The sequence below is a fragment of the Oncorhynchus gorbuscha genome, linkage group LG24, assembly GCF_021184085.1.
Source record: "Oncorhynchus gorbuscha isolate QuinsamMale2020 ecotype Even-year linkage group LG24, OgorEven_v1.0, whole genome shotgun sequence".
In the NCBI taxonomy this organism is placed as follows: Eukaryota; Metazoa; Chordata; class Actinopteri; order Salmoniformes; family Salmonidae; genus Oncorhynchus; species Oncorhynchus gorbuscha.
In genome coordinates, this window is record NC_060196.1 from 16,684,101 (window position 1) to 16,755,989 (window position 71,889).

Genomic DNA, 71,889 nt, shown 5'->3' on the forward strand with positions numbered 1-71,889 from the left:
TCATTCATTCAGACTTTTATTGTCCTTTGTAATTTTACTAAGAAGTACAGTATATCCATCGCTCTCATATTATTGTTAGTTTCTTTTGTTTTTCCAACCAGCCCGCATAGGCCAGCTATTTGTCCTGTAGAGTAAGAGTGACATTTTGTATTTATTTCTGAACATTTATATTTCAAATAATATTATAATATTTTTTTGCAGGAAACTATTGAATATTTAATAGTTTTATTAGACGAAACAGGGAGACCAAAGTGACACTTCTGCAAGGTTCATAATAATCTGCCTGCTCCAAAGGAAGGGAAGGCATATACATTGGGTGGAAAAGACTGAACAGGTGAATCCAGGTGAAAGCTATGATCCCTTATTGAGGTCACCTGCTAAAGCCACTTCAATCAGTGTAGAGGAAGGGGAAGAGAAAGGTTAATATAGAAGGGTTTTTAAGCCTTGAGACAATTGATTGTTTATGTGTGCCATTCAGAGGGGGAAAAGGCAAGACAAAATATTGAAATGCCTTTGAACGGGGTATGGTAGTACCCTGTTTGAGTGTGTCAAGAATTGCAACTCTGCTGGGTTTTTCACGCTCAACAGTTGCTCCACCACCCAAAGAAGGAGTGGCCCTTAATGGTTTCTGTAGTGACCTTAACAAACTAACGGCAATAATTAAACCAAGCGTGGCTGCACATGCCTCGTTTAGCTACAGTGGTTAACGGCATGTTGCCGTTAACGAGAGAGAGAGAGAGAGAGATCTTCCTGGAATTATACTGTCCGTTGGCTAAGGCCCATTTCTTAGAAATATTATTTTCAGGTTTTCAGCCCAGTTTCAAACACAGTGTACACATATCCAATAACCTGCCGGTGCTGCCTAAAAGAATACTCATGATGGAAAGATTGATTGGTCTTCGAGAGGTTCAGCCCTTGCAAGTGCCATGCTCTACCAACTGAGATAAACCTGTTACGCCTGGGTGACAGAACTGAACCTTCCATATATAATGTCAACTCTCATCTCATAGAAGCAGTGCTGTGGCTCGGCAGTGTGAGTGAGTCTCCAGCCTGGTATGAGTTTCTATGCATCAGAAGGGAGCAGCTGTGCTCTGTGCTGTGGTTCACCTACCAGAGGAGTGAGCCATGTGTTCACAGTGCACAGGGAGCTACCAATCAGTCTATTCCCCCAAGGAAATAGAAGCCAGAGTGGCCAACGGAAAACATTCCCATGGGGATGTATGTTAGAGGAATTTCTCAGTTTGGTCACCATCCCTTTGGGTCATTGATAAAGCAGTCATTACGACCGACTTCCTCTCAAGGGCTTCACGTTGCTCTTACTGTGGTTGGATTACTCTTGACCTTGATCTGTTCGTTCCTGCATGCCAAAGTGCGCCCAAAATGGCACCCTGTTCCCTATGGGCCCTGGTCAAAAGTAGTACCCTATAAAGGTAATAGGGTGCCATTTGGAGCGCATTTATTAGCTGTTGACCGATAGCAATTATTTTACATTTACAAGTGGTTAAAAACTTGCTGTATGCATTGAGCCTAAACACATTTATTTTCCTGGGAATTATTTGCTATCCTGGAACTCTTGGTGGGTATTCAGATCCGTGCTAATAAGCTGGAGTAGTGTTAATGAGTGGGCATTGAGGTCAGTACTAACATGCTGGAGTAGTGTTAATGGGTGGGAATTGAAATCCGTTCTAAGAAGCTGGAGTAGTGTTAATGAGTTAGCATTGAGATAAGTACTAACATCCTGGAGTAGTGTTAATGAGTGGGAATTCAGATCCGTGCTAACATGCTGGAGTAGTTTTAATGAGTGGGCATTGAGATACGTGCTAACAAGCTGGAGTAGTGTTAATGAGTGGGAATTGAGAATTGTGCTAACATGCTGGAGTAGTGCTTAGCGAGTGGGCATTGAGATCCGTTTTACTAAGATGGAGTAGTGTTGATGAGTGGTTTTTGAGATCCGTGCTAACAAGCTTGAATCGTGCTAATGAGTGGGAATTGAGTGCTTTGCAAAAATTCTGGAAGGGTGTAAATGAGTGTGCATTGCTATCAGTGATAACAAGCTGGAATAGTGTTAATGAGTGTATGTTGAGATACATGCTAACAAGCTGGAGTAGTGTTAATGAGTGGGCACTGAGATCCTTGCTAACAAACTGGACTAGTGTTAATGGGTGGGCATTGAGATCCGTGCTAAGAAGCTGGAGTAGTGTTAATGGGTGGGCATTGAGATCTGTGCCAACAAGCTGGTGCAGTGTTAATGATTGGACATTGAGATATGTGCTATCAAGCTGGAGTAGTGTTAATGAGTGAGTATTGAGATACGTGCTAACAAGCTGGAGTAGTGTTAATGATTGGGCTTTGAGATACGTGCTAACAAGCTGGAGTAGTGTTAATGATTGGGCTTTGAGATACGTGCTAACAAGCTGGAGTAGTGTTAATGATTGGGCTTTGAGATACGTGCTAACAAGCTGGAGTAGTGTTAATGATTGGGCTTTGAGATACGTGCTAACAAGCTGGAGTAGTGTTAATGATTGGGCATTGAGATCCGTGCCAACAAGCTGGTGCAGTGTTAATTGGTGGGTATTGACATCCATGCTAGCAAGCTAGTATGGATGTAGTGTTAATGAGTGTCTGTTGAGATACATCCTAACAAGCTGGAGTAGTGTTAATGAGTGGGCATTGAGATCAGTGCTGATGAGCTGGAGTGGTGTTAATGAGTGGGCATTGTGCTAACAAACTGGAGTAGTGTTAATGGGTGGGCATTGTGCTAACAAACTGGAGTAGTGTTAATGGGTGGGCATTGTGCTAACAAACTGGAGTAGTGTTAATGGGTGGGCATTGAGATCAGTGCTGATGAGCTGGAGTAGTGTTAATGGGTGGGCATTGAGATCCATGCTATCAAGCTGGAGTAGTGTTAAAAAGTGGGGAATTGAGATTCATGCTAGCAAGCTGGAATAGTGTTAAACGGTGTGTTTTCAGATCCGTGCTAACAAGCTGGAGTAGTGTTAATGGGTGGGAATTGAAATCTGTGCTAACAAGCTGGAGTAGTGTTAATGGGTGGGAATTGAAATCCGTGCTAACAAGCTGGAGTAGTGTTAATGGGTGGGAATTGAAATCCGTGCTAACAAGCTGGAGTAATGTTAATGGGTGGGAATTCAGATCTGTGCTAACAAGCTGGAGTACTGTTAATGGGTAGGAATTGAAATCCGTGCTAACAAGCTGGAGTAGTGTTAATGGGTGGGAATTCAGATCTGTGCTAACAAACTGGAGTAGTGTTAATGGGTGGGCATTGAGATCCATGCTATCAAGCCGGAGTAGTGTTAATGAGTGGGCATTGAGATCAGTACTAACAAGCCGGAGTAGTGTTAATGGGTGGGAATTCAGATCAGTACTAACAAGCCGGAGTAGTGTTAATGAGTGGGCATTGAGATCAGTACTAACAAGCCGGAGTAGTGTTAATGAGTGGGAATTCAGGTCCGTGCTAACAAGCTGGAGTAGTGTTAATGGGTGGGAATTGAGATCAGTACTAACAAGCTGGAGTAGTGTTAATGAGTGGGAATTCAGGTCCGTGCTAACAAGCTGGAGTAGTGTTAATGGGTGGGAATTCAGATCAGTACTAACAAGCCGGAGTAGTGTTAATGAGTGGGCATTGAGATCAGTACTAACAAGCTGGAGTAGTGTTAATGAGTGGGCATTGAGATCAGTACTAACAAGCTGGAGTAGTGTTAATGAGTGGGCATTGAGATCAGTACTAACATCCTGGAGTAGTGTTAATGAGTGGGAATTCAGATCCGTGCTAACATGCTGGAGTAGTGTTGATGAGTGGTTTTTGAGATCCGTGCTAACAAGCTTGAATCGTGCTAATGAGTGGGAATTGAGTGCTTTGCAAAAATTCTGGAAGGGTGTAAATGAGTGTGCATTGCTATCAGTGATAACAAGCTGGAATAGTGTTAATGAGTGTATGTTGAGATACATGCTAACAAGCTGGAGTAGTGTTAATGAGTGGGCACTGAGATCCTTGCTAACAAACTGGACTAGTGTTAATGGGTGGGCATTGAGATCCGTGCTAAGAAGCTGGAGTAGTGTTAATGGGTGGGCATTGAGATCTGTGCCAACAAGCTGGTGCAGTGTTAATGATTGGACATTGAGATATGTGCTATCAAGCTGGAGTAGTGTTAATGAGTGAGTATTGAGATACGTGCTAACAAGCTGGTGCAGTGTTAATGATTGGACATTGAGATATGTGCTATCAAGCTGGAGTAGTGTTAATGAGTGAGTATTGAGATACGTGCTAACAAGCTGGAGTAGTGTTAATGATTGGGCTTTGAGATACGTGCTAACAAGCTGGAGTAGTGTTAATGATTGGGCTTTGAGATACGTGCTAACAAGCTGGAGTAGTGTTAATGATTGGGCTTTGAGATACGTGCTAACAAGCTGGAGTAGTGTTAATGATTGGGCTTTGAGATACGTGCTAACAAGCTGGAGTAGTGTTAATGATTGGGCTTTGAGATACGTGCTAACAAGCTGGAGTAGTGTTAATGATTGGGCATTGAGATCCGTGCCAACAAGCTGGTGCAGTGTTAATTGGTGGGTATTGACATCCATGCTAGCAAGCTAGTATGGATGTAGTGTTAATGAGTGTCTGTTGAGATACATCCTAACAAGCTGGAGTAGTGTTAATGAGTGGGCATTGAGATCAGTGCTGTACTAGCTGGATGAGCTGGAGTGGTGTTAATGAGTGGGCATTGTGCTAACAAACTGGAGTAGTGTTAATGGGTGGGCATTGTGCTAACAAACTGGAGTAGTGTTAATGGGTGGGCATTGTGCTAACAAACTGGAGTAGTGTTAATGGGTGGGCATTGAGATCAGTGCTGATGAGCTGGAGTAGTGTTAATGGGTGGGCATTGAGATCCATGCTATCAAGCTGGAGTAGTGTTAAAAAGTGGGAATTGAGATTCATGCTAGCAAGCTGGAATAGTGTTAAACGGTGTGTTTTCAGATCCGTGCTAACAAGCTGGAGTAGTGTTAATGGGTGGGAATTGAAATCTGTGCTAACAAGCTGGAGTAGTGTTAATGGGTGGGAATTGAAATCCGTGCTAACAAGCTGGAGTAGTGTTAATGGGTGGGAATTGAAATCCGTGCTAACAAGCTGGAGTAATGTTAATGGGTGGGAATTCAGATCTGTGCTAACAAGCTGGAGTACTGTTAATGGGTAGGAATTGAAATCCGTGCTAACAAGCTGGAGTAGTGTTAATGGGTGGGAATTCAGATCTGTGCTAACAAACTGGAGTAGTGTTAATGGGTGGGCATTGAGATCCATGCTATCAAGCCGGAGTAGTGTTAATGAGTGGGCATTGAGATCAGTACTAACAAGCCGGAGTAGTGTTAATGGGTGGGAATTCAGATCAGTACTAACAAGCCGGAGTAGTGTTAATGAGTGGGCATTGAGATCAGTACTAACAAGCCGGAGTAGTGTTAATGAGTGGGAATTCAGGTCCGTGCTAACAAGCTGGAGTAGTGTTAATGGGTGGGAATTGAGATCAGTACTAACAAGCTGGAGTAGTGTTAATGAGTGGGAATTCAGGTCCGTGCTAACAAGCTGGAGTAGTGTTAATGGGTGGGAATTCAGATCAGTACTAACAAGCCGGAGTAGTGTTAATGAGTGGGCATTGAGATCAGTACTAACAAGCTGGAGTAGTGTTAATGAGTGGGCATTGAGATCAGTACTAACAAGCTGGAGTAGTGTTAATGAGTGGGCATTGAGATCAGTCCTAACAAGCTGGAGTAGTGTTAATGAGTGGGCATTGAGATCAGTACTAACAAGCTGGAGTAGTGTTAATGAGTGGGCATTGAGATCAGTACTAACAAGCTGGAGTAGTGTTAATGGGTGGGAATTGAGATCAGTACTAACAAGCCGGAGTAGTGTTAATGGGTGGGAATTCAGATCAGTACTAACAAGCCGGAGTAGTGTTAATGAGTGGGCATTGAGATCAGTACTAACAAGCCGGAGTAGTGTTAATGGGTGGGCATTGAGATCAGTACTAACAATCCGTAGTAGTGTTAATGAGTGGGCATTGAGATCAGTACTAACAATCCGTAGTAGTGTTAATGAGTGGGCATTGAGATCAGTACTAACAAGCTGGAGTAGTGTTAATGAGTGGGCATTGAGATCAGTACTAACAAGCTGGAGTAGTGTTAATGAGTGGGCATTGAGATCAGTACTAACAAGCTGGAGTAGTGTTAATGGGTGGGAATTGAGATCAGTACTAACAAGCTGGAGTAGTGTTAATGAGTGGGCATTGAGATCAGTACTAACAAGCTGGAGTAGTGTTAATGAGTGGGCATTGAGATCAGTCCTAACAAGCTGGAGTAGTGTTAATGAGTGGGCATTGAGATCAGTACTAACAAGCTGGAGTAGTGTTAATGAGTGGGCATTGAGATCAGTACTAACAATCCGTAGTAGTGTTAATGAGTGGGCATTGAGATCAGTACTAACAAGCCGGAGTAGTGTTAATGGGTGGGAATTCAGATCCGTGCTAACAAGCTGGAGTAGTGTTAATGGGTGGGAATTGAGATCAGTACTAACAAGCTGGAGTAGTGTTAATGGGTGGGCATTGAGATCAGTACTAACAAGCTGGAGTAGTGTTAATGAGTGGGCATTGAGATCAGTACTAACAAGCTGGAGTAGTGTTAATGAGTGGGCATTGAGATCAGTACTAACAAGCTGGAGTAGTGTTAATGGGTGGGAATTGAGATCAGTACTAACAAGCCGGAGTAGTGTTAATGAGTGGGCATTGAGATCAGTACTAACAAGCCGGAGTAGTGTTAATGGGTGGGAATTCAGATCAGTACTAACAAGCCGGAGTAGTGTTAATGAGTGGGCATTGAGATCAGTACTAACAAGCCGGAGTAGTGTTAATGGGTGGGCATTGAGATCAGTACTAACAATCCGTAGTAGTGTTAATGAGTGGGCATTGAGATCAGTACTAACAATCCGTAGTAGTGTTAATGAGTGGGCATTGAGATCAGTACTAACAAGCTGGAGTAGTGTTAATGGGTGGGAATTCAGATCAGTACTAACAAGCCGGAGTAGTGTTAATGGGTGGGAATTCATATCCGTGCTAACAAGCTGGAGTAGCATTAAAACTTATTGTGGTATAGGGGACTGTTGCGTCCCACTTGGTCAAAAAACGTAAAATGCAGCTTGGCAAATATTAAAAAATGATATAAAAATCTAACTTTCCTTAAATCACACATGTAAGATACTCAATTAATGCTACGCTCGTTGTGAACCCAGCCAACATGTCAGATTTAAAAAAGGCTTTTCGGTGAAAACATAAGAAGCTATTATCTGATAATAGCACAACAGTAAACAAAGAGGGTAGCATATTTCAACTCTGCAGGCGCTACACAAAACGTAGAAATAAAATATAAAACATACCTTACCTTTGATGAGCTTCTTTTATTGGCACTCCAATATGTCCCATAAAAATCACAATTGGTCCTTTTGTTCGATTAATTCCGTCCATATATATCTAAAATGTCAATTTATTTGGCGCGTTTGATCGAGAAAAAAACAGCTTCCAAAATGCGCAACGTCACTACAAAATATTTAAAAAGTTGCCTATAAACTTTGCCAAAATATTCCAAACTACTTTTGTAATACAACTTTAGGTATTTTTAAACGTTAATAATCGATCAAATTGAAGACGGGTCTATCTGTTTTCAATACAGGAACACAACAAACCAAGCTACTTTTCACGTCTTGCGCAACTCTGTGCGAACAAGCTGGAGTAGTACTAATGAGTGGGCATTGAGATCCGTTTTAACAAGATGGAGTCGTGCTAATGAGTGGTTATTGAGATCCGTGCTAACAAGCTTGAATAGTGTTAATGAGTGGGAATTGAGGGGGTGATTGTTTTTGTGGTGTAAATACTGTTACATTTTGAGCTCTCTTTCCGTCTTCCTCTGTCTGGAATATGCGCTCAGTCATGCACGTACACACACACGACCAAGCACACGCACACGCACGCACACACAGAAACACACACACACATCATCTCTCTCTCTGTCTCTCTCTCTGTCTCTATCTCTGTCTCTCTCTCTGTCTCTCTCTCTGTCTCTCACACACACTCAGGACCACCTCAGTACCACCTCAGACCCACTCAGCAGTGACCTAGTGATGAAGTTAATAATTGAGGACTTAAGTGGATTTTTTTTGACCATCCCACACCTGCCTTTTGCCCAGCCAGGTCTTGTAGCTGGCGCTCTACAGCATGACCCGTGGTTGATGGACTCTTCCCTGCCATGAGTGTAAGGGCCCGGGGTCCCAAAGGCAAGCTGAGATGTCATAATGCATAGTATACACACTGGTTGTGTAAGGGAGTGTGTATCTGGTGGCAGGGAAGTCGGGCGCAGGAGAGCAAAACTGGGTAATCAACAGAGCAGTTTTATTCATAAAACCACAGGAAACCAGAACAACAAACAAATGGCTACAAAACCCGTCGCGCACCAGATAAAACGTGCACATGCACTTACAGAGGGTTAAATACACAACATGTAATGAGGGAATTGAGACCAGGTGTGTGGCAAGACAAGACAAAACAACAGGAAAATGAAAAGTGGATCGATGATGGCTAGAAGACCGGTGACGCCAAGCGTCACCCGAACAAGGAGAGGAAAGTGCTACATTACACAATATAGGGGATACAGTACCATTTGGGATGCACTCAGTCTCTGTCAAGTTTAGGAGGTTAGTGTGTGAGTGAACCAGCAGACGTATTAGCAGGTTTTGGAGGGGACATTTCTTTTTTAAGTATATGTTGAGAAAGTTAGAATATGGAAATGTTTTCATATTTTCATAGAAAAGGGTATTTTTTTCTGGTATTAACTCATACTTTCACCTGGGGCCATATGATCAGTATCAAGTGTCTCAGACTAGTGTTGATCAAGGATCAGTTTGGTCTTTTTGATCACAATGAATAAGATTACACAGAGAGGAATTTATTCTGGATCAGCACACACTCTGAGACTAGTGATACAGACAGCACCTGATCTGTTGTGCTTCACCGTATGTGGGCGCCAATGTGGCTTTTTGACAACCCAACATTTATTCACCTTTCCCAACTCAGTCAAGTGTGTTGTTTACATCCACTTCCATAATCAGAAGCATCTTTAACGATAAAGGCTTGACAGTGTTGGCTAATAACTTACTCCATACGTCTGCTCTGCTGTCACACACACACACACCGTGTCATGGTAATGAGATGCAGACAGAGGCTTGATGGAATTCTAATTGGAATTCATATAGGAAGAGGCATATGGTGCACAGAACCACAGAAATCACAGCGGGGACAATGTAAAGCAACCAGCAGGTAGCAGCCACAGGGAGGAGGGACACAGCGGGATGGAGAAAGAAAGGGGGGGAGGTTCCATGCTGCATTTAGCTATGCGCAACAAACTTTGTGTTTGGATCCAACTCCAGACTTGGCACATAATACTATTTCTTCATTTACTCTGGGCACTTCCCGGTCTGTCTGCCTCTTTGGTTAGATTTGTGCCGACACCATATTTCGTTATTCATTGAGATAACATCACCATTGTGGGTCCAGGTCAGGCCAGGCAACCTTCCCAGACTGCACCAAATTGAATCCTATTCCCTATGTAGTGCACCACTTTTGACCAGTACCTTACATATGAAATATGGTGACTTTTGTGAAACACACTTTGTCTTACTCCACACTCATTCTCCTGCTACACTGACTCAACTTAAGTTCCTTTTCTAGTGGAGTGGGACACACACACTCTTACCTTTCCCTGTCCTCCCCATCATCCCACTAAATCATAACCAGACCGCATTGGTCCCACTGTCCTCTGTTTCAGTAGGCCTTAATAGAGTTTCGCGCGGCTGATTTATGGTGCTTTAATGCTGAGTGTCGTGCCAGCGAGTAATAGACCACAGCCTTCACTGGGAGTTAATGGATGCTGGCACTGGACCACACAACTCAGGCCCACTGGTAGATCCAAAATGGCGTCTAAGGGAGGAAGTGGTGCCACCCACTGTATTCTCAGGCCTACTTGGAGATTCAAAATAGCGATGAAAAGAGGAAGTGGGGCCACCTACAACTATACTGAACAAAAATATAAATGCAACATGCAACAATTTCTATTATTTTATTGAGTTACAGTTCATTTAAGGAAATCAGTCAATTAAAAAAAATGAGGCCCTAATCTATGGATTTCACATGACTGGGAGCCAGGCCCAGCCAATCAGAATGAGTTTCTCCCCACAAAAGTGCTTTATTACAGACAGAAATACTCATCAGTTTCATCAGCTGTCCAGGTGGCTGGTCGCAGATGATCCTGCAGTAAAGTAGCCGGATGTTGAGGTCCTGGGCTGGCTTGGTAACATGTGGTCTGCGGTTGTGAGGCTGTTTGGACATACTGCCAAATGATCTAAAACGACGTTCAATTCTCTGATAACAGCTCTGATGGACATTCCTGTAGTCAGCATGCCAATTGCACGCTCCCTAAAAAATGGAGACATCTGTGGCATTGTGTTTTCTGACAAAACTGCACATTTTAGAGTGGCCTTTAATTGTCCCAGCACAAGATGTACCTGTGTAATGATCATGCTGTTTAAGCAGCTAATTGATATGCCACACCTGTCAGGTGGATGGATTATCTTGGCAAAGGAGAAATGCTCACGAACATTGACGTAAACAAATTTCAGCACAACATTTAAGAGAAAAAGGCTTTTTGTGCATCTGAAAAATGGGACCAACGCTTTACATATTGCGTTTATATGGAGCGAGATGAAAACGTTCTGTACGGATCTCCACACACACACAGGAGCACACACAGAGACAGACACACTCACTCCAAAGCCTGCCCCATCTCATCCCTGACAACCTGTAGTGGAAACATGGTAGGTAGGTAGGTAGGTAGGTAGGGAGGGAGAGAGGGAGAGAGAAAAGAAACAAACTCTAATGGAATGCCAGCAGCCTCTCAGCTTGCTGGTTTCATAAATTTGTCATGCATATGTATGTGCTGTATCACAATCGTAGATGAGTGTGTGTGGACCGTGTGTGTGGTCAATCAGGGTCAGAAAGGTCATTTCCTCCCACTGATTCGGCCCATAATAGGCAGCGAGCCACACTCTCCATTTCCCTCAGAGATTGTCTTGTCATGTCCAGAACCTGTATGTGTGTGTCCAGCTATGCCCCTGAGTCTAACCCACAGTCAGCCAGTACCAATGTCAGTGAAGACGACTTATCATATTCACAGTATACTGTGGGCCGCCACGGATCATGAGGGAGAAAATACACACGTTTATTCTGTCCATTATAATCTAGGTATTATCTGAGGTCAAAAAGTTTTTCTTTCCAAAGTAGACAATAAAACTTCTAGGATTTCTTTCCAAAGTAGACAATAAAGCTTCTAGGATTTCTTTCCAAAGTAGACAATAAAGCTTCTAGGATTTCTTTCCAAAGTAGACAATAAAGCTTCTAGGATTTCTTTCCAAAGTAGACAATAAAGCTTCTAGGATTTTTTTCCAAAGTAGACAATAAAACTTCTAGGATTTCTTTCCAAAGTAGACAATAAAACTTCTAGGATTTCTTTCCAAAGTAGACAATAAAACTTCTAGGATTTCTTTCCAAAGTAGACAATAAAACTTCTAGGATTTCTTTCCAAAGTAGACAATAAAGCTTCTAGGATTTCTTTCCAAAGTAGACAATAAAACTTCTAGGATTTCTTTCCAAAGTAGACCATAAAACTTCTAGGATTGCAGCTGCAACACCTTTTGGGGGTTGCCTCAAGGAGAGGCAACTGAACTATGGGACAGTGTATTTATCTTACACTCCAAAATGGCAGGGCCCATAGTGAATAGTGTGCCATTTGCGCCGCGTCCTTGGAGTGCATTTATAGCAGTTTTTAGCATTGCAACCTCTTCCCCAGACGTTGTCTATGTTCCTATAGAGATCCATCCTTGTTTGTCTAAGTCCGTTCTGTTGGTTGGAGGAAAGAATAGAGAGCCTAGCAAATCTGCCTTTATGAGTAATGTCATTCACCCTCCTCACATTTATGCTGATCAGCTTAAGATACAATGTGTCTCCGTTGGTTTGATCATGGAAAAATACTGTCATAAAATAAAATACTTATCATTCATTTATTTTAAGTGACTCCCAAATGGTACCCTATTCCCTATGTAGTGCACTGCTTTTGACCCGGGCCCCTGGTAAAAAATAATAATAATAGTGCACTTCATAGAGACTAGGGAGCCATTTGGGATGTAGAACAACATCGAAGGTCGTGAAAGGAAGCTCCAAGGATTCTCTCATCTTTTCCCTATTACTGTTGTACTGTTGTCCCTGCAGAGCAGAAGTCAAGTGTATATTTTACTGTCTCTGTCCCTGGCCAGCAGCATACCACCCTGCATCCCACTGCTGGCTTGCTTCTGATGCTAAGCAGGGTTGGTCCTGGTAGCCCAATACCTCAGGGCAGTGATTGGGGACATTGCTCTGTGAAGGGTGCCGTCTATCGAATGGGATGTTAAACGGGAGTCATGTGGTCACGAAAGATCCCATGCCACTTATCGTAAGAGTAGGGGTGTTAACCCTGGTGTCCTGCTAAATTCCCAATCTGGCCCTAATACCATCACTGTCACCTTATCATCCCCAGTTTACAATTGGCTCATTCATCCTCCTCTCCACTGTAACTATTCCACAGGTTGTTGCTGTAAATGAGAATGTGTTTAAAAGGGTAAAATATATAGTGGTAGTGTATCTGCCTTGAGTTGAGTCATTTATTGTCCATGTGTAGTTACAGGCGTTGCAGTATTGTTTTGCAAGGGAGGCCTTCTAGGTGGCTGCCAAGGATATGTCCCAAATGGCACCCTATGACCTATATAGTGCCCTACTTTTGACCAGAGCCCTATGTACAATGTTACCTAGTGTGCATTTTTCAGTGTAACATTTCTCGTGTTGAATGGATTCAGGAGTTGAATGAACACCCTAAGAGTGAAATTAACACTCAGTGGTGTAAAAGAACCCCAGTGTTGGTGTTAATATCCAGTGTTGAGTGTGATTGTGTCATTTTACTCTGCAGAGAGTAAAACATTCCCATCAAAACCACGCCCTTCATTATCATATTTCCCAGCATGCTCTACTGCAGCTAGAATTTTTAGGATAGTTTTTCCTGTCTGTGTTTTTAAATGTACATTGATGTAGCATAAGATTGATAAATCAAAGATAAAACATATTTAGATAAGATTTATTTATCAGATTTATTGCACCCATTATCAAAATGGTTGTTTCCGTTTAATATTATTATTTAAATAGTCTCCTTTATCAATGTTTCAAAAAATAAAAATGTCCTAACTCTGTCTGGATTCCAATAGGAATGACAGATCACTTTGCAAACCAGCCTAATGTGACTTAATAACCTCTTGAAGCTAGGGGGTACTATTTTTATGGTTGGAAAAATAATGTTCCCAAAGTAAACAACTTATTTATCATGACCAGATGCTAGAATATGCATATAATTGACACATTAGGATAGACAACACTCTAAAGTTTCCAAAACTGTCAAAATATTATCTGTGTTATAACAGAACTGGTATTCCAGGCGAAACCCTGAGGAAAATCAAACCAGGAAGTGGCTTCTGTTTTGAAAACTTCATTTTCCATAGCCTGCCTTTGCTCCATTTAAAGGGATATCAACCAGATTCCTTTTCCTGTCGCTTCCTGTGTCAACAGACTTTAGACATAGTTTCAGGCTTTTATTTTGAAAAATGAGCGAGAAAGATAACATTGCGTCAATGTATGGCCTGGTGCCAGCAACGTTTTGCTTGGCGCAACAGAGTTTGGGCAGCCATTGCCTTTCCCTCTCCTACTGAAAAAGACAGTTGCGGTTGATATATTATCGATTATATATTTTAAAAACAACCTGAGGATTGATTATAAAAAAACTTTTTACATGTTTCTGTGGACATTACGGATACTATTTGAAATTTGTCTGTGTTGTCATGACCGCTCTTTCCTGTGGATTTCTGAACATAACGCGCCAAACAAATGGAGGTATTTTGGATATAAATATCTCTCTCTCCTCTGCTCTCATCCTTCTAGACCTATCGGCTGCCTTCGATACTGTGAACCATCAGATACTCCTCTCCACCCTCTAGTTGGGCAAAAACCAGGTGGCGTGGCGAGAATCTGTCTCCTCACCATTCACCACTGGTGTCCCCAGGGCTCTGTTCTAGGCCCTCTCCTATTCTCGCTATACACCAAGTCACTTGGCTCTGTCATAACCTCACATGGTCTCTCCTATCATTGCTATGCAGATGACACACATTAATCTTCTCCTTTCCCCTTCTGATGACCAGGTGGCGAATCGCATCTCTGCATGTCTGGCAGGCATATCAGTGTGGATGACGGATACCTCAATTTGAATCTCTGCATTCTCTGTTATTGTCGGACCTGCTCTTCCTCCTGGGAAACTGCCCGTTCCATGAAATGATTGTGTCCTCCTCCCAGAGCGCTATTTTGGATATAAATAGGTTCATGCTCTTTACCCTTGTCCTAATCCAGGCACTTGTCAATTAAACTCGCTGTTGGCTGGGCTCCCTGCCTGTGCCATTAAACCCCTACAACTCAATCAACCTTCCCAAGTTTTTTGCTCGCATCCGCTACAAGACCATAACTGCCTCCCTACCACTGAGGAAGTACAGGCTCAGCCCAGTCAAAACTGTTCGCTGCTCTTGGTGGAACAAACTCCCTCACGACGCCAGGACAGCGGAGTCAATCACCACCTTCCGGAGACACCTGTAAAATATGTAGATGCACTATTGTAAAGTGATGTCATAAAAACATCCGAAGATCATCAAAGGTAAATGATTAATTTGATTGCTTTTCTGATTTTCATGACCAAGCTACTTGATGCTAGGTGTTCATAATGTTTTGTTGAGTGATCGATAAACTTACACAAATGCTTGGATTGCTTTCACTGTAAAGCATATTTTCAAAATCTGACACGACAGGTGGATTAAAACCTCTTACAGCAGCCCCCCTACTTTGTGCAATTACCGCCTGAAGACATACCCAAATCTAACAGCCTGTAGTTCAGGCACAGAACCAAGGATATGCATATTCTTGGTACCATTTGAAATAAAACACTCTGAAGTGTGTGTAAATGTGCATTGAATGTAGGAGAATATAAAACAATAGATCTGGTTTAGATAAAACAATAAAAAAAACATGTGTTTTATTTTTGTATCATCATCTTTAAAATGAACAAGATAACACAAACATTCAAATAGGATGATGGGGACAATTTCAGTGAAAAATATAAGAGGGCAACAGTACTTGTGCAAAGTTTCAGAATGATAACTTCCAAAATGAGTGTGCTACACGACATTTATCATGAAGTCACCCAGGTGTCCCACACAAGTAGCCCAAATGTACCCAAGTGGCTAAATTGGTGAAGGTATATATTTTGAAACAAATAACTATATACAAAATACCAAAATGGTATTCTAACACACCCCCCCCCAAAAAATTGTGAAAATAAATGGAGAAAAAAAATGGGGCAAAAAATAATTATTGATTAAATAATAAATGAAAAAAAAATATATATATATATATATATATACATTTACAAAATAATATGGGTAACTATTTACACACTTTCAATATTTGGAAGACCCTCAGTCCTCTATCAAATCAAATATATTTATATAGCCCCAGCCTAAAACCCCAAACAGCAAGCAATGCAGGTGTAGAAGCACGGTGGCTAGGAAAAACTCCCTAGAAAGGCAAAAACCTAGGAAGAAACCTAGAGAGGAACCAGGCTATGAGGAGTGGCCAGTCCTCTTCTGGCTGTGCTGTGTGGAGATCACAATGGTTGTAGAGGGTGCAACAGGACAGCACCTCAAGAGTAAAAATGAACAGTTTAGGGTTCCATAGCCACAGGCAGAACAGTTGAAACTGGAACAGCAGCATGGCCAGGTGGACTGGGGACAGCAAGGAGTCATCATGCCTGGTAGTCCTTATGCATGGTCCTAGAGCTCAGTTCCTCCGAGAGAGAGAAAGAGAGAATTAGAGAGAGCATACTTAAATTCACACAGGACACCGGATAAGACCGAAGAAGTACTCCAGATATAACAAACTGACCCTAGCCCCCCGACACAAACTACTGCAGCATAAATACTGGAGGCTGAGACAGGAGGGGTCAGGAGGCACTGTGGCCCCATCCGATGAGACCCCCAGACAGGGCCAAACAGAAAGGATATAACCCCACCCACTTTGCCAAAGCTCTACACAATATTGTGCTGCTGATGCCAGGTGCCATAGCAGTCTCTTTCTGCTGTAAAGCAGAGGGTCACCAAGCATGTGGCGCAGGTGATGGGGGACTTAATTTTGCAAAGAACACAGAGACGCCTCCATGCTGTGCCCTTTTGGCCCTGAGGCACATCCATGCCTGCAGAAATACATTTGGGCAAATGAACACCACTTGTGGCAGGAGCTGGATGAACCAGCTTCAGTGGGGGATGGACACCTTGGCACTGGGGGCTCCCATTCGGAGTCAGTGTCACTGTGAAAGAAAATGTTCAGTTAGAATAGTTTCACATATGAGCCCTGTATCAACAGGTATAATATATATATAAATATATTATTATTATTATATATATATATTATTATATATATATATAATATTTATTATACCTGTTGATACAGGGCTCACTATATATATATATATATATGTGTACAGGGAACATAAGGTTGAATATATTATTATGACCTGCTAGATCTACTGTCTCTTTTATATTGTGACATTTCAGCTATATCTACTGTCTTTATTATATTACAACAGACCAGCTGTATCTACTGTCTCCATTTCACTTTGGCCATTTTTGTGGGCCTGCCCTCCCCTCAACAGCCTCAAATAGGCTATTTCATGTGGGTTGGGGTGGGGCGGCAGACACATGCATCTCACATTTCATGACATTACATGTTTATATATTGCTTCTAAAATAAAATAAAAAGGGTAGAGCTACAGCTTTCAAGGAGAGGAACTCTAACCCGGAAACTTATTAGAAATCCCACTATGAACTCTGACAAACCATCAAACAGACAAAGCGTCAATACCGGACTAAGATTGAATAGTACTACACCGGCTCTGAAGCTCGTTGGATGTGTCAGGGCTTGCAAACTATTACAGACTACAAAGGGAAGCACAGTCGCGAGCTGCCCAGTAACACAAGCCTATCAGAAAAGCTAAATTACTTCTATGCTCGCTTTGAGGTAAGTAACACTGAAACATGCATAAGAGCATCAGCTGTTCCGGACGACTGTGTGATCATGCTCTGCTCTCCATAGCCGATGTGATTAAGACCTTTAAACAAGTCAACATTCACAAGGCCGCAGAGCCAGACGGATTACCAGGACGTATACTCCGAGATTGCGCTGACCGACAAGCGGTACTGGAGTGCCAAGTCTAATTCCAAAAGGCTTCTAAACAGCTCCTACCCCCAAGCCATATGACTCCTGAACAGCTAATCAAATGGCCACCCAGTCTATTTGCATTGCCCCCCCCGCCCTTTTACGCTGCTGCTACTCTCTGTTTATTACATATTTGAATAGTCACTTTAACTCTACCTACATGTAAATATTACCTCAATTACCTCGTCTAACCAGTGCCCCCACACATTGATTCTGCACTGGTACCCCTTGTATATAGCCTCGCTATTGTTATTTTACTGCTGCTCTTTAATTATTTGTTACTTTAATTATATTTTTTGGACTTATCTATTATTTACTTAATCAATATTGCAGTCTTGAGAAGGATAAATGTTAAGGGCTTGTAAGTAAGCATTTCACTGTAAGGTCTACTACACCTGTTGTATTCGGCGAATGTGAAAAATACAATGAGATTTGATTTGAGATACTCTTCCTTGTGTTGAAAATAATATGAGGTCTTATTGCATAACATTGAAAGTGTTCATTTCCTAATATTGACCAAGTGTAACAGTGTCAGCAATAAGCACACTCAAAAGTGTGGGCCCATATAGACACTCTCCCAGTGTTAAATGTAATGTTTTGATTTAAAATTGGAGACTTTGCTTTGTGGGAATATATATGGAAGACCCCCTAAAATCTAGTTAATTTCCAGGTTTTTGTGGGATTCGTAGAAGGAAACTTCACCACTCGTTGTATAGTACACAGTGACCGTAGCCATATAATGCATGAGGCTGTGGGAGACTCAAGGCTGTGAGTGCAGGATCTTAGAAGGCTAGCTGTCAGCTAGTATAGCATCGTAGTCTGTCCTTCAGCTTTTATAAGGCTGGGCTCTTTTAGATATACTGCAGCAACAACATAAACAACCAGAGGCAATAGGAACAGGTCACTTTTTATCGCACTACTTTTGACCAGGGCCCCTTTTCCTTGGGACAGAGATAATTGAAATGGCTGACCTAGCCTTTACCAAGCAAAGGGGTTGTCTTCACAGACAGTTCTTGTTGTACAACTAGTTTTTTCAATGGAATATTTAAGTATAGCATATGGCATTTTTTTTTTATATGAATGGATTACATTTTTACTCATAACCGCAGAAGGAGGAGGACAATGTGTTCTTGATGGGACTACTGCCATTGCATAAAAAAAGTAGTGACGAATGAAAATCAACAGACAAAAGTTGCTGAAGCAAGAGAAGCTCAAAAATGCTATTTTTTGTGTGTGTGTGTGTGTGTTTGTGTCTGTATGGGAGGGGGGGGGGTAGAAAGACAAAAGACATCTTCTCAGTGATAGATGATAGGGGATGCAGTGTCATCAATTGAAGTTAGCTGTCTTCCTTGGGCACACATTGCTAACTTTAAAAAATGGTGGGTTAAGGATGCCAGCAATTTATTGATTGGTAAATACCCTTCAGGAACGCATAGTCTGAGTCCCAAACTACACCCTATTCCCTATACACTGCACTACTTTTGACCAGACCCTTACGGGCCTTGGTCAAAAGTAAGGGAAATAGGGTGGCATTTGGGACAAACTAAGAGTTGAGACAGTTTTATGGAAGGGGTTCAGCAGGGAACCCAGCCAACTGTGCATTGTCAGAATTCCTTTGTTTAGGATCCATCGCACCAAACAATAGTGTCGTGTGTTTGTGTGTAAGAGTTTGCCTCTGAAAACTGTAGTTTGTGCCACAAAAAGGCCAACTAAACAACAACAATTTCTAACAAAGAACATTTTGAAACTTTTCTCTGACAAACCTCAATGAAAAGTATGTCTTGTGTGGTAGGACTGTGTAATGTTGTATGCTCCAGTTATTTTATTTCACAATGATTCTCCTCACTTCAACCTAAAACGTTTCGCATAACACTTTGTATTCTCTGATCGGAGCAAGATAAAGGAAGTGCTTATGGGCCAATTGTAATCAGACAACATTATGAAACGGGATTAGAAAGCTCCTTAACTTTGAGCCATACAGAAATATAATTCCCATTAAAGCTTTTAAGCATGTCTTCCTCTACAACAGCAGGGAGCATCACAGAGCCAGGTGAGTATTATAAATGTGTGTGTGTGTGTGTGTGTGTGTGTGTGTGTGTGTGTGTGTGTGTGTGTGTGTGTGTGTGTGTGTGTGTGTGTGTGTGTGTGTGTGTGTGTGTGTGTGTGTGTGTGTGTGTGTGTGTGTGCTTTTGTTTTGTTCCATTCTGCTGAGATGTTCGTTTTTCCAGAGGCGTAGTGGGCTATGAATGAATAAACATCTGGAAGCTAATTAATACACAGTTATTGTACATGACCAGATTCCTTGTTCGCAGGTGATTATTTTAACGTCCATCTAAATACTGACGTCTTGATACTATTTTGGATGAATAAAATGGATACATGTATATTACTGATGTGCATATTCTATTTGATTATGGATCATCAAAATGGAATAGAGTTATTCATATTACTTCATATTACTTCATATGTTTTAATGAGTCCACTGATAGATAATAACCAATGCATCAGATTTAACTAACAATGACAGCTATTTGATTATGGATTCATTTGATTTCTTTTCACTAATTGTCGATCATCAAGATTGAATCACTCCTATTATGTACTATATGCTGAGAGAGAGAGAGAGAGAGAGAGAGAGAGAGAGAGAGAGAGAGAGAGAGAGAGAGAGAGAGAGAGAGAGAGAGAGAGAGAGAGAGAGAGAGAGAGAGAGAGAGAGAGAGAGAGAGAGAGAGAGAGAGAGAGAGAGAGAGAGAGAGAGAATAATGAGGGAGTGTGTGTGCTTTTACTGTTAATTTTTTACTGTTAAAACGAGAATTTGCAGGGAATGTTGTTTGTCAGTGCAGAACTCACATAATATACTGTATGCAAAAGGTAATATTTGCTAATGGTACAGTATGTATTTTTACATACACTATTGTCAGTTGTAACCTCAAGGTTAGAGAGGCGTAGCCAGAGGGTTGTGGGTGTCAAAATGGGTGAATATGTGCTACTTACCTCCATTTTTGCTCCCAGAATGTGTTGTATGTTTTGTTGCATGTCAAGTTCGGTACTGTACCGGTAAAATAGAGGAAAATGTCTGTGCAAATGGACCAATAAAGGTTGTATGTATGTTTAGTTACTGTACTGAAACAATAACAAGAGTAAACAGTCATTACAGTGCGATGCAGAGTAGTCAATGGGATTCAGCAACACCAACGACATAATCAATACACTTCTATTACTTTTTAATTAGGATTTAATAGCACTCATCCACACATACTGTATTTAGGTAGCCTAGTGGTTAGACCGTTGGGCCAGTAACCGAAAGGTTGCTGGATCAAATCCTCCAAGCTGACAAGGTAAAACATCTGTTGTTCTACCCCTGAGCAAGGCAGTTAACCCACGGTTCCCTGGGTGCTGTGGATGTTGATTATGACAGCCCCCCACGCACCTCTCTGATTCAGAGGGGCTGGGTTAAATGCAGAAGGTGCATTTCATTGTAGAACTGACTAGTTATCCCCCTTTTCCTTATACACCACATTTGTTTTTATGTTTATGGGAGACATTAGATTGATGTATTACTGTGTTCCGTGTAATGTACAAGTCCAAAGAAATCTATTCAAAGCCTGTTTGGCTTGTTTAACTTTGGGAATCATATCAGCATCCCAAAATGGTCCCCCATTCGCTGTATAGTGCACAACTTTGGAACAGAGCCCTATGTGCCCTGGTCAAAAGTAGTGCACTATATATGGAATAGGGGGGCATTTGGGAAACAGCCAGGTAGTGATGATGAAACAGACAGAAACAGTGAAGTTGTTCTTCATGTTTTTAGTGCTGTCATGTGTAAAATTAGCCACGGTCACTGAGTAAAAGCCAGAGCTGTTGTAATGGCGGCTTGGCGGTGTAACGATGTGCGCTGAGAGTCGGGAAGCATGTTCAGGGAGTGAGTGTTTTAACACAACATAATACAACATAAGAAACACAAACAACACACAGACAAGACACAGGGACATAAACAACGACGCCCGTGGAAGGAACCAAAGGGAGTGACATATATTGAGAAGGTAATCAGGTGCGCGTAACGATGGTGACAGGTGTGCCCCATAATGAGCACCCTGGTGACCTAGAGGGAGCACACGTGACAGGCGATTTCCCTCGGCTCTGTGGGAATGATTCTATTGTCCCCCCCCCGAAAAATGCCTTTGTTGCTACGAAGATGTTTCATAAACAAATGAAGCTTCATGTCCAAAAGGAAAAAACATTGAAAACTTTTCTTTAAATGACACATAGATTGACAGTTTGAGTGCATTTTATTAAACTGTGTTTTAGAGACGAGAATCTCCCAATAGAGGACCAGAGACGTATAAATCATTAACGACCCTCCATTTTTGTTTTGCTCTCTCTCTTTCTGTCTTTTTCTTTTCTTTTCCCTTTTCTCCACCCCACCCTGTGTTCTCTCATTCTTAACAGCTCTGAGAAAAGGCCTCTGCCTGTGTCTGTCTGTTGGCCTCTCTCTTCGGGAGTGAGTGGGCGCTGGCTCTATTGCTTCTTGTGTCATGCTTGCTGTATCAATAGATATTCACCCTCAATCCTCATTTCTGTTCAGTTGGGAGAGAACACTGAACAAAGATGCGTTTTCCCTACGATGTGCCTCATGGAATACAACCATTCATTTTGGTTCAACTACTACGTGTCAGGAAACAGCCACAAACAAGGAAAAGACCCACAAGGACTCTTTTGAACCCCTCGGGTTTAGCCTCTCGTACTCTGCTGATAACACTGAGTTCTGTCTTTCCTAGAGCCTGGCTGACAGGTATCAGTGCAGAGTCGGCCATTGCGCCTACTTTATGCAGATTGGCAGTGCTCTAGCACAATGACATGGCATGAATCATTCATGCTGCAAAAGCTGACACAGTGTGTGTGTGTGTGTGTGTGTGTGTGTGTGTGTGTGTGTGTGTGTGTGTGTGTGTGTGTGTGTGTGTGTGTGTGTGTGTGTGTGTGTGTGTGTGTGTGTGTGTGTGTGTGTGTGTGTGTGTGTGTGTGTGTGTGTGTGTGTGTGTGTGCATCTGAGTGCGACTGTGGGCATTTGTATGTGCTGGTCTCATGGTCACTCAGGGTGTCTGCACTGCCGTAGATGTTCACAATCATCTCCTCAGCTTCACTTCTGTCAAACTGGACCTTCTTGGTCATGTCTACTCAGGTTCTGAATCTATCACTGCCCCTGTGTCTGTCTGCTTTGTGTCCATTTCTGTGTTTTTGATTTGTTGTCACCAGAAGAAAGGGAAATCTAAAAAGAGGAACCTAAAAGTAACGTGGTGGTTGAGGTTGGGACATGTTCTTTTCCTTTTCAAATTTTTATTTGATTCCTGAGAACTGAGTGCAGACCTGGGTTCAAATACTAAATGAAATCATTTAGAATTCAAGCTTTCATTTAGAATTCAAGCTGTGCTTGATTGAGCTTGCCTGTTGCAATATAACATCTCCAGGCAGGCTACTAAAGCAAATGCTTAAATTATTTGAAATGTGTCAAGTAGTGTTTGAACCCAGGTCTGGCACACACGTAACAGTCTGTACTAATGTAATAACCTCAGTGTGTGTGTGTGTGTGTGTGTGTGTGTGTGTGTGTGTGTGTGTGTGAACCACACCACAATCTACAACAGGTGTGTGTGTGTTGTGTGTGTGTGTGTGTGTGTGTGTGTGTGTGTGTGTGTGTGTGTGTGTGTGTGTGTGTGTGTGTGTGTGTGTGTGTGTGTGTGTGTGTGTGTGTGTGTGTGTGTGTGTGTGTGAGAAAGCGTTTGCTTCTGAATACCGTAGCCACGCCAAGCTCACCTAAACAATCTATAGATCTATAGAGATACGGTCAAAAGTAGTGCACTATGTAGGGAATAGGGTGCCATTTGGGACAAACTTCCAAAATGTTCAGTGTTGTGTGTGTGTGTGTGTGTGTGTGTGTGTGTGTGTGTGTGTGTGTGTGTGTGTGTGTGTGTGTGTGTGTGTGTGTGTGTGTGTGTGTGTGTGTGTGTGTGTGTGTGTGTGTGTTGGGAAAAGCTCACCTAAACAATCTATAGATCTATAGAGATACAATGGTGTGCTATGTAGGGAATAGGGTGCCATTTGGGACAAACTTCCAAAATGTTCTTGGGAAAAGCAGAACTTTCCCCCGACCAAATCATGTGTAAGTTCAATTGAACCGGGACACTATTTGATATGAGCAATACATTCGAAGGATGAACAACTGAAGTGAAAGCATGGGAGGTGCCACTCCCTCCGCTGTTACTGTTGTTTGGATAAAACCAGCAAAATAATGTGCCTGGTTGCTTCATTTGAGATATGCATCAAATTTGACTATCAGTCAATATTAGGTGAATAAACGTGTGATTTACATTCATTGAAAAAAGAACACAGTTTCATGTCTCATAGTCATTATGTATTTTTACATGTTGACGTCAAGATTGTGACCTCAGGGTTGTTTTCCTGTACACAGAGAAAGTGCAACTATACAAACACTACACAAGACCAATGCTGCAGACAGGAAAATATCATTTATTTCTCTCCATATACCCAAATCAGTCAACATGTCAACATGGAAAATCACAACAGAACATGTACCAGTGTTCATGCTACTACAGTAGTGTGCATAACACTGTTAGCTCAGCAAACAGACAAACGTAAAATACTGTATCCAGTACAGTTTACAATTACAGTAAATAACAATGACAACAAACGTTAAATACTGTATCCAGTACAGTTTACAAATACAGTAAATAACAACGACAACAAACGTTAAATACTGTATCCAGTACAGTTTACAATTACAGTAAATAACAACGAAAACAAACGTTAAATACTGTATCCAGTACAGTTTACAATTACAGTAAATAACAACGACAACAAACGTTTAAAAAATCATCTGAAAAAAACTGACAATATTGTACAGAAAATACTACAGTAAACATACTATACATTATCTCTTCTCCGAGCTGGATCTGGCCAGAGAATTTCATCAACATCACAAGCAATATCGTCATTAGCAAGACAACGCGGGGAGAACCGTCTTGAATGTCGAATCCATCCTTGCACAGCTGCGGCGTCGAACAGCTGGGGCTGGAGATCGTAAACCTTCCACCGCCATGCAGAGAACAACTCTTCGATATGGTTTAGAAACGGAGAGTATGGTGGAAGGTATAGTACTGTCAACTGTGGATGGTGTTGAAACCAGTTCTGGACCAAAGCAGAGCGGTGGAATGACACATTGTCCCAGATGACCGTGTATTGCATCTGGTGCATTTCATTACCTGCTGTGACGATGTGGTGCAATCGGGCCAAAAATGTGAGAATGTGAGGTGTGTTGTCAGGGCCCATTTTGGCATGACGGAGGACAACACCATGCTGTGAAATGGCAGCGCAAAGGGTGATGTCACCCCCACGTTGCCCTGGGACATTGATTAGAGCCCTGTGGACAATGATATTTCTGCCTCTCCTTCTTGCTTTTGTGAGGTTGAACCCTGCCTCATCAATATATATGAATTCATGCAGGATTTCCTCAGCATCCATCTACAAAACTCCCTGAAATACAGTGAAAGACAAGATTGTGTGGTTCAGGATAGGTCTAGTATACAGTCAGTGTAAAACAGTCATGTGTGCAGTATGCAACACCACGGTGCTAAAGTGAACCATACAAACCTCCACATGCTCCTGCCGCAGCCGTTTGACCCTCTCTGAATTCCGCTCAAAAGGCACTCGATAAAGTTCTTTCATTTGAACCTGATGTCTTTTCAGGATGCGTGCCAGTGTTGGCTGAGAGACCTGATGGACATTATTGATAATGGCTTGGCTTGTAGTTCTCTGAGCCTGATAGCGTTATTGGCCAAAACCATGTTTATTATCTCTCTCTCTTGCGTGAAGATGGGCCCCTTTCCTCCTTGTCGTGCCCGACCCTCAATCCTATGTAGAGAATAATAGATGTAACTTACGGTACAATGTCACAGGAAGGGGTATCACAAGTGCTGATATGGTGCAGACAATAAGCGGGTGATTATTGTAACTCTAGACAGATCTTCTACCTGTTTTCCTGTCTAAAAGCCCTTATGACAGATGCCACTGTATATCTGCTAAGATTTGGCTGAACTCTCAGTCCAGCCTCCCTCAGCGTCAATCCGTTGGTCACAACATGGTCCACTAGTGTTGCACGAATGTCATTTGATGAGTTTGGTCCTCTGCTTACAGTTGTGCAAATCTAGCCTTGTGTTTTGCTCCTTGAGTGTAAGGTTTTGCTAATTGTGGGAAAAGTTACATTTTAGTGTGTAAGCAGTCGTAAAAGACTGTAAAGCTTTTAATCATGTCCTCCTCTACAACAGCAGGGAGCATCACAGAGCCAGGTGAGTAAATACAGTGTTTTATTTGGTGTGTGTGTGTGTGTGTGTGTGTGTGTGTGTGTGTGTGTGTGTGTGTGTGTGTGTGTGTGTGTGTGTGTGTGTGTGTGTGTGTGTGTGTGTGTGTGTGTGTGTGTGTGTGTGTGTGTGTGTGTGTGTGTGTGTGTGTGTGTCTCCACAGCATGGGTGTGCACGTTTGTTTTAAAACGCCATTCCTTTGTGCTGATATGCACATTTTTCCAGAGGCATAATGGGCTAAGAATGAATAAACATCTGGAAGCTAATTAATACACAGTTATTGTGCATGAGATTCCAGATTCCTTGTTCGCAGGTGATTTCTTCCCATGTATTTGAATGCTGATGTCTTGATCAGAATGAAACTATTTTGGATGAATAAAATGGATACATGTATATTACTGATGTGCATATTCTATTTGATTATGGATCATCAAAATGGAATAGAGTTATTCATATTACTTCATATGTTTTAATGAGTCCCCTGATAGATAATAACCAATGCATCAGTTTTAACTAACAATGACAGCTATTTGATTATGGATTCATTTGGATGGATTTTCTTTCTAATAATGACCTATTCCTATTTGATTGTGGATCATCAAAATGGAATAGAGAGAGCGAGAGAGAGGGAGAGATGTGAGAGCCATCTGTGTTTTTCCTCTTGATTATGATCATACACAGTATCGTTATTGTTCTAGTTCCTTCAGAAAATGGGAAAATGTGTAAACAATAACTTGCTACTGTTCGACTGCAGGGAATGCAGCATGTCAATGCACCACAATACTGCCTGCTAAAGCTAATGTTTGCTAATGATACATTATGTATTTTTACATACAGTAGTTGTACAAGCTAAATTGTCCAATATAATATTCCCAATACAATTCCCATCCTTCATTGGAAAGGAAAAGGTGTAAAGCTTTTAAAAGGTCTTCGTTTTTTTTAAAACAAGTTTTATCAGGTGTGAAGGTAAGACCCAGATGCAGACAACAAATTAACAATGGTTTAATAATTCAACAGGGGCAGGCAAAGGTACAGGTCGGCAGGCAGGCTCAGGGGCAGGCAGAGTGGTCAGGCAGTCAGGCTCAGAGTCAGGACAGGCAAGGGTCAAATCCAGGAGAGCCAGAAAACGAGAGACTGGAAAAAGCAGAAGCTGAGACACAAAAACACTGGTTGACTTGACGAACTGGCAACAGACAAACAGAGAACACCGATATAAATACATAGGGGATAATGGGGAAGATTGGCGACAATCACAAAGACAGGTGAAACAGATCAGCGTGTGCCAAGTTTAAAATATCCTAATCCATGAGCCACAAGTGAGTGGTGGAAATGTTAGTATTGGCACGTACAAATCAAATCGTATTGGTCACACACACATGGCTAGCAGATGCAATTGCGAGTTTCGCAAAATGCTTGATCCAAGAAGAAAAATAAGAATGTATTTGTCGTTCTTCTGGTTACAGAAAAAATGTAAATAAGCATTTATGAAAACGAATTCTGATCATTCAAATCTCAAGAAACAAAGAGCATGGTATGAATGGTAAGCAATGATCTGGTATGGTCAAAAGACTGTGCTGCCATGCCAGTCACTCCCAGTAGGCCTTGGAGACTGTAGGCCATTTAACTGTATGCCCAGTCAGCCTGTCGAGGCGGAACACACATGCATCAGACATTCCTTATGAATCTGGAACATACAAATATACAATATAACCTGTTTGGCACCTACAGTAGTGTTTAGGATTAGGCTTATTAGGATCCCCATTAGCTATTGCACATGCAGCAGCTCCTCTTTATCGGGTCCACATGAAGCGTAGAATTACATGCCAGAACATATGATAATATTACATTCAATTCACAATGTAAATCAAATCAAATAAGAATTAGCGATATATTGTCAAGACACCCAAAAATAATATTTACACACTGTTCTTATTTACATGTTCATGTACTTACGTGAAGTACACTTAAGTTAGATCTTTAGAAAGAGGAGAGGTGCTGTGACACAAGATGCTTTTGAATCTGTTTTTTTTGTTTGTTGAGCTAAGCTAGAGAGATATCCTATGCGCTACCTACTGCCATTGTTGTTCCCATTCTGTGTTGTTGTGTGTCAAGCTGAAAATAGATAGAACGTCTGTACAAATTGTTAGGTTCTTATTTTTCAGAGTAAATAACTCACGGACACTAGAGAAACTTTAACCAAGTTTAATCATTCCCCAAAGGTTCTGTACAGCTGAAAACAGACAACTCAACATTTGTCCCACTCAGATATAGATATCCCACTTAAGACACTCCTCCTTCTTACAGTTAATGGCTCCACAGGAAAGAAGGTAACCAGTTATTAACCCTGATCACGCCCTTACCGGGAACTGACCTCAACCCTCACCTCCTGACCTCCTGACCTCTACAACTGTGATCCCTCATTATTGTTTCTCCTCTCTCTCTCTCTCTCTCTCTCTCTCTCTCTCTCTCTCTCTCTCTCTCTCTCTCTCTCTCTCTCTCTCTCTCTCTCTCTCTCTCTCTCTCTCTCTCTCTCTCTCTCTCTCTCTCTCTCTCACTTAGAGGAGTCTCACAATCCCTCTATCAGAATCATATTGGATGACTTTTTTCCTTTTAGAAATGAATTATTTTGGTAGAATTGTGTCACCCAATCAGAATACTATTGGGATTCTTAAGTGAACAAATTAAATAATAGTTTGTTGTTTGTTCCAGTACAATACAACAAAAATATATAACATGACAGCTGCAGGACAACAAATTGTGACAAGTGCAACCTTTCAGCCTATCACTTTGTGAGGAATGTTGGTTGTTTCCGCAACCTTCAAACGGAGGGCACGTTATGGCTCAAACTCTTTACCGCACTGATGACCATTTAGGGGTATTTCTTTTGTAACAACGCTGTCTGTGTGTGAAATCAGTGTGAAGAGATATTATGAAGTTTCTGTGGAAAATGTCTTCATCTGAGGTTTTAAAGGGAACGTCACTTGTGTGTTGTGTGTGGCCTGCATGTGGCCTGCGTGTGTCTGCATGCGTTTGGTACAGTATGTGTGTGTCCTCTCAGTACAGTTCTGCCCCCTGTCTGTGTCCAACTGGAGGAGACACTGTTTTAACTATCTAATCACATTCACCTCAGTCAGGGTGTTGGAACTGGTCTGGTTTCTCTCCTCAATCAGGTTGTTGTGACTGGTGACTGATCTGATCTGTAATTGGTCTGTCTCTTTCTAAAACTGGTCTCTGTCTGATGGCCTCTTTCTGCAGGTGAGTTGGTCTTAGAAACTAAGAAGACTCTTTCGGCAGGTGAGTTGGTCTTAGAAACTAAGAAGACTCTTTCTGCAGATGAATTGGATTTATAAGCTAAGAACCTCTTAGAGACCCGTTATCTGAAATAACAACTAAAACAGATAAACGCAGAACTGCCGGTAATTTGTAGGAATTGTAACGTTTACCTAAAATGGACAGACAGGCCTATGATCCCAGTCAGAGTGAGAACACAGCAAGAGCTATGAAGGGTCTCTTCCCTCTGTTACAAAATATGTGTTTATAGTTTTTCATCGCATTTTGTGTGTGTGTGTGTGTGTGTGTGTGTGTGTGTGTGTGTGTGTGTGTGTGTGTGTGTGTGTGTGTGTGTGTGTGTGTGTGTGTGTGTGTGTGTGTGTGTGTGTGTGTGTGTGTGCGTGTGTGTGTGTGTGTGTGTGCGTGTGCACGTGTGCGTGTGCGTGTGCACGTGTGTGTGTGTTAGGTTGACCTCCCGGTCCGTTCTTTGGAGAAGTGTCTTCTACCTCTTTGTCTTGGTGCTGGTCTCATGGTCACTCAGGGTGTCTGCACTGCCGTAGATGTCCACAATCCTCTCCTCAGCTTCACTTCTGTCAAACTGGACCTTCTTGGTCACATCTGGCTTGTCATGAATGGCCTAAGACATCTCCAACAATGCATTGTGTTTTCTGACTATATACTGTACTATACAGCAATGTCTACTCAGGTTCTGAACCGATCACTGCGTCTGTGTCTGTGTCTGACTTGTGTTCATTTCATAGACTAAGTGTTTTTGATATGTTGTCCCCAGAAGAAAGAAAAATGTAAAAACAGGAAGATAAACTAAAAGTAACATGGTGGTTGAGGTTGGGACATGTTCTTTTCCTTTAAACATATTCATCTGATACCTGAGTCGATAGTGTAGACTTACCAGACCTGGGATGAAATACTATATGACAATATGAGAATGGCTTGCCGAGGGGAACTTCAAAAAGGACTAATTTGAGGTAAAAAAAAATGAATTGGAGCAGTCAACAAATAAAGACAAAGATTGATTTCTTATTGCTCACTTTAATATACAGTGGGGCAAAAAAGTATTTAGTCAGCCACCAATTGTGCAAGTTCTCCCACTTAAAAAGATGAGAGAGGCCTGTAATTTTCATCAAAGGTACACTTTAACTATGACACTTTAACTATGACTATCACATTGTAAGATTTCTAATGAATTTATTTGCAAATTCTGGTGGAGTACTGCCAGAATGCCTCTCTGTATGAAATCATTGAAGATACTTCTGTTGCAACAGAAAAGCCCCAGTACCCACCTGGCTCTGAAGGCAGGCTAAAGCAAACGCTCAAAGATATTGAAAAATGTCAAGTTGTATTTGAAACCAGGTCTCACACTTATCTGATGTGCACCTATCCGGAGTTGACTGTACTGACTTAACAACCTCATACTGGTCCCTTCTGTCTGTTCTAATGCAGCTGTTGTTGTGTCTCAATCATTGTCTGTTTCTGATGTGTCCATCATTTAACTACTGAAGACAGGAAGCTACTAATGCATCCCAGGAAGTAAATGGGAATTTGATTCATATGTTCAGAATGAAAAGAACATAAATGAGTAGGGATGGAGACAGAATGAGAGCGGGAGAGTCAGAGAGAGAGAGAGAGAGATAGACGGGTAGTTGTTACAGTAGGTTATTGTTACACAACTCACAAATCCACATACGTTTTTGTGCACAATTTAAATCATTCCATGACTTTTCAGGCTGATCTTGTCCAGTTTGTAATTCAACACAGTCCTCCTCCGGAAAGCTTGAAAGACTTCGTCCATTATTAGGCTGGTCGATTATCCAATAACTATGTTAACAACACAGAGAACCAGACAGTCACACTGTCAGTAAAACATCATCCTAAATCAAATACATAATGCCTGTGTTTTTTCAACTGTAAAGCCACACGCTGTCTGATGTGGGCCACCAAGAAAAAGTCAAAAACATACTGTATATATATAGTGTTTCTTGAAGAAAATAATGCTTGGTTTCTATGATTCATCTACAGAGCTCATTGAATGACATCTATGAAATGAAACAATTGTTTTTATGAAAATGATCTGAAGCAATATCATTTGCTTTCAAAGTATACATATAACAACTGGTCAAATCTCTCACCTTGTTATCAGTGGTGTGCGGTCAACCCATTTCCAGGACCCCTCAGTCTCTCTGTCAGTCAAACCGATCCAGAATCTTGTGTTGAGGCTAAAGAGAAATCTCTGTTGTTGAGAAAGATAAATGAACACTGATCAAAAGATGTTTATCATGTCTCTCTCTCTCTCTCTGTGTATTTATCTATCTCCCCCCACTCTCTCACCTGTTTCTCTCTGCTGTTTACGATCACCAGGTCTGCTCCTTTCTCCACACAGTCCTGTCTGCTCTCACTCCAGGTTTTTCTCTCAGAAGAGACGAAGTACCAACAGGATGCAAACTTGTTCCAGCCTTCAGAACAGGTTAGTTAAAACATTCATTGGCATCTCATTATTCTTCACTCATTAATGAAAGAATAGAAAAAAGCATATTATCAAAAGCATCATATTAAAATGTGTAATTCATCCTCTATTTACATAGATATGGCTTTTCTCAACTGACATTGCGTTCAAATTTGTATTACTAGGCATTACTAATCAAGCTCCGCACAAACAGATATCAATGGAGCACACAGATGATCATGTTGTCACATTCACATGAATGATTTGAATATTACTAAGGATTCTGTATTAATATCAGTGATGTCGTGGTTAAAAAGATGTGTAATAGGTAAACTATAAACTCAGTGGTGACGAGATAAGAAGAACAACCAGTGATATAAAGGAAATGTAGGACTATTTTACACCTGCATTGTTAGCATTTTGTGTGCATTTAAATGTAGGCTTACGGGGAAGATAGGCCATGTGAATATGTTCATATTTAAACACATCTTCTTTTCTTTTAGTTCCTATCTTCATTGATACAGATTTCGTCAGGGGACCCCACATGGGACCCCAACCCTAAGTTTGGGAACCATGTATTAACCTCTCTCCGCCTTGCTTCCTCTCTCTCTCTCTTTGATTCCTCTGCTTCCTCCTGCATGCATTGCAGCCTCCATCAGCCTCACCACTGAGTGCTACATCACTGTCTTAGTAGCCTAATCTTTGTAAAGCAAAGTTCTTAAGAGAGCTTAGTAGCCTATTTGTTGCTACTGCTGAGGTGGGCTCCTTTTAACGTTACCATCTTACTTCATCCTTCTAGCTGGCTAAGTAATATTACCCAGAGCCCTTCAACATTGCTTATACTACCCAGATCCCTTCAACATTACTTATAGTACCCAGAGCTCTTCAATATTACTTATACTACCCAGAGCCCTTCAACATTACTTATACTACCCAGAGCCCTTCAACATTACTTGTACTACCCAGAGCCCTTCAACATTACTTGTACTACCCAGAGCCCTTCAACATTACTTATACAACCCAGAGCCCTTCAACATTACTTATACTACCCAGAGCCCTTCAACATTACTTGTACTACCCAGAGCCCTTCAACATTACTTATACTACCCAGAGCCCTTCAACATTACTTATACTACCCAGAGCCCTTCAACATTACTTATACTACCCAGAGCCCTTCAACATTACTTACACTACCCAGAGCCCTTCAACATTACTTGTACTACCCAGAGCCCTTCAACATTACGTATACTACCCAGAGCCCTTCAACATTACTTGTACTACCCAGAGCCCTTCAACATTACTTACACTACCCAGAGCCCTTCAATATTACTTACACTACCCAGAGCCCTTCAACATTACTTGTACTACCCAGAGCCCTTCAACATTACTTGTACTACCCAGAGCCCTTCAACATTACTTGTACTACCCAGAGCCCTTCAACATTACTTATACTACCCAGAGCCCTTCAACATTACTTGTACTACCCAGAGCCCTTCAACATTACTTATACAACCCAGAGCCCTTCAACATTACTTATACTACCCAGAGCCCTTCAACATTACTTGTACTACCCAGAGCCCTTCAACATTACTTATACTACCCAGAGCCCTTCAACATTACTTATACTACCCAGAGCCCTTCAACATTACTTATACTACCCAGAGCCCTTCAACATTACTTACACTACCCAGAGCCCTTCAACATTACTTGTACTACCAGGAGCCCTTCAACATTACTTATACTACCAGGAGCCCTTCAACATTACTTGTACTACCCAGAGCCCTTCAACATTACTCATACTACCCAGAGCCCTTCAATATTACTTACACTACCCAGAGCCCTTCAACATTACTTGTACTACCCAGAGCCCTTCAACATTACTTGTACTACCCAGAGCCCTTCAACATTACTTATACTACCCAGATCCCTTCAACATTACTTGTACTACCCAGATCCCTTCAACATTACTTATACTACCCAGAGCCCTTCAACATTACTTACACTACCCAGAGCCCTTCAACATTACTTGTACTACCCAGAGCCCTTCAACATTACTTGTACTACCCAGAGCCCTTCAACATTACTTATACTACCCAGAGCCCTTCAACATTACTTATACCATTTGTGAAAGTGGTGAAAGTGCTTAAAAGGCAAATCCAGGATGCAAACTTAACAAACCGCTTTTCTTGATTCCACTCGTTTTCAAAGACAAGCGATTAGAACTCAGTCAGATCAAGAATCTATTTTATTCATGTTTCTCATTAGAAACAGTTACTGAGGTCAGCACCTCAATGTCCTCATGTTGCTACGGCCCTGTGCATATTGAACATGTACAATTAATATTATGATCATGTATTAGGTAAACTCACCCGGATTAGATGATTTTATGGAAAAGTTCTCTATCTCCCTCTGTTGCTGGTCTCTCTCTTCAGTCAGACAGTCTGCTAAGAGGACAGAATATATTGGATGTGGTTTGCCAGTCATTTAAACATGTCTAACATGGGAAGCACTTAGCTAAACAGAACAAAATTAATCGGTTGTCAAAGTCTGATATAATGTAATGATTAAATAACAATACACTCACAAACTAGTCGCAGGGAGATGTTGAGAGTGACTTGTAGAACACACAGCATCCCAAAGCTTACAGCAACCATCCTGTAGAGTCTTCTCCCTGAACCGTCAGGTGCTGGGGAGATACACTGGTGTGAAAACACATGGACACACAGCAGAGTGCAGTTTCAACATGATCAGCTACAAGAGGATCGTTTCTCACAGCTGTCTTGTGGTATTTTATGTATTTTATTAGGATCCCCTTTAGCTGTTGCGGTAGCAGCAGATACTCTTCCCTGGGGTCCTCAGGAATTGACTGTATCAGAATGACATGTTGGAACCTCTGAATACACTGAAAACATACATGCCTTTGCATATTTAAATGTGGGGTAAAATAATAACTTTTCCACTGGGACTTTTCTGTTTTTGAGTCATGTGTTTGTATGTCTTGGTCTTGGTCGTGAGCAAGGCCCCCCACACTCAACCTGGGAGGGGTGTCTTTTTTTGCCATGGGGAAGAGAGAAAATATTGCTGGTCTAGAGCACATTTCCTGCTCATCCACACATTTTGCCATGAGGCTGAGAGAAATGTAACAGTTTTAATGCTAACTTCCTGTTATAAAAAAACACACTATTCAAGGCTTATGACATGTTCATTTACTCTCTGTGGGGTGAGAGGGGCCCCAAAGCTTGTGTGTGTGTGTGTGTGTGTGTGTGTGTGTGTGTGTGTGTGTGTGTGTGTGTGTGTGTGTGTGTGTGTGTGTGTGTGTGTGTGTGTGTGTGTGTGTGTGTGTGTGTGTGTGTGTGTGTGTGTGTGTGTGTGTGTGTGTGTGTGTGTGTGTGTGTGTGTGTGTGTGTGTGTGTGTGAGATAGAGTTTTCTGTGTTCTTACCTGAGGGATGTGTCTCAGTCGTCACTCTCCTCATTGCTCCATTCTGGTTTCCTTTAATAACCTTGTCAATTTCAACAACCTCTTTGTTGACGTAGTCATCCATCCTAGCTAACTGTTTTATTACCTTTCTAACTGACTTGTAATGGTAATATCTACTGTATGATTCCAACTGTACTGACAAGTAGTTGAGTCGTAGCTCTGATGTGTGACTTCACCGGGTACCTCTCTGAGCTCTGTCTCTGGTCCACTGCAATTGATATAATGTTGAGTATCCAACCACCTTCAAGCAGGAACATAGACCTGACAGGATCATCTAACAGAGTGATAGAACATGACAGTTGCAGGACAACAAATAGTGACAAGTGCAACCTTCCAGCCAATCTCTTTGTGAGGAATGTTGGTTGTTTCCGCAGCCTTCAAACGGAGGGCACGTTATGGCTCAAACTCTTTACCGCACTGATGACCATTTAGGGGCATTTATTTTGTAACAACGCTGTCTCTGTGCGAAATCAGTATGAAGAGATATTATGAAGTTTCTGTGGAAAATGTCTTCATCAGAGGATTTAAAGGGAACTGCACTTGTGTCTTTGTGTGTGTGCATGTGGCCTGCGTGTGTCTGCATGTGTCTTGTACAGTATGTGTGTGTGTGTCTGCATGAATCTTGTACAGTATGTGTGTGTGTGTGTCTGCATGCATCTTGTACAGTATATGTGTGTGTCCTGTCTGTACAGTTCTGCCCTCTGTCTGTGTCCAACTGCAGGAGACACTGTTTTAACTATCTAATCACATTCAATCAGAAAGCTGGTAGACCTTGTTAAATGACATTGTACCTTTATTTATTCATCTGTGCCTTTGTGATTATTATTATTAAAGAGATAAACATATGCTAATAATTGGACATGAAAAGATCTACAAACATTTTACTAAACATAGGTCTATGCTGGAAATGTACATGTTTCTAATAAAAACAATTCTGACGTGTATTTTACAGAGTACAGTATGCTTTCCTCTGAATCTTCACATCACAATGTTTTTTGTTTTCTCTCTCTCTCTCCGTCATTCACTTGACATGTCTTCTTCCTCTACAGCTAACCGGGAGAAACAATAGATGTGGTTTTCAGACACAAGGTTCACGTTTATTTTTCACATATTTTATTTCCACTTAACAATAGCATAATGGAGATTTCAGTAGGGAACATTTTGCTCCCATCCATCACCAGCTCTTACATGAACTCTTTCAAAAACATGGCAGTTGTCATGTTCCAATTGTTGATCTCATGACCATGTATTAGGTAAACAGATTTGAGAACTTTCAATGAAGATCACTTCTTCATATATTTGGATTTATTTTCTTTAACTTTTATTTAACTAGGAAAGTCAGCTAAGAACAAAATCAAATTTGCAATGACCGCCTACCAAAAGGCAAATGCCTCGTGCAGGGACGTGGGCCTGGTAATAAAATAAATACAATATAAATATAGGACAAAACACACATCACAACAAGAGAGACACAACACAACCTAAAGAGAGACCCAAGACAATAACATAGCAAGGCAGCAACACATGACAACACAGCATGGTAGCAACACAACATAACAACACCATGTTTGGAACACGACGTGGTAGCAGCACAAAATATAGTACAGACATTATTGGGCACATCAACAGCAAAAAGGTCAAGAAGGTAGAGACAACGATACATCACACAAATCAGCAACAACTGTCAGTAAGAGTGTCCGTGGTTGAGTCTTTGAATGAAGAGATGAAGATAAAACTGTCCAGTTTGAGTGTTTTCTGCATCGAACTGAAAAGAGGAGCGATCCAGGGATGTGTGTGCGCTTTGGGGACCTTTAACAGAATGTGACTGGCAGAACGGATGTTGTGTAAGGAGGATGAGGGCTGCAGTAGATATCTCAGATAGGGGGACTTAGTCCTAAGAGGGTTTTATAAATAAGCATCATCAACCAGTGGGTCTTGCGACGGGTATACAGGAATGCAGAGGAGTATAGAGTGCAGTGATGTGTCCTATAAGGAGCATTGGTTGCACATTTGATGGCTGAATGGTAAAGAACGTCTAGCCGCTCGAGAGCATCCTTACCTGCCGATCTATAAATTATGTCTCCGTAATCTAGCATGGGTAGGATGGTCATCTGAATCAGGGTTAGTTTGGCAGCTGGGGTGAAAGAGGAGCAATTTCGATAGAGGAAACCAAGTCTAGATTTAACTTTAGGCTGCAGCTTTGATATGTGCTGAGAGAAGGACAGTGCAACGTCTAGCAATACTCCCAAGTACTTGTATGAGGTGACTACCTCAAGCTCGAAACCCTCAGAGGTAGTTATAACACCTGTGGGACGAGGGACATTCCTCTTACCAAACCACATGACCTTTGTTTTTGAGTTGTTCAGAAAAAGGTTTAGGGTAGAAAATGCCTGTTGGACACTAAGAAAGCTTTGTTGCACAAAATCCGGGTTAGGGGCCAGCTGGGTATAAGACTGCATATAAATGAATGAGAAAGCTTCCTACTGCCTGAACTATTGTTGTTGATGTAAATTGAGAAGAACGTGGGGCCGAGGATTGAGCCTTGGGTTACTCCTTGATGACAGGCTGTGGCTGAGTCAGCAAATTTTCTAACTTTAAACACTGCACTCTTTGAGAGGAGTAGTTAGAAAACCAGGCCAAAGAACCCTCAGAGACACTGATACTCCTTAGCCGGCCGACAAGAATGGAATGGTCTACCGAATCAAAAGCTTTGGCCAAGTCAATATAAATAGCAGCACAATATTGTTTAAAATCAAGGCGAATGGTGACATCATTGAGGACAGTTAGGATCAGTTTTATCTCCCCTTTAAATAAAGGATGTTCCGCAGCTGCCTTCCAAGCAATGGGAACCTCCCCAGAGAGGAGAGAGGTTAAAAAGCCTGGATAAAGGCTTGGTGACAATAGGGGCAGCAACCTTAAAGAAGAAAGGGTCTAAACCATCTAACCCAGATGTCTTTTGGGGGTGAAGTTTAAAAAGTGCCTTTAGCACCTTGAACTCGGTGACTGCCTGCAGGGAGAAACTTTGTAGCGGGGCAGTGGAAAAATAGGGAGAAGCATCGTGGATAGTCGCATTAGAAGGGGTGGGAGATCAGGAAATGTTGGACGGACAAGGAGGTATGGCTGAGTAGAATAGGAATCCAGACTTAATGAAGTGGTGATTAAAGAGCTCAGCCATGTTCTTCTTGTCAGTAACATCCACTTCATCAACATTAAGGGACATGGGCAACTGTGAGGAGGAGGGTTTTTTCTCTACTTCTTTAACTGGTTCCCAGAACTTCTTGGGCTTAGACCCACAGAGAGAGAGCTGCTCCTTAAAGTAACTAACTTTGGCCTTCCGGATAGCCTGAGTGCACTTATTTCTCATTTGCTTGAACGAGAGCCAGTCAGCTTGAGTATGCGTGTGCCAAGCCTTTCATCAAATGCAATTCTTGAGGTGTCGTAACTCCACACGATCACGGTCGATCCTGTGGATGAACCTGTTTTTAATTCTAATTTTCTTTATGCGGGAGTGTTTGTTAACAATACCACAGAAAATATTTTAAAAGAAGGTTCAAGGTCCAAGGTCCACTTCTCTCCCACTGTCGCTTTTCTTTCTCCTCAGTCAGGGTGTTGTAACTAGTGACTGATCTGTAGCTGGTCTCTCTCTTGTCTGTAACTGGTCTGTCTCTTTCTAAAACGGGTCTCTGTCTTCAGTCAGGGTTTTGTAACTGGTCTGTATTTGGTCTCTTTCTGCAGGTAAGTTGGTCTTGTAAACTAAGAAGAATCTTTCTGCAGATGAATTTGTCTTAAAACTAAGAAGGCTCTTTCTGAAGGGGATTTGGTCTTAAAAACTAAACTCTTTCTGCTGGTGAGTGTCACGCCCCGACCTTAGAGAGCCTTGTTATGTCTCTATTTTGGTTTGGTCAAGGTGTGATTTAGGTGGGCATTCTATGTTCTGATTTCAATGTGTTCTATTTCTTTGTGTTTGGCCGGGTATGGTTCTCAATCAGGGACAGCTGTCTATCGTTGTCTCTGATTGGGAATCATACTTAGGCCACATTTTTTCCCTGTTGTGATTGTGGGAAGTTCTTTGTTAGGGGCACTATGGCCCTTATAAGCGTCACGGTTGTTCTGTTAATTCTTGTTTTGTTGGTGACATTTTATTCTAAATAAAAGAAAATGTACGCTCACCACGCTGCACCTAGGTGTCATTCCGACGACGGCCGTGACAGTGAGTTGGTATTATAAACTAAGAAGCTCTGAGAGATCCGTTATCTGCAATATCTAAAACAGAGAACAACAGAATAGCCGGTAATGTGTAGGAATTCTAACATTTACCAACAGTGGACAGACAGGCCTATGATCCCAGTCAGTCGGACAACACATCAAGACTTATGAAGGGTCTCTTCCCGGTGTTATAAAATGTGTTTATAGTTGTTCTTTGCGTGTGTGTGTGTGTGTGTGTGAGAGAGAGAAAGATTGTGTGTGAATTAGGATGACCTCCTGGTCCGTTCTTTGGAGAAGTGTCTTCTACCTCTTTGTCTTGGTGCTGGTCTCATGGTCCCTCTGTGTCTGCACTGCCGTAGATGTCCACAATCCTCTCCTCAGCTTCACTTCTGTCAAACTTGAGCTTCTTGGTCACATCTGGCTTGTCATGAATGGCCTCAGACATCTCCAATAATGCATTGTGTTTTCTGACTATATACTATACAGCAATGTCTACTCAGGTTTTGAATCTATCACTGCCCCTGTGTCTGATTTGTGTCCATTTCTGAGACGTTTTTGATATGTTGTCCCCAGCAGAAAGGGAAATGTTAAAAGAGGAAGATAAAGTAACATGGTGGTTGAGGTTGGGACATGTTCTTTTCCTTTAAACATATTAATCTGATACCTGAGTAGGTAGTGTAGACTTACCAGACCTGGGATGAAGTACTGTATGACAATATGAGAATGGCTTGCCGAGGAGAACTTCCAAATGGACAAATTCGAGGTGAAAAGGAGTTGGAGCAGTCAACAAAAACACAGATTGATTTCTTATTGCTCACTTTAATACATTGTACAGGATGCGAACAGGTGACTGACATTTGGGCATAAAGCTGACGTCTTCCTCAGAGTGACCTGGCCATTGCACATAAATCCTATTTATAGCCTTGCGACCCATTGAGACGAAACAATGTAAAATAATTAGAGCACAAAATAATAAGATAAACGGTGTGTCTTGTTAATCAATAGGCCATGTCAAAATTTACATTTGGGTGTCTGTGAATCCGGAGACGACGAAACCTAATAAATGAATCCAGTGTCTAAGGAGTATTCCCAGAATGCCTCTCTATATGAAATTATTTAAAATACTTCTGTTGCAACAGAAAAGCCCCAGTACCCACATGGCTATGAAGGCAGGCTAAAGCAAACGCTCAAAGCTTTTGAAAGATTTCAAGTTGTATTTGAACCCAGGTCTCAGTCAAAACTTATCTGATGGTGGCAAACTATCAGCGGAGTCAACTGACACTGAAACCCTTAACCTCATACTGGTCCCTTCTGTCTGTTCTAATGCAGCTGTTGTTGTGTCTCATCAGGAGTCGACTGTACTGACTTAACCTCATATCATTGTCATTGTCTGTGTCTGATGTGTCCATCATTTAACTACTGAAGACAGGAAGCTACTAATGCATCCCAGGAAGTAAATGGGATATTGATTCATATGTTCAGAATGAAACAAACATAAATGAGTAGGGATGGAGACAAAATAAGAGAGGGCGAGTCAGAGAGAGAGAGAGAGAGAGAGAGAGAGAGAGAGAGAGAGAGAGATATGGGGAGATAGTAGTTACAGGAGGTTATTGTTACACAACTCACAAATCCAGATACGTTTTTGTGTACAATTTATATCATTCCATGACTTTTCAGGCTGATCTTGTCCATTTTTTAGTACAACACAGTCCTCCCCCGGAAAGGTTGAAAGACTTCGTCCATTATTAGGCTGGTCGATTATCCAGTAACTATGTTATCAACACAGAGAACCAGACAGTCACACTGTCAGTAAAACATCATCCTAAATAAAATACATAATGCCTGTGTTTTTTCAACTGTAAAGCCACACGCTGTCTGATGTGGGCCACCAAGAAAAAGTAAAAAACATACTGTATATATAGTGTTTCTTGAAGAAAATAATGCTTGGTTTCTATGATTCATCTATAGAGCTCATTGAATGACATCTATGAAATGAAACAATTGTTTTTATGAAGATGATCTGAAGCAATATCATTTGCTTTCAAAGTATACATATAACAACTGGTCAAATCTCTCACCTTGTTGTCAGTGGTGAGCCGTCAACCCATTTCCAGGACCCCTCAGTCTCTCTGTCAGTCAAACCGATCCAGAATCTTGTGTTGAGGCTAAAGAGAAATCTCTGTTGTTGAGAAAGATAAATGAACACTGGTCAAAAGATGTTTATCATGTCTCTCTCTCTCTCTCTGTGTGTATTTATCGATCTCCCCCCACTCTCTCACCTGTTTCTCTCTGCTGTTTACGATCACCAGGTCTGCTCCTTTCTCCACACAGTCCTGTCTGCTCTCACTCCAGGTTTTACTCTCAGAAGAGACGAAGTACCAACAGGATGCAAACTTGTTCCAGCCTTCAGAACAGGTTAGTTAAAACATTCATGGCCATCTCATTATTCTGCACTCATTAATGAAAGAATAGAAAACAACATTTTAGTACGCCTTCAGGGCCGTAACCAGGGTTTGACTTTTAGTACGCCTTCAGGGCCGTAACCAGGGTTTGACTTTTAGTACGCCTTCAGGGCCGTAACCAGGGTTTGACTTTTAGTACGCCTTCAGGGCCGTAACCAGGGTTTGACTTTTAGTACGCCTTCAGGGCCGTAACCAGGGTTTGACTTTTAGTACGCCTTCAGGGCCGTAACCAGGGTTTGACTTTTAGTACGCCTTCAGGGCCGTAACCAGGGTTTGACTTTTAGTAAATTCGTAAAACAGCGGGATTAATTGTGTAGAAACTTTCCAAAAAGTACTGCATTGCAATATAATAGTCAGGTTGTTGTATCTGGTCTGTTGTTGGCCTAGAAAAGTTGCTCACTAAATCAGATTATATCTACAGGACTGCCAGTGAATTACAGTAATTACAATTTAGCCATACTTACAGTGAAAAGACTGGCCTATGATCCCAGCCAGTAGGAGAACACACAGCAGCCCCAGACACACTGCAACAGCTAAGAAGGGTCTCTTCCCTGTGCTATTAGGCTCTATGTACACATAAAAAAGATGTGTGTGTAAAGTGTGTGTGTGTGTGTGTGTGTGTGTGTGTGTGTGTGTGTGTGTGTGTGTGTGTGTGTGTGTGTGTGTGTGTGTGTGTGTGTGTGTGTGTGTGTGTGTGTGTGTGTGTGTGTGTGTGTGTGTGTGTGTGTGTGTGTGTGTGTTACCTGGGTGCTGGTCTCCCGGTCCATTAGTTGAAGTGTGTTCTACATCTTCTGTCTTGGTGCTGGTCTCATGGTCTCTCAGGGTGTCTGCACTGACGTAGATGTCCACAATCCTCTCCTCCATCTCACCTCTGTCAAACTGGACCTTCTTGGTCATGTCTGACTTGGCTTCGTGTGCTGTTACTAGTGATAGCGTCGCCTCTGCCTCGTGTCTGTCTCTGTGTTCGTGTCTGTCTCTCTGTGTTCGTGTCTGTCTCTGTGTGTTCGTGTCTGTCTCTGTGTGTTCGTGTCTGTCTCTGTGTGGTCGTGTCTGTCTCTGTCTCTGTGTGTTCGTGTCTGTCTCTCTGTGTTCGTGTCTGTCTCTGTCTCTGTGTGTTCGTGTCTGTCTGTGTGTTCGTGTCTGTCTCTGTCTCTCTGTATCGCCTGTGTGTCTGTATAAAAAAAAATGACACGGGTAGTTGTGGCTACAGCTTCTCCTTTGCATATTTGTATTTGTTTCCTGAGTAGTGAGTTTACACTTATTAGTCTACTGTACTGACTTCATGTTGTGTCTGACGATGTGTGAAACATAACTACTGGTGCACAGGACGATAAGAAGTAGAGTTTATTAATATGCTAATACACACACGTGCTTTTACACCTGCATTGTTTGCTGTTTGGGGTTTTAGGCTGGGTTTCTGTACAGCACTTTGAGATATCAGCTGATGTACGAAGGGCTATATAAATAAATTTGATTTTTGATTTGATTAATACAAAAAATGAAATGTGCAAAAATAATCAACTTCTATTGTAAATCTATTCTGTTGTTGAGTCTACTGGACTGACTTCATGTTGTGAAACATAACCACTGGTACACAGGAAGCCACATTGTCAGGAAATAGGTATTACAGTTTTTCTCGTTTGCTAAGACACTTCTAATGAAACTGGGGTCCACTTGAGTGCCATCATAACGTAATGAGCACAACAACATACTGTTTTGCAAAACAGTAAGTCATTGCTTTCACAAACTATGCAAATGCTAAGCACATTTTTGCAAAACAGAAAACACAACTCTCTACAACAAAAAAACGCAGGAGTCAGTTGAGTAAATCATGTCAAACAAAATCCAAGCATTTGGTCACAGCTGATACAAATGACTAGCATGATTGTGAACTACGCGTGCAAATCTTTGCACAATTGTTCAATCAGTCCTTATTCATGAGTAAAAGAGGTCACCTCTTGAGTTGCTGTTTTGTAAGAATGGACCAAGTAAGAGGCAGAGGGCAAAGGGCAAAGGAGAGGTAGAGAGGCCCTTAGAGGAAAGTTCACCTCAGTTCAAATGGAAAAAGGTAAAATAAAGCCTCTTCTGTTTCTGGATATTCATGCTCTTCAGTGACATTCTTTCTGCGTTGGTCATCTTTGGTCAAATTATTTTAGAAAAGAATACAGCCCATGTTGTGTGATAATATGTTTAGTTGTCTTTATGGTGCAGACTATAATTATTTGATTTGATTTATAGTATCATCAGATGGCAGAGACCATATTGATAGATGTAGAAAGAAAAGAGGGTAATTACATAACAAGTTGCACAGTATGTTTTGATCGAGGTCGTTGATTGTGTGTCATGTCAGTTCATGTCTTGAGAGTCTTAATGCATTCTGCAAATGAAATGTGTCATTTTGTTTGGACAAATGTGCTCAAGCAACCAAGAAACTGTAATACAAGTTTGCATACTGGTGTGCGTGTGAGAGTGTGTGTGTGAGTGTGCCTGTATGTGTGTCTGTGAGAGAGAAGTTATGTCAGTATTTAACATGAATTTGATTGTATGACTTAATTTGCCTTTTTTTCTATTACACCAGAGCCTCTGGCTTCCTCTTAAGGTTAGGGCTGATTTCAAGGTTTTACTGCTAACCTACAAAGCATTACATGGGCTTGCTCCTATCTATCCCTCTGATTTGGTCCTGCCGTACATACCTACACGTACGCTACATTCACAAGACGCAGGCCTCCTTATTTCACCTGGAATTTCTAAGCAAACAGCTGGAGGCAGGGCTTTCTCCTAAAGAGCACCATTTTTATGGAATGGTCTGCCTATTCATGCGAGAGACGCAGACTCTGTCTCGACATCTAAGTCGTTACAGAAGACTCATCTCTTCAGTAGGTCCTAAGATTGAATGTAGTCTGGCCCTGGGGTGGCAAGGTGAACAGCAAGACATTGGAGTGACGAACCGCCCTTGCTATCTCTGCCTGGTTAGCTCCCCTCTCTCCACTGAGATTCACTGCCTCTGACTCTATTACGTGGGCTGAGTCACTCGCTTACTAGTGCTTTTCCATGCCGTCCCTAGGAGGGGTAGCATCACGTCTCCTTTTTTGTTATACTTGACTTGAGTCAGCCAATTTTGCACCCCCTCAGACTCGTGCGGTGGAGGAGATCTTCATGGGCTATACTCAGCCTGGTCTCAGGGTAGTAAGTTGCTTGTCTGTTGATACCCCTCTAGTGGTGTGGGGGTTGTGCATTGGCAAAGTGAGTGGGGTTATATTCTGCCTGGTTGGGGATATTGTTGGACGGGGCCTAAGTCTCCCACAACCTCCCCCTGTCTCAGCCTCCAGTATATACGCTGCAATGGTCAATGTGCCAGGGGGCTAGGGTCAGTCTCTCGTGTAATTCTCCTGTCTTATCTCGTGTAATTCTCCTGTCTTATCTCGTGTAATTCTCCTGTCTTCTCTGGTGTCCTGTGTGATCTAAAGTATGCCCCCTCTAATTCTCCCATCTCTCTCGCTCTCTCCCCTCCCAGAGGACCTGAGCCCTAAGACCATGCCTCAGGACTACCTGGCCTGATGACTCCTGGCTGTCTTTGTCCCCAGTCCACCTGGTCATGCTGCTGATCCAAATTCTGCTGTTTTGCCTGTGGTGATGGAACCCTGATCTGTTCATCAGATGTGCTACCTTGTCCCGGACCTGCTGTTTTCAACTATCTCTATCCCTCTCCCTCTCTACCACACCTGCTGTCTCGTACTCTGAATGCCCGACTATGAAAAGCCAACTGACATTTACTCCTGAGGTGCTGACTTGTTGCATTATGATTATTATTTGACCCTGCTGGCCATCTATGACCGTCTTGTAGAACGATCTGGTCTTAGTGTCCATGTATAATCTCCACCCGGCACAGCCAGAAGAGGACTGGCCACCCCTCAGAGCCTGGTTCCTCTCTAGGTTTCTTCCTAGGTTCCTGCCTTTTTTTTCTTTTTTCTAGCCACCGTTCATAAACATCCCTAACTATAACATTTTCCGATAAGACAGAACTGCCAAAGGGGGCAAAGTTAGCCTGCAGAGTTCTGTCATAATATCCGGGTCTGTGCCCTAACAATTTCTACTTTTAAAAAATCCACCATTCCAGGAACAAGTCTCTCACCATGGCCACTTCTTATAGACCCCCGCAGCCCCCAGCTGTGCCCTGGACACCATATGTGAATTGATCACCCCCCTCATCTATCTTCAGAGTTCATACTGTTAGGTGACCTAAACTGGGACATGCTAAACACCCAGCCATCCTACAATTTAAGATAGATGCCCTCAATCTCTCACAAATTATCAAGGAAGCTACCAGGTACAACCCTAAATCCGCAACCATGGGCACCCTCTTAGATATCATCCTGACCAACTTGCCCTCTACCTCAACCTCTGCTGTCTTCAACCAGGATCTCAGCGATCACTGCCTCATTGCCTGTGTGTAATGTGTCTGCGGTCAAATGACCACCCCTCATTATTGTCAAGCGCCCCCTAAAACACTTCAGCGAGCAGGCCTTTCTAATTAACCTGGCCTGCGTATCCTGGAAAGATACTGACCTCACCCCGTCAGTAGAGGATGCCTGGTTGCTCTTCAAAAATGCTTTCCTCTCCATCTTAAATAAGCATGCCCCGTTCAAAAAATGTAGAACAAAGAACAGACATAGCCCTTGGTTCATCCCAGACTTGACTGCCCTTGACCAGCACAAACATCCTGTGGCATTCTGCATTAGCATCGAATAGCCCCTGTGAAATGCAGCATTTCTGGGAAGTCAGGAACAAATATACATAGTCAGTCAGTTAGGGAAGCTAAGGCTTTTTCATCAGAGATTTGCTTCCTGTCGCGATCATCCCACTCTTCAAAGGGGGAGACACTCTAGACCCAAACTGTTAGATTTATATCCATCCTGCCCTGTCTTTCAAAAAAAAAAATCAAAACCCAAGTTAATAAACAGATCACAGACAATTGCGAATCCCACCATACCTTCTCCACTATGCAGTCTGGTTTCTGAGCTGCTCATGGGTGCACCTCAGCCACGCTCAAGGTCCTAAAGGATATCATAAAATAACGATAAAAGACAGTACTGTGCAGCAGTCTTCATCGACCTGGCCAAGGCTTTCGTCTCTGTCAATCACCAGGATTCTTATCGGCAGACTCAACAGCCTTGGCTTCTCAAATGATTGCCTCACCTGGTTCACCAACTACTTCTCTGATAGAGTTCAGTGTGTCAAATCGGAGAGCCTGTTGTCCGTACCTCTGGCAGTCTCTATATGGGTGTCACAGGGTTAATTCTCAGGCCGACACTTTTCTCTGTTTATATCAATGATGTCGCTCTTGCTGCTGGTAATACTCTGATCTGCCTCTACACAGACGACACCATTCTGTCTACATCTGGCCCTTTGGAAACTGTGCTAACAAACCTTCAAACGAGCTTCAACACCATACAACACTCCTTCCCATGGCCTCCAACTACTTTTAAATGCGAGAAAAACTAAGTGCATGCTCTTCAACCGATTGCTGCCCGCACCCTCCCGCCCGACTAGCATCACTACTCTGGACGGTTCTGACCTAGAATATGTGGACAGCTACAAATACCTAGGTGTCTGGTTAGACCGTAAACTCTCCTTCCAGACTCACATTAAGCATCTCCAATACAAAATTTAATCTAGAATCGACTTCTTATTTCGCAACAAAGCCTCCTTCACTCATGCCGCCAAACATAGTCAGTTTTACGAGGTTATCCTACCGATCCTTGACTTCGGCGATGTCATTTACAAAATAGCCCCCAACACTCTACTCATCAAACTGGATGCAGTCTATCACAGTGCCATCTGTTTTATCACCAAAGCCCCATATACTACCCACCACTGCGACCTGTATGCTCTCGTTGGCTGGCCCTCACTACATATCCGTCGCCAAACCCACTGGCTCCAGGTCATCTATTAGTCTCTGATGGGTAACGCCCCGCCTTAGCTTACTAGTCACCATAGCATCACCCACCTGTAGCATGCGCTCCAGCAGGTATATTGCACTGGTCATCCCCAAAGCCAACACCTCCTTTGGCCGCCTTTCCATCCAGTTCTCTGCTGCCAATGACTGGAACGACTTGCATAAATCTCTGATACTGGAGTTCTATTTCTCCCTCTCTAACTTTAAGCATCAGCTGTCAGAGCAGCTTACCGATCACTGCACCTGTACACAGCCAATCTGTAAATAGCCCACCCGACTACCTCATCCCCATATTATTACTTACTCTTTTGCTCTTTTGTTTCTGTATAAACAACTTGTGACATCTGCTGATGTAAAGATAGCTTTATGAATACATTTCGTTTTTATTTGAGAAAGAGAGACAACATTTAGGAAGTTGTGTGCACTGTTGTCTGCTGTATGTGTTGTCATGGTGTTGGTAAACCATTTTCTAACAAATTGAGGGACTATTGTCCTCACATGACAGGTCATTCCCAGCCTCAGAGGATAAAATGTTTCTGTGTTCATCTCAGCACTGTCCTCATTCTCAGAAGGGCCAACATTATCAGGGTTAGGCCAATACCATTACCTAGAGGTTTAAAACAGTCAGGTGTCGTGGTTAAAACATCACACTCCCCAATAATATCCAGACATTTCTCTTCTTAAAACCCATCAATGAGAACAACCTTGTAGAGATAAAAGTTGAATGAAAATAATTGTGAAAACTTATTGTCGAAGTAATTACTGTTTCTTTCTCTGTGGTCAGTGGTGTGCCATTCACACATTTGCAAGTCCCCGTGGTAACGGATTCAGTCAGACCGATCTTGGCCCTGTGTTGAGGCCGAAGGGAAACTCACGTTGTTGAAAAATATAAATATATACAGTCAGGTCTGCTGTATGTGTTGTCATGGTGTTGGTGAACCATTTTCTCACAAACCCAATGACCATTGTCCTCACATGACAAGTCATTCCAGGCCTCAGAGGATGCTATGTTTCTGCATTCACCTCAGCACTGTCCTCATTCTCAGCAGGGTCAGCATTCACAGGGTTATGCCAATACCCGTACTTAGAGCTTTAAAAACAGTAAGACATCATGGTTAATTAAGCAATAAGGCCTGAGGTGGTGTGGTATATGGCCAATATACCACGGCTAAGGGGCTGTTATTTTCGCACGATGCAATGCAGATTGCCTGGACACAGCCCTTAGCAGTGGTATATTGGCTATATATTACAAACCCCCAAGGTGCCTTATTGCTATTATAAACTGGTTACCAATGTAATTAGAGCAGTAAAAATACATGTTTTGTCATACCCGTGGTATACGGTCTGATGTACCACGGCTGTGCCAATCAGCATTCAGGACTCGAACCACCCAGTTTATAATCCTCAATCATATCCAGACATTTTTCATCTTAAAAACATAAATGAGAAGAACCTGTATAGATAAAAGTTGAATGAACAGATTCAGTCAGACCAATCTAGACTATTGTGCTGAGGCCGGGTAGAGAGTTTCAAGTTCCTTGGTGTCCACATCACCAACAAACTATCATGGTCGTAACACACCAAGACAGTCACGACAACACTTTTTTTACCCTCTGGAGACTGAAAAGATTTGGCATGGGTCCCCAGATCCTCAAAAATGTCTACAAGGGCCAAGCGTCCTGCCTCGGGCCAAGCTTCCTGCCATCAAGGACCAAAATACTAGGCATGTCAGAGGAAGGCCCAAAACATTGTCAAAGACTCCAGTCACCCATGTCATTGACTATTCTCTCTGCTACCGCATGGCAAGCGGTAACGGAGCGTCAAGTCTAGGTCCAAAAAGCTCCTTAACAGCTTCTACCCCCAAGCCATTAGACTGCTGAACAATTCATCAAATGGCCACCCAGACCATCTACATTGACCCCCCCCTTTGTTTTTACACTGCTGCTACTCACTGTTTATTATCTAAGCATAGTCACTTCCCTTCCTACCTACATGTACAAATTACCTCGATTAACCTGTAAATATTTTCTTAGCTCTATTTCTTGAACTGCGTTGTTGGTTAAGGGCTTGTAAGTACGCATTTCACAGTAAGATATACACCTGTTGTATTTGGTGCATGTAACAAATACATTTAGATTAAAATTGATTTGTAGAGAAAGTCATATTGTTGAAAAAGATAAATATATACAGGCAGGTCCAAAATGATTGGCATCCTTGATAAAAAATGAGCAAAAAAGACTGTATAAAATAATAAAAATACTGAGATCCACATTTTCTTTTTTATGATGATATTTTGTACTAATACAAATTGCTCATAGAAAGATATTTAGTTTAACATGTAATGAAAAAATCTAATAAAGATAGGGGTCAAAATGATTGGCACCCCTGTTTGTAACATTGCAAAACTCCCCTTGCGAGGATAACGACACTGAGCCTTTTCCTAAAATGTTTTATGAGATTGGGAGGGATATTAGACCATTCCTCCATACAGAATGGATGCTAAATAGTCAGGGCAAGATGTTATGTCACCACTCAATTGAAGGCCTGGATCACTTGACAGGTGGGGATTGATGAAAGCGCTTGAAGAAATCCAACTGCATCTTTACAGATGCTTGATATCCTTCATCTGCATGTATGGTCTGCCCTCTTCAATACAAACCAGTTTTTCAATGGGGTTCAAGTCCGGAGACTGAGATGGTCATTGCAACATGTTGATTTTGTTGTCAACAAAGCATTTCTTTGTGGATTTGTTGTGTTCTAATTGCCTCTGCCTTGTGTCTGTCTCTTTGTGTGTCTGTCTCTGTGTGTGTTTGTCTCTGAGTTTGTCTCTGTGACTATCTGATGTAGACACTCCCAGGGAAGTGTCAATAAAAATGACAAAAATTATGACAAAAAAACGACATGGGTAGTTGTGTGCTACGGCGTTTTCTTCACCTTTTCATATTTTCATTTGGTTCCCGAGTAGTGAGTGTGAACTTATCAAGAGTCTGCTGTAATGGCTTCATGTTGTATCTGTTGAAGTGGGGAAACATAACTGCTAATACACAGGAAGCTAATAAGTAAGGATTTCATTCATATGCTAATACAAAAAAAACAAAATGAGCTATTTCGGTTGTAAAAATCTGTCCTGTTGAGTCTATTGTGGTGACTTCATGTTGTGTCTGATGATGTGTGTTATGCTGGTGAATGAGGACCCAAACGCGACTTAACGAAAACAGAGTCTTTATTCCAGTATAAGACAAAAGTAAATAATCCTGGAAATATCAAGGATAAAACAAAACAGGAAAAACTTAAATCCACTCGTAGTAGCGAGGACAGACTGGAGACTCGACCATAGACTGCAGGTTGCTTCGGGAAGGCACCGACCGTAGCAGACTAAAACACCTGCTCACACGCAGCATCTGCAGAAGACAAAACACGACAGGGCCGAGACAAGGACACAGAACAGCGAACATCATACAAGGATCCGACAAGGACAGAAGCGGAAAACAGAGGGAGAAATAGTGGCTCTAATCAGAGGGCAAAATAGGGGACAGGTGTGAAAAGAGTAAATGAGGAACAGCTGGGAGCAGGAACGGAACGATAGGGAGAGAGAGCGAGAGAACACCTGAGCAGAGAACCTCAAGGCAGGAGAAGCCAGGTTAGGAGAAGGGAGAGAGGGAGGGGAAGAGAGGGATAGAAAGAGGGAAAGAACCTAATAAGACCAGCAGAGGGAAACGAAAAGAAGGGAAGCACAGAGACAAGACATGATAACCAATGACAAAACATGACAGTACCCCCCCACTCACCGAGCGCCTCCTGGCGCACTCGAGGAGGAACCCTGGTGGCAACGGAGGAAATCATCAATCAGCGAACGGTCCAGCACGTCCCGAGATGGAACCCAACTCCTCTCCTCAGGACCGTAACCCTCCCAATCCACTAAGTACTGGTGACCACGTCCCCGAGAACGCATGTCCATGATCTTTCGTACCTTGTAAATAGGTGCGCCCTCGACAAGGACGGGGGGGGGGAAGACGAACGGGGGCGCGAAGAAAGGGCTTGACACAGGAGACATGGAAGACAGGGTGGATGCGACGAAGATGTCGCGGAAGAAGCATTCGCACAGCGACAGGATTGACGACCTGGGAGACACGGAACGGACCAATGAACCGCGGAGTCAACTTACGAGAAGCTGTCGTAAGGGGAAGGTTACGAGTGGAAAGCCACACTCTCTGGCCGCGACAATACCTAGGACTCTTAATCCTACGTTTATTGGCGGCTCTCACAGTCTGCGCCCTGTAACGGCAAAGTGCAGACCTCACCCTCCTCCAGGTTCGCTCACAACGTTGGACAAACGCCTGAGCGGAGGGAACGCTGGACTCGGCGAGCTGGGACGAGAACAGAGGAGGCTGGTACCCCAGACTACTCTGAAACGGAGATAGCCCGGTAGCAGACGAAGGAAGCGAGTTGTGAGCGTATTCTGCCCAGGGGAGCTGTTCTGCCCAAGACGCAGGGTTTCTAAAAGAAAGGCTGCGTAATATGCGACCAATCGTCTGATTGGCCCTTTCTGCTTGACCGTTAGACTGGGGATGAAAACCGGAAGAGAGACTGACGGAAGCACCAATCAAACGACAGAACTCCCTCCAAAACTGTGACGTGAATTGCGGGCCTCTGTCTGAAACGGCGTCTAACGGGAGACCATGAATTCTGAACACATTCTCAATGATGATTTGTGCCGTCTCCTTAGCGGAAGGAAGCTTAGCGAGGGGAATGAAATGTGCCGCCTTAGAGAACCTATCGACAACCGTAAGAATCACAGTCTTCCCCGCAGACGAAGGCAGACCGGTAATGAAGTCTAAGGCGATGTGAGACCATGGTCGAGAAGGAATGGGAAGCGGTCTGAGACGACCGGCAGGAGGAGAGTTACCTGACTTAGTCTGCGCGCAGTCCGAACAAGCAGCCACGAAACGGCGTGTGTCACGCTCCTGAGTAGGCCACCAAAACCGCTGGCGAATAGAAGCAAGTGTGCCCCGAACGCCGGGGTGGCCAGCTAACTTGGCAGAGTGAGCCCACTGAAGAACAGCCAGATGAGTAGAAACAGGAACGAAAAGAAGGTTACTAGGACAAGCGCGCGGCGACGCAGTGTGAGTGAGTGCTTGCTTAACCTGTCTCTCAATTCCCCAGACAGTCAACCCAACAACACGCCCATAAGGAAGAATCCCCTCGGGATCGGTAGAAGCCACAGAAGAACTAAAGAGACGGGATAAGGCATCAGGCTTGGTGTTCTTATTACCCGGGCGATAAGAAATCACGAACTCGGAACAAGCGAAAAACAACGCCCAACGAGCTTGACGTGCATTAAGTCGTTTGGCCGAACGGATGTACTCAAGGTTCTTATGGTCAGTCCAAACGACAAAAGGAACGGTCGCCCCCTCCAACCACTGTCGCCATTCGCCTAGGGCTAAGCGGATGGCGAGCAGTTCGCGGTTACCCACATCATAGTTGCGTTCCGATGGCGACAGGCGATGAGAAAAATAAGCGCAAGGATGGACCTTATCGTCAGACTGGAAGCGCTGGGATAGAATGGCTCCCACGCCCACCTCTGAAGCGTCAACCTCGACAATGAATTGTTTAGTGACGTCAGGAGTAACAAGGATAGGAGCGGACGTAAAACGCTTCTTGAGGAGATCAAAAGCTCCCTGGGCGGAACCGGACCACTTAAAGCACGTCTTGACAGAAGTAAGAGCTGTGAGAGGGGCAGCAACTTGACCGAAATTACGAATGAAACGCCGATAGAAATTAGCGAAACCTAGAAAGCGCTGCAACTCGACACGTGACCTTGGAACGGGCCAATCACTGACAGCCTGGACCTTAGCGGGATCCAAATGAATGCCTTCAGCGGAAATAACAGAACCGAGAAATGTGACAGAGGAGACATGAAAGGGGCACTTCTCAGCCTTAACGTAGAGACAATTCTCTAAAAGGCGTTGGAGTACACGTCGAACGTGCTGAACATGAATCTCGAGTGACGGTGAAAAAATCAGGATATTGTCAAGGTAGACAAAAACAAAGATGTTCAGCATGTCTCTCAGTATATCATTAACTAATGCCTGAAAAACAGCTGGAGCATTAGCGAGACCGAACGGCAGAACCCGGTACTCAAAATGCCCTAACGGAGACGCCGTTTTCCACTGGGGAGAATACTACCATCTAAGGCGAACATGGGCGGGCTTCCCTAACTGTCGTCCGAGCCCACTCCCCCTCTCTGTTGCGCACGAGATGGTAAGCGTTACGAAGGTCCAACTTAGTAAAGAACCTGGCTCCCTGCAGAATCTCGAAGGCTGACGACATAAGGGGAAGCGGATAACGATTCTTAACCGTTATGTCATTCAGCCTCGATCACATCCACGCAGGGGCGCAGAGTACCGTCCTTCTTCTTAACATGAAAAAAACCCCGCTCCGGCGGGAGAGGAAGAAGGCACTACGGTGCCGGCGTCAAGAGAAACAGACAAATAATCCTCGAGAGCCTTACGTTCGGGAGCCGAGAGGGAGGGGAAGAGAGGGATAGAAAGAGGGAAAGAACCTAATAAGACCAGCAGAGGGAAACGAAAAGAAGGGAAGCACAGAGACAAGACATGATAACCAATGACAAAACATGACAATGTGTGAAACATAACTACTGGTCCACAGGAAGCTACACTATCAGTAAATAAGCAGACATTTAGCCCATCCCCCCATATAGCTATGACCTTTGGCTCTCACCTGGTATTTTTATGTCTGATAAAAACTAACACAAAATTCAACCCATATGATATAATACACAATAAAAGTATACTAAAACATATACATATGGTATATGATAAGCCTTTTCATATTTTGTAATATGTCATATTTCACCTTCATTACTTTACCGAACATATCATGACATTAGTGATAGTCAAAATCTGTTAAAATTGTGAATGTCTAAATCAACATTTGGGACCTTTTAAACAACGTACTTCTGTCCTATCGACAAGGGGAGAAGGGATAAGTAAATGGAGAAATGTGTCTGCTTCTGACGTAAAACAAATGTTTGACTTCCACACAAAATGACTACTTATTTTAGGTTTAAGGAAGTGGGTAGTTCACATTCTTTATCGTTGAGCTAATTAAGTAATGTATTTAGATCCGCCTGCTCGAGACACATTCAGTGATTTCCTTGCCATATATGTGCCCTGAATCAGTTGAATAAATGTTTTTCTAAGGACCACCCCTTTGACGTAATGTTGCAGTGAAGTGATATAAATTGATGTAATGATGCAGCCGACCACCAGAGGGATACAAATACCAGCTTATTCCACAGAGGACCTTTACACGGTCTTAGGAAGGTCAGGATTGCTGTCTTCTGAATTATAAAATGGTGGGTAATCAATAAAATAAGCCATGTAAACCTTTACATATATTTTAAAGTAATTCCAGTGCCCAATTTTGGGGACTGTCAGCTTAAGAGGATTTAATATACAAATACAAAAAATCTAATACATTTGCATACTTGTATGCGTGTGTGTGCGTGCATGTGTGTGTGTATGTGTGAGAGAGAGTGTGTATATGAGACAGATAGAGAGAGAGATTGAAGGAGGAAGTTGTGTGCACTGGGGTCTGCTGTTTGTGTTACAGTATGTTATCATTGTCACACCCTGATCTGTTTCACCTGTCTTTGTACTTGTCTCCACCCTCTTCCAGGTCTTGCCCATCTACCCCATTATCCCCAGTGTATTTATACCTGCCAGATCGTCTTGTCTTGTCAAGCCTACCAGCATTTTTGCCTTGCTCATGTGACCTGTTTTCTAGTTTTCCAGATGTTGACCCTAGAACCTGGCCTGACCCTAAGACTGCCTGCCTTTCAGTACCTTTTGATTCTGATCTGGATTACTGACCTCTGCCTGCTCTTGACCTGTCGTTTTGCCTGCCCCATGTTCTATTTAATTTGGCATTATTTTTTTATTATTGAATGTTTAGAACATACAATATACTTGCAGTGAAGCCGCTCAACAACTACATCACATTAGTCATCTAACAGACTCCCAACCAGAGACACACAGAAGAAACAAGGGTCAACACGCTGCTCAAGGGCACGTCGATAGGGACCCGAACTAGCGATCCATCAACCACCGGCCTAAGCTCTCACCCGCCAGGCCAGCAGCCCTCCAATACCCCCCCCCCCTCCACCCCACCCCAAAGATCCCCAAGAGCAGCCCTTCAACCATCCAAGGGGATTATTTTTACTTAATATTTTATATATTTAAAAAAAATCTTTGACCGTAATTCTATCCCCCGCCCAGCAAAGCAATACCCTCCCACTTGCCTCCAATTCCACATCCCAACCCTCAGCTTCCCTCAGCCCATTCCATCTATCTCTCCTGGCCACCCTCTTCATATTTCTATGCACCACATAACTTTCAAATGTGCTGTGACGTCAAACACACAATTTCAATCTATCTAATCGAATAGAATCCACAGATTGCGAGTTGAAGATAAATACTTTTACCAAGAGTATTAGTATATTAGTAGTAGCCTTCCCCTGTTCTACTAATACACTTTTCTTACTTTGACACTGTATGCATCTGCATCTTCCTTAACTTGATAATCTTGGTAAACTATTTTACCATGTTGGTAAACCATTTTCTCACAAATCCAGTGATGAATATCCTCACATTACAAGTCATTCTGCATTACCAGGGGTTAAAAATAGTCAGACATTATGGTTAAAACATCAATATCCTCGATAATAACCCCCCAAAAAATCAACTTTGTTGACTTCTGCCATCAATGAGAATAACCTGCATAGATAAGTAGTCAAAGTAAGTAGTTATCCTTCCTTTCTCTGTGGTCAGTGGTGTGCCATCCACCCATTTCCGAGTCCCAAGTGTTCCAAGTGTAAGGCAGGACAATGTCACACCTAGACTCACCTAGCCTCTGGAGACAGGACACTGGAGATGCAGAGTGGTTGCTTTACTTCTGGATGGATACATGCAGTATCTAGGATAAGTTCCACTGTTCACACCAGCTTATCACTTCGTTTTACCTTCTTTATAGTCTATTTGGAAGGGTTAGGGGGTCAACAAAAAAAAACATGTCAAATTTGAACCTTTGAATACGCAGTATTCCGGTGTGGATATCTTAACAAAGCCTTGCTCTCATCTCTTATCTTGTGAGGGATATGCTCCCTACCTCGTGTGCCTTGGAGCTCAGCTCTTTGCCTCCTTCTGTGTTCCCTTTTCTCCCCTCCCTCTATTATTTCACCAGAAGTCATCTGAACACTCGATCGTCAGACGCAGCAGACAATCTGCTTCAATAAACTGACAGACGACATAACTAATTACTCTTTGGAGCTGGGTGTTGACGGAGCAGCGGAGAGGGGGGGGGGGCTAAAGACAGACAGACAACACTGTTTCCCATTCACAGGTTCCGTCGTCAAATGGCACCCGATTCCCTATAAAGTGCACTACTTTTGACCAGTGCCGTAGTGCACTATATAGGGAATAGGGTGCCATTTGGGACACAGGCATACACTGAGCTGGTCCCATTGTATTCCTCTCCCGTCCCTGGGTGATGTACGCCGTCTGCTAGCCAAGCTTATCTACGGGAACACACGCAGTCCTGACATCTTGCGGGGCAAACAAACAAACTTCCAGTACTGGCAGAGAGGGAAAGACATGATTGGGAAATATGTAGTGGCCTCCCAGAGCGAGCGATGATGAACAATGCATTCGGAAATGCACCTCGGAGCATTTTTCTGAGAACAAAAGCCACCAAGCCAAGTCAATGGACATTTTCCAGAAGTAACACACTTACCACAGATTAGTCATTTACATACATTTAAGTCATTTAGCAGACGCTCTTATCCAGAGCGACTTACAAATTGGTGCATTCACCTTATGACATCCAGTGGAACAGCCACTTTACAATAGTGCATCTAAATATTTTAAGGGGGGAGGGGGGTGAGAAGGATTACTTTATCCTATCCTAAGTATTCCTTAAAGAGGTGGGGTTTCAGGTGTCTCCGGAAGGTGGTGATTGACTCCGCTGTCCTGGCGTCGTGAGGGAGTTTGTTCCACCATTGGGGAGCCAGAGCAGCGAACAGTTTTGACTGGGCTGAGCGGGAACTGTACTTCCTCAGTGGTAGGGAGACGAGCAGGCCAGAGGTGGATGAACGCAGTGCCCTTATTTGGGTGTAGGGCCTGATCAGAGCCTGGAGGTACTGAGGTGCCGTTCCCCTCACAGCTCCGTAGGCAAGCACCATGGTCTTGTAGCGGATGCGAGCTTCAACTGGAAGCCAGTGGAGAGAGCGGAGGAGCGGGGTGACGTGAGAGAACTTGGGAAGGTTGAACACTAGATGCGTTCTGGATGAGTTGTAGGGGTTTAATGGCACAGGCAGGGAGCCCAGCCAACAGCGAGTTGCAGTAATCCAGACGGGAGATGACAAGTGCCTGGATTAGGACCTGCGCCGCTTCCTGTGTGAGGCAGGGTCGTACTCTGCGGATGTTGTAGAGCATGAACCTACAGGAACGTGCCACCGTCTTGATGTTAGTTGAGAACGACAGGGTGTTGTCCAGGATCACACCAAGGTTCTTAGCGCTCTGGGAGGAGGACACAATGGAGTTGTCAACCGTGATGGCGAGATCATGGAACGGGCAGTCCTTCCCCGGGAGGAAGAGCAGCTCCGTCTTGCCGGGGTTCAGCTTGAGGTGGTGATCCGTCATCCACACTGATATGTCTGCCAGACATGCAGAGATGCGATTCGCCACCTGGTCATCAGAAGGGGGAAAGGAAAGATTAATTGTGTGTCGTCTGCATAGCAATGATAGGAGAGACCATGTGAGGTTATGACAGAGCCAAGTGACTTGGTGTATAGCGAGAATAGGAGAGGGCCTAGAACAGAGCCCTGGGGACACCAGTGGTGAGAACGCGTGGTGAGGAGACAGATTCTCGCCACGCCACCTGGTAGGAGCGACCTGTCAGGTAGGACGCAATCCAAGCGTGGGCCGCGCCAGAGATGCCCAACTCGGAGAGGGTGGAGAGGAGGATCTGATGGTTCACAGTAAGGCAGCCGATAGGTCTAGAAGGATGAGAGCAGAGGAGAGAGAGTTAGCTTTAGCGGTGCGGAGCGCCTCCGTGATACAGAGAAGAGCAGTCTCAGTTGAATGACTAGTCTTGAAACCTGACTGATTTGGATCAAGCAGGTCATTCTGAGAGAGATAGCGGGAGAGCTGACCAAGGACGGCACGTTCAAGAGTTTTGGAGAGAAAAGAAAGAAGGGATACTGGTCTGTAGTTGTTAACATCGGAGGGATCGAGTGTAGGTTTTTTCAGAAGGGGTGCAACTCTCGCTCTCTTGAAGACGGAAGGGACGTAGCCAGTGGTCAGGGATAAGTTGATGAGCGAGGTGAGGTAAGGGAGAAGGTCTCCGGAAATGGTCTGGAGAAGAGAGGAGGGGATAGGGTCGAGCGGGCAGGTTGTTGGGCGGCCGGCCGTCACAAACGCGGATTTCATCTGGAGAGAGAGGGGAGAAAGAGGTCAGAGCACAGGGTAGGGCAGTGTGAGCAGAACCAGCAGTGTCGTTTGACTTAGCAAACGAGGATCGGATGTCGTCGACCTTCTTTTCAAAATGGTTGACGAAGTCATCTGCAGAGAGGGAGGAGGAGGGGGAGGGGGAGGAGGATTCAGGAGGGAGGAGAAGGTGGCAAAGAGCTTCCTAGGGTTAGAGGCAGATGCTTGAAATTTAGAGTGGTAGAAAGTGGTTTTAGCAGCAGAGACAGAGGAGGAAAATGTAGAGAGGAGGGAGCGAAAGGATGCCAGGTCCGCAGGGAGGCGAGTTTTCCTCCATTTCCGCTCGGCTGCCCGCCTGTTCTGTGAGCTCGCAATGAGTCGTCAAGCCATGGAGCGGGGAGGGAGGACCGAGCCGGCCTGGAAGATAGGGGACATAGAGAGTCAAAGGATGCAGAAAGGGAGGAGAGGCGTTGAGGAGGCAGAATCAGGAGATAGGTTGGAGAAGGTTTGAGCAGAGGGAAGAGATGATAGGATGGAAGAGGAGAGAGTAGCGGGGAGAGAGAGCGAAGGTTGGGACGGCGCGATACCATCGAGTAGGGGCAGTGTGGGAAGTGTTGGATGAGAGCGAGAGGGAAAAGGATACAAGGTAGTGGTCGGAGACTTGGAGGGGAGTTGCAATGAGGTTAGTGGAAGAACAGCATCTAGTAAAGATGAGGTGAGCGTATTGCCTGCCTTGTGAGTAGGGGGAAGGTGAGAGGGTGAGGTCAAAAGAGGAGAGGAGTGGAAAGAAGGAGGCAGAGAGGAATGAGTCAAAGGTAGACGTGGGGAGGTTAAAGTCGCCCAGAACTGTGAGAGGTGAGCCGTCCTCAGGAAAGGAGCTTATCAATGCATCAAGCTCATTGATGAACTCTCCGAGGGGACCTGGAGGGCGATAAATGATAAGGATGTTAAGCTTGAAAGGGCTGGTAACTGTGACAGCATGAAATTCAAAGGAGGCGATAGACAGATGGGTAAGGGAGAAAGAGAGAATGACCACTTGGGAGAGATAAGGATCGATGCCACCACCCCGCTGACCAGAAGCTCTCGGGGTGTGCGAGAACACGTGGGCGGACGAAGAGAGAGCAGTAGGAGTAGCAGTGTTATCCTCTTTAGTCCTCTTTTCTTATATGCTTGGCCTTATTAGGGAATCCATTTGCCATGGCTATTTTATCATGAGCGGGGGCATGCTGTGCAAGCTTTCTAATGTGGGGTCTTGGCAGACTGCACCACTGTATGTGGATGCATCCAAAATGGCACTCTATTCCCTGTAGAGTGCACTACTTTTGACCAAAGGTATCACTATGTAGGGAAAAGGGTGCCATTTGGGAGGCGGGCTGGGACTTCACAGTTCATGGTCCACACTGCATGCCACACGGCCATATTTCAAACTGACGCTGATCTAAATGATTAATTTCCTGCTTCATGTATTAAATAATGAACTATCTTTAATTCATGATTCGGGTACTGCACTGTGCATAGTGAGACCCCGAGTTAGAATTTCGAGGGAGTGGGATGGGGTTATACTTAACACCAGGGATCCCTTCTATTACCAGGACGGATGATGGACGGACCAACGACGTAAACGTCCCAAATGGCACCCTGTTCCCTATATAGTAAATAAGGGTGCCATTTTGGATGCAGCCTCAGCCTGCTCATGTAGCAGACGTGGTTTGGAGAGCCATGCACACGTGATGAGTTGACTTGCCCGGACACGCGCGTGTTAGCCTTAGCTCAGCAGGTTAGCACAGCACATCACATCAGGAGTTGATTTCCAACAGAAATATCACTCTTTTCCTCACCTGACACCTCTCTAGTGCGGCACCGCAGGCCTTTATGTAGCATGTCTTACTGCGTCACACAGATGAAAGAAAGAGTCGTGCCACAGAAACCTCATTCACAGGGCGAACCGTTTCCAATCATATCCCAGACTGTCTGAGCACCAACGGGTTGGGGGAGGAACAATACGGGTGTCCGGGGTCGTGAATGAGACGAGACGGTGATTACTACATGAATAGCACCATAGCACCATAGCAACGATGAGGTCATGGTAAAGTGTTGATGTGATGATAACAGCAGGGGTTAATACAGTATGTGTGTTCCACAGACTGGCAAGGGCACGGGCAATGGATGCAGGATTCCTAGGGGCAAATCAATGACGAAAAATAACCAAGCGTTGAGGTTGACATTAGCGGAGCGATTAATACGTTGTAAATGGACACAGTTTGACCCCAGAGCAAATAGCGTTCTGTACTTTCCATTGCCTGTGTTCTATGGTCATATCCGACGCAGCCGGACATGCTGTCTGTTCTTCTGGATTCGTTTGTGGATTAACAGATTAATTCCATACATGCAGCCGGTGGCTCGGGATAAATCCATACCGCAATTGTAGTGGATGCGTTCGGTCATGATTGACTTGGAATGTAATTTAACCAGTGTTTGTTGGGTAACATCGCAGCTGTGCACTTATTCTTGTTACTATATAGAGCAAAAAACTCAAACCTTTAACCTGACCCCAAGTGCACTGCTTCAATGTGTAATTCCAGTATACACAATACTTCAAAACATAGTCACACTGTAAGGGAACGCGTTCATTTTGAGAATTAGAGGAACACTTGCCAAGCCTAATGCAGGCCAGAGCTATTGACGTTGCTTGTCATTGACCTACAGTAGGTCACCCACATAGATGGGTTTACTGAGATTCCCATAACCTCTAGGCCTGACAGGAATTACATTAGAGTGTTACAGCGTAACTAGGAGTGTTAAAACCAGCGTCTTATCACAGCCGTCCATCTAGAGACGTACAATATATTCAATGTATAGTAGATACATCCAGTCTAAAAAAAAAGGTAGCAAATTAAACTGATAAAGTCGATTTTATTAACCGTCTCCCCAGAGTCTCAACCTGTGAAGTCCCGGCCTGCAACGCGTGGTCTAAACTCTCATTAGGAGCTCTGATGTCAATCTGTCCTTCTATTCATCGAGTCTGTTTCAGGGAAAGAGCACAACGGAGAGAGTGCTGGCTCCTACTGACTGCAAATGTGGTGCTTGATTTAGGCACATCAGTTAAAAACATGGTGGTGATTATTTAAGCAATAGGGGCCAGAGGGGGAGTGGTATATGGCCAATATACCACTGCTGAGGGCTGTTCTTATACATGAGTGCCTGGATACAGCCCTTAGACGTGGTATATTGGCCATATACCGCCAACCCCCGAGGATAAACTGGTTACCAACGTAATTATACAAATTTAAATAAATGTTTTGTCATATCCTGTGGTATAAGGTCTGATATACCACAGCTGTCAGCCAATCAGCAATCAGGGCTCGAACCAGGCAGTTTATAAATAATGATATATACTGTATGTATATATAATAATATATATCATATATATGCCGTTTATAGTTTAAGTATTTAGCCCCTTGTTTAAGTGTTTTGCTTAAATTACTAATTGTCTGATTAAGCTTTGACTGAAGTGATTAAACTTAAAATCATTAGTAGCATGCAGTCGTCTGGGATAGGCTTGTTAATCGAATTAGCGACCTCCTACTGCCTTGGTGAATTTGCTGCCACCTGGGTCAGGAGGCTGGCTACACTTGTGATGGTTAGGGTTTGTCGGTGACTCTTTAAACGCAGTAAGAACAGCTTGATGACTTTGGTGTCTTGGGTTGACGGCCATCTCTGCTGTTTCATGATCAGCGCAATGGATTAAAACAGTGTCTGAAAATGTTGCGATCGATAGTGGACGTGTACAGAGAGGAATGCTTTCTGAATGTGGTCTTACGTAAGTGTCATTGACTCTCCTCCGTTTATTTTGGGATCTGAGATGGACGTCGCCTCCTGTTATCGGTGAGTGGTGACTGACGCTTGGCTGCTCTGACACTGTTAATGGCTCATTTTACAGTTCTTCACATTGCACCTTGCTCTGTCTGAAGGAGGGAACTAGGAGTTCCAACAGAATAGCAGAGAGAGAGGCCTTCCCTGTTTCACACCACGCGGCTGTAAGTGAAGGTGGCGTTGATTGGGAAAGTCTCATATCCGAGCTGAAGCATCGGACAAAGCAATCTATCCGCCTGTAAACAGAAACTGAGGTGGACGGTGTAGAAGCAATGAAAAAAGCGTAACGTGTTCCCTAAACAAGCAGTGGCGAAAAAAAGCCATCAATACTTATTCTTGTTTGGTTTCTCTACAGACACAAATTAAATGTTTTTTTTTAGGAAAAGAAATGAAATCATTCTCCTGATTGGACTATAATAGACCAGTTGATACCGACACACTTTTCTGTTTGAAATCAATCAAATAAACAACAAACGTTTTGGGCTGACTTAATTCTGTTAGCATTTCTTTCTAACACCAACATCCATCTTATCCGGAACGGTTGATTGTGCTTCTCTCTCTCCTCTTCCTCCTCCATTAACTTTGTTTATCCTCCAGCGAGGCATTTTACAGCTGGATATTGTTCCTCCGCGGAGCCGCGTACACCACAGCAGCCCTGCTAATTTCAACCCTGCTTCCCTCCGCCTTTTCACTGGATGAAATAGACCAGAGCCAATGAGAAACTTGAATCTTCCCCTAGCATTAGCTCAGTTCCCATATGCCTATACGTTAGTGTCCAAACCCATTGCTTCAAATCCAATCACCCATCCAGCGGGCTTACCGCTACAATCGAAAGGAGGCTATTGAATGGAGAGAGGAGACTAGTGTTGTGTTCACTAGAAACGGAATCGGGCCGATAGCGGTTGCCTGACGACTCATACTGAATTGAATTCCGCTGCTCTATCTAATCGCCACGTACATTCAGTCTGACACTGCCATCATAGATATCCTTTACGCTGACATCAAAATGCGGAGCGTTGGACAAAACAAGTCGTCAGCAGCGTTTGGATTGTCTCTAACCAATCAGAGTATCAAACCCAATGACTGTTTCCCGAAACGTCTCTTTTACCCACGTGTGTTCAGGCTCTGGCCCAACCCATCGGTTTCTGGGACCAATCAAAACAGTTTGAATGTGTTCACGTTCGAAATGTCGTCGCGGAGGAGATCAAATCCAGACTCATTAGTGGGCGTGGCTTTAGGCAGAAGCGATGTGGCTGGGTAGCCAGGCAACCGAAACTGGGAGGTACTACAGTATAAGCAGTTCTGCAATAAGAAACTTTCATATTAGTTGTCTGTTGGTAAATGTTTCTGCTATGTTGTGGTCTAATGAATAGGACATATTTAATTTGTTTTGTAACAGAGTCCTGAGTCCTCCCATCCTTTTTTTAACATGGCTGGATACATCAGCAGATGTGACTGGGTGCTTATGTAACATTAAGGAGTACATTAACAGTTCAACAGCCCTGCAGTGATGTAATGCTGCTTCTCAGAACCGGAGTGAGATCGACAGAAATGTCTCCAAACAGGGACATTTCCTCTTCAAGGGAGATTGGGGAGCTGGAAGTAGTTGACCCTAGATGCTGATCCAGGGTCTGTTTAGCATTTTCGCCCACAATGGTAACGAATTGGGGGAGGGGAAGCTGATCCTAGATCTGTACCTAGAGGAATTGTCAACCTGGAGGAGAAATTGGCTTATTGGGTTCAAGGTTCAAGCCAAGGGTCAGCTGCTCCTCCACTTCAGTTTTGTTGTTTACTGCTAATCTGCTGCCGGTGTTTACTGTTATTTTTTCTGAGCGGCGTAGATGTGCGAGTCAAGATGATGTGACACTGTTATTTCCCCTGCTTCACTCGTAAAACTGGTGTTAGGTGACAGGGATGACCTCATTACACCTAAATTAAGAATGAGTCCAGAAATGAGTCCAGGGGTGCATTCCAAACGGAACCCTATTCCCTATTTAGTGAACTACTTTTGACCATGGGCCTATGGGCACTGGTCAAAAGTAGTGTGCTATAAAGGTAGTGTGCAATACACCCTCTCCAGTGATGATGACAGTGTCTGCCTAAGTCTCAGGGTGGGGGATCAGGGCTCCAGCCAGACACTGGGGTGGGCGTTGGAACATGTGGCCCCAGCAGATGGGAGTTTTATGAGAGTGGACAAGCCTGGTCACACACACACATTGGTTTACTATCCAAGTGGGGATGAAAAATGTATTCCCATTCAAAATCCTATTTTCCCTTAACCCTAACCTAGCCGGGGGTGGCAGGGTAGCCTAGTGGTTAGAGTGTTGGACTAGTAACCGAAAGGTTGCAAGTTCAAATCCCTGAGCTGACAAGGTACTAATCTGTCGTTCTGCCCCTGAACAGGCAGTTAACCCACTGTTCCTAGGCTGTCATTGAAAATAAGAATTTGTTCTTAACTGACTTGCCTAGTAAAATAAAGGTAAAAAAACTAACTTAGTCCTAACCTTAACACCAAACCCCTAATTCTAACCCCTATATCTAAAATAGCCTTTTTCCTTCTCTAATAAGGATGGTGGTAGAGTTTGGTGGATTTAAATGTGGTCTTGTTTGTCTTAGCACTATTTACATTTACATTACATTTAAGTCATTTAGCAGACGCTCTTATCCAGAGCCACTTACAAATTGGTGCATTCACCTTATGACATCCAGTGGAACAGTCACTTTACAATAGTGCATCTAAATCTTAAAGGGGGGGGATACTTATCCTATCCTAGGTATTCCTTAAAGAGGTGGGGTTTCAGGTGTCTCCGGAAGGTGGTGATTGACTCCGCTGTCCTGGCGTCGTGAGGGAGTTTGTTCCACCATTGGGGGGCCAGAGCAGCGAACAGCTTTGACTGGGCTGAGCGGGAGCTGTACTTCCTCAGTGGTAGGGAGGCGAGCAGGCCAGAGGTGGATGAACGCAGTGCCCTTGTTTGGGTGTAGGGCCTGATCAGAGCCTGGAGGTACTGAGGTGCCGTTCCCCTCACAGCTCCGTAGGCAAGCACCATGGTCTTGTAGCGGATGCAAGCTTCAACTGGAAGCCAGTGGAGAGAACGGAGGAGCGGGGTGACGTGAGAGAACTTGGGAAGGTTGAACACCAGACGGGCTGCGGCGTTCTGGATGAGTTGAAGGGGTTTAATGGCACAGGCAGGGAGCCCAGCCAACAGCGAGTTGCAGTAATCCAGACGGGAGATGACAAGTGCCTGGATTAGGACCTGCGCCGCTTCCTGTGTGAGGCAGGGTCGTACTCTGCGGATGTTGTAGAGCATGAACCTACAGGAACAGGCCACCGCCTTGATGTTGGTTGAGAACGACAGGGTGTTGTCCAGGATCACACCAAGGTTCTTAGCGCTCTGGGAGGAGGACACAATGGAGTTGTCAACCGTGATGGCGAGATTATGGAACGGGCAGTCCTTCCCCGGGAGGAAGAGCAGCTCCGTCTTGCCGAGGTTCAGCTTGAGGTGGTGATCCGTCATCCACACTGATATGTCTGCCAGACATGCAGAGATGCGATTCGCCACCTGGTCATCAGAAGGGGGAAAGGAGAAGATTAGTTGTGTGTCGTCTGCATAGCAATGATAGGAGAGACCATGTGAGGTTATGACAGAGCCAAGTGACTTGGTGTATAGCGAGAATAGGAGAGGGCCTAGAACAGAGCCCTGGGGGACACCAGTGGTGAGAGCGCGTGGTGAGGAGACAGATTCTCGCCACGCCACCTGGTAGGAGCGACCTGTCAGGTAGGACGCAATCCAAGCGTGGGCCGCGCCGGAGATGCCCAACTCGGAGAGGGTGGAGAGGAGGATCTGATGGTTCACAGTATCGAAGGCAGCCGATAGATCTAGAAGGATGAGAGCAGAGGAGAGAGAGTTAGCTTTAGCAGTGCGGAGCGCCTCCGTGATACAGAGGAGAGCAGTCTCAGTTGAATGCTAGACTTGAAACCTGACTGATTTGGATCAAGAAGGTCATTCAGAGAGAGATAGCGGGAGAGCTGGCCAAGGACGGCACGTTCAAGAGTTTTGGAGAGAAAAGAAAGAAGGGATACTGGTCTGTAATTGTTGACATCGGAGGGATCGAGTGTAGGTTTTTTCAGAAGGGGTGCAACTCTCGCTCTCTTGAAGACGGAAGGGACGTAGCCAGCGGTCAGTGATGAGTTGATGAGCGAGGTGAGGTAAGGGAGAAGGTCTCCGGAAATGGTCTGGAGAAGAGGGGAGGGGATAGGGTCAAGCGGGCAGGTTGTTGGGCGGCCGGCCGTCACAAGACGCGAGATTTCATCTGGAGAGAGAGGGGAGAAAGAGGCCATTTCCGGGACCACCCATACGTAGAATGTATGCACACATGACTGTAAGTCGCTTTGGATAAAAGCGTCTGCTAAATGGCATATATTATTATTATTATTATTATTATTATATTATTATATATTATTATATTATTATATAGGTCAGAGCACATGGTAGGGCAGTGTGAGCAGAACCAGCGGTGTCGTTTGACTTAGCAAACGAGGATCGGATGTCGTCGACCTTCTTTTCAAAATGGTTGACGAAGTCGTCTGCAGAGAGGGAGGAGGGGGGGGATTCAGGAGGGAGGAGAAGGTGGCAAAGAGCTTCCTAGGGTTAGAGGCAGATGCTTGGAATTTAGCGTGGTAGAAAGTGGCTTTAGCAGCAGAGACAGAGGAGGAAAATGTAGAGAGGAGGGAGTGAAAGGATGCCAGGTCCGCAGGGAGGCGAGTTTCCCTCCATTTCCGCTCGGCTGCCCGGAGGCCTGTTCTGTGAGCTCGCAATGAGTCATCGAGCCACGGAGCGGGAGGGGAGGACCGAGCCGGCCTGGAGGATAGGGGACATAGAGAGTCAAAGGATGCAGAGAGGGAGGAGAGGAGGGTTGAGGAGGCAGAATCAGGAGATAGGTTGGAGAAGGTTTGAGCGGAGGGAAGAGATGATAGGATGGAAGAGTAGAGAGTACCGGGGGAGAGAGAGCGAAGGTTGGGACGGCGCGATACCATCCAAGTAGGGGCAGTGTGGGAGGTGTTGGATGAGAGCGAGAGGGAAAAGGATACAAAGTAGTGGTCGGAGACTTGGAGGGGAGTTGCAATGAGGTTAGTGGAAGAACAGCATCTAGTAAAGATGAGGTCGAGCGTATTGCCTGCCTTGTGAGTAGGGGGGGAAGGTGAGAGGGTGAGGTCAAAAGAGGAGAGGAGTGGAAAGAAGGAGGCAGAGAGGAATGAGTCAAAGGTAGACGTGGGGAGGTTAAAGTCGCCCAGAACTGTGAGAGGTGAGCCGTCCTCAGGAAAGGAGCTTATCAAGGCATCAAGCTCATTGATGAACTCTCTGAGGGAACCTGGAGGGCGATAAATGATAAGGATGTTATGCTTGAAAGGGCTGGTAACTGTGACAGCATGGAATTCAAAGGAGGCGATAGACAGAAGGGTAAGGGGAGAAAGAGAGAATGACCACTTGGGAGAGATGAGGATCCCGGTGCCACCACCCCGCTGACCAGAAGCTCTCGGGGTGTGCGAGAACACGTGGGAGGACGAAGAGAGAGCAGTAGGAGTAGCAGTGTTGTCTGTGGTGATCCATGTTTCCGTTAGTGCCAAGAAGTCGAGGGACTGGAGGGAGGCATAGGCTGAGATGAACTCTGCCTTGTTGACCGCAGATCGGCAGTTCCAGAGGCTACCGGAGACCTGGAACTCCACGTGGGTCGTGCGCGCTGGGACCACCAGATTAGGGTGGCCACGGCCACGCGGTGTGGAGCGTTTGCATGGTCTGTGCAGAGAGGAGAGAACAGGGATAAACAGACACATAGTTGACAGGCTACAGAAGAGGCTACGCTAATGCAAAGGAGATTGGAATGACAAGTGGACTACACGTCTCGAATGTTCAGAAAGTTAAGCTACGTAGCAAGAATCTTATTGACTAAAATGATTAAAATGATACAGTACTGCTGAAGTAGGCTAGCTGGCAGTGGGTGCGTTGTTGACACTACACTAATCAAGTCGTTCCGTTGAGTGTAATAGTTTCTACAGTGCTGCTATTCGGGGGCTAGCTGGCTAGCTAGTAGTGTTGTTTACGTTACGTTGCATTAAAAGAACGACAATAGCTGGCTAGCTAACCTAGAAAATCGCTCTAGACTACACAATTATCTTTGATACAAAGACGGCTATGTAGCTAGCTAAGTAGCTAGCTACGATCAAACAAATCAAACCGTTGTACTGTAAAGAAATGAAATGAAAATGTGATACTACCTGTGAATGCGACCGGGTTGTTGAGTTCTATTCAGAAGACGTTGGCTAGCGTTGGCTAGCTGTTGGCTAGCTAGCAGAGTCTCCTACGTTAAGGACGACAAATAGCTGGCTAGCTAACCTCGGTAAATTAAGATAATCACTCTAAGACTACACACTCTAAACCTAAACAACACAATTATCTTGGAACGAAGATACGAAGACAGCAAAGACAGCTATGTAGCTAGCTAACACTACACTAATCAAGTCGTTCAGTTGAGTGTAATAGTTTTCCCAGTGCAGCTAATCAGTGGACGTTAGCTAGCTGGCTAGTGAAGACTACGTTAGGACGGCGAAATACGATAATTACGCAATTATCTTTGATACAAAGACGGCTATGTAGCTAGCTGAGAAGAAATTGCTAAGATTAGACAAATCAAACCGTTGTGCTATAATGAAATATAATGAAATGTAAAAAGTTATACTACCTGCGGGAGCGAAGCGCCGATGCGACCACTCGCTCCAAACCGGAAAAAATGACAAATGATTTATTTTAAATGTTGTATACAAAATAATTATGTTAGTAGCTCATCATCAAGTACCACCTCTTGCTTGGATCTGTGTGTAGCTAAAAATGATGCACGAATACAACATATAGTTATATCTATCCACAGATGGAAACTCTATTCCCAGTGCAGATCAGCATTGCTCCAGATGAAGCAGGGGCAGCAGATGGCTAAGGCTGGGAGAGGGGCTCTGGGACTGGGTGGGGACAGAGGAGCTCGGTGGAGACTGGAGCCCCAGTTACTCCACTCTGGGTGCCTCATAATCCCACAAAGCCCTGGCTTCTCCCCCCTGACAAATAAGAAATGGCCCCCACCACCAACAGCTTGTCCCAGCCCCGGCCACTGCCTGCCATTCACAGAGAGCCATCATGCTGAGCTGGGAGACAATGAGTTGCCATGAACTGTTTCTCCTCTCTCTCTCGCCTCCTGATTTCTAAAGAGAGGGATGGAGAGGCGGGGAATACGACACACAGAGAGGGATGGCGAGGAGGGGAATACAACACACAGAGAGGGATGGAGAGGCGGGGAATACGACACACAGAGAGGGATGGGTACAGTGAAGACTGTACATTTCCCATCTGAACGAGGTAATAGGTCATGCTAGTCCTTTCACAGGACAGTTGCCTATAAACTAGACTAGAGCATGACAACATTAATGACCAAACCCAATTATCTTGAATTCCATTCTTACGGAGACAAAAGTGTTACCTTAGCAACTATCTACTACAATTAAGCACAGTCGGATTGTCACGAATCCCGCTACCTGAGTCTGTGTTTACCTGTGTTTCTGTCCTGGAGTGTGTTTCCGGTGTCCTGGAACGCACCCTGTCTGGTTGCCAGGCGAATTAGCTTGTTGGGAGATCGATGTTCACCCGCACCTGTATCCCATCAGTAAACTGCACACCTGTCCTGATCATCACCTCTCCCCTTCAAAAGCTCTGACCTGACATCCATTCCCTGCCGGATCGTTAGCCATGAACAGTATGTTGTGCCATAGTATCACCCTCAAGTTGGATAGAATTTGTTTTGTTGTTTTTTACGTATTGCTTGCCTTAAACTTACCTCCATTTGTTCTGTCTTCAGTTACTCACCCGGATCATTTACCCCATTCCCGTCTGGCCGTCAGAGGATTCCGCTACCCCATTGGATCCACCTATTTACTCCCATCAACTCACCACCGCTGCCCGCTACGCCACCTGGATATATCTACCCATTCACATTCACTTGTAAATACTCACCTTCTTCCTACTCTCCTTGTCCTGGTCTGCTTCTGGGTTCGATTTTGAAAGTACGTGACACGGATGGTTAATTTGAAATGTATAATTTTGAGAGAAAATAATAAACCAAAATAAACCTTTGTCTCCATTGTTTTCCTTGCCTCCTAAGGTTGTGGAAATGTAACCGTTTGTCTCTGCTACATTTGTCTCTGCTACTTCATTGTGTCTTGGCCCGATATCCCATTTACTAATTCACCAATGACTGACCTAATATGTTATCTTAAATTCACAGCGTAATCACATTTCTGTGCGAGGCATATCTTCGTTTCTGTGCAAGGAATTTTTTTGTAACTATCTGCTAATTCCAGGACCCTGTAACTGTCTTCAAATTCAACAGACCGCACTTGAATATAACTTTCCGCTTTTCCACCGAGCGCAGCTAGGAGCTGACACGTGTGATAAACAAAGATTCTGAGAAAGCGAGAGAGAACAACTGTGACCAAATCTCTTACAGCAGTGTGCGAAAAAAGCCTCATTAAACACTTCAGACGACCACGGACGTGCCAAATGATTGCAAATAATAGCAGCCGAACAGAGCTTTTTTTTAATACTTTTTTAAATGATTATCATAATAAACCAATAATAGTTGATTCACTTTGGATTTTAAAGGATGTGTAAGACTAAAGTTGCTCTTGTATGATAGGATCATGTCAATGCTCTGTCATTATCGATAATAACAAAGAAGTGGGTTCCCCAGGGTGGACCAATCATGTTGTTAAAAACA

The 71,889-nt window shown here is 43.7% G+C and overlaps 2 protein-coding genes and 1 long non-coding RNA gene across 7 annotated transcripts; all 3 read right to left on the reverse strand.

Annotated features, from left to right (window-relative positions):
- Positions 1-26,844: 26,844 nt before the first annotated feature.
- LOC124013347 lies at positions 26,845-29,393 on the reverse strand. Its single transcript, XR_006834850.1, has 2 exons — positions 27,812-29,393; positions 26,845-27,008 (listed from the first exon to the last, which is right to left on the reverse strand). It is a non-coding gene; the product is annotated as an uncharacterized LOC124013347 (long non-coding RNA).
- A 765-nt stretch (positions 29,394-30,158) lies between these two features.
- On the reverse strand, positions 30,159-35,429 carry LOC124013348 (C-type lectin domain family 4 member E-like). Of its 4 annotated transcripts, none has more exons than XM_046327640.1 (6): positions 35,030-35,421; positions 34,174-34,275; positions 33,959-34,030; positions 31,475-31,599; positions 31,276-31,376; positions 30,159-30,964 (listed from the first exon to the last, which is right to left on the reverse strand). In XM_046327640.1, exons 1-6 carry the CDS (start codon positions 35,130-35,132, stop codon positions 30,793-30,795), a joined length of 675 nt encoding a protein of 224 aa, XP_046183596.1. In that variant the 5' UTR covers positions 35,133-35,421; the 3' UTR covers positions 30,159-30,792. The 4 variants fall into 4 exon arrangements, 3 of the variants coding, with proteins under 3 accessions (XP_046183596.1, XP_046183595.1, XP_046183597.1); XM_046327639.1 differs by having other exon boundaries at positions 33,959-34,033; positions 35,030-35,420; XR_006834851.1 differs by having other exon boundaries at positions 30,826-30,964; positions 31,276-31,402; positions 33,959-34,033; positions 35,030-35,429.
- Positions 35,430-40,663: 5,234 nt separating this feature from the next.
- LOC124013349 (C-type lectin domain family 4 member E-like) lies at positions 40,664-42,803 on the reverse strand. Of its 2 annotated transcripts, XM_046327642.1 has the most exons (5): positions 42,480-42,803; positions 42,201-42,302; positions 41,554-41,678; positions 41,353-41,453; positions 40,664-41,043 (listed from the first exon to the last, which is right to left on the reverse strand). In XM_046327642.1, the coding sequence occupies exons 1-5, from the start codon at positions 42,631-42,633 to the stop codon at positions 40,872-40,874; spliced, it is 654 nt and encodes a 217-aa protein (XP_046183598.1). In that variant the 5' UTR covers positions 42,634-42,803; the 3' UTR covers positions 40,664-40,871. The 2 variants fall into 2 exon arrangements, with proteins under 2 accessions (XP_046183598.1, XP_046183599.1); XM_046327643.1 differs by lacking the exon at positions 42,201-42,302.
- Positions 42,804-71,889: the final 29,086 nt, after the last annotated feature.

Bases quoted from the DNA above. Each gene is read 5' to 3' on its own strand.
- LOC124013349 (XM_046327642.1), bottom strand. From the start codon at position 42,633: ATGACCAAGAAGGTCCAGTTTGACAGAGGTGAGATGGAGGAGAGGATT. The intron at 42,303-42,479 runs GTAACACACACA...ATGTGTACATAG, and splicing joins ACCGGGAGACCAGCACCCAG to AGCCTAATAGCACAGGGAAG. The intron at 41,679-42,200 runs GTAAGTATGGCT...CCTGTTCTGAAG, and splicing joins CATAGGCCAGTCTTTTCACT to GCTGGAACAAGTTTGCATCC.
- LOC124013348 (XM_046327639.1), bottom strand. From the start codon at position 35,132: ATGGATGACTACGTCAACAAAGAGGTTGTTGAAATTGACAAGGTTATT. The intron at 31,600-33,958 runs GTGAGTTTACCT...CCTGTTCTGAAG, and splicing joins CATAAAATCATCTAATCCGG to GCTGGAACAAGTTTGCATCC. The intron at 30,965-31,275 runs GTGAGAGATTTG...TTGTTAACATAG, and splicing joins CGCACACCACTGATAACAAG to TTATTGGATAATCGACCAGC.